Source organism: Malus domestica, chromosome 09 (assembly GCF_042453785.1).
Source record: "Malus domestica chromosome 09, GDT2T_hap1".
NCBI classification, from domain to species: Eukaryota; Viridiplantae; Streptophyta; class Magnoliopsida; order Rosales; family Rosaceae; genus Malus; species Malus domestica.
Window position 1 is genome coordinate 12,534,354 of NC_091669.1, and position 69,912 is coordinate 12,604,265.

General features: G+C 37.8%; 6 protein-coding genes and 4 long non-coding RNA genes across 19 annotated transcripts; 3 read left to right on the top strand and 7 right to left on the bottom strand.

The window, feature by feature from the left end:
- Positions 1-8,635: 8,635 nt before the first annotated feature.
- LOC139187972 (uncharacterized) lies at positions 8,636-9,903 on the bottom strand. The gene is made up of 2 exons (XR_011571016.1): positions 9,743-9,903; positions 8,636-9,340 (listed from the first exon to the last, which is right to left on the bottom strand). It is a non-coding gene; the product is annotated as an uncharacterized lncRNA (long non-coding RNA).
- Positions 9,904-10,351: 448 nt separating this feature from the next.
- On the bottom strand, positions 10,352-14,333 carry LOC103429256 (metal tolerance protein C4-like). Its single transcript, XM_008367403.4, has 13 exons — positions 13,827-14,333; positions 13,659-13,710; positions 13,411-13,543; positions 13,266-13,321; positions 12,817-12,931; positions 12,623-12,680; positions 12,428-12,546; positions 11,925-12,044; positions 11,581-11,682; positions 11,427-11,499; positions 11,015-11,082; positions 10,838-10,898; positions 10,352-10,740 (listed from the first exon to the last, which is right to left on the bottom strand). The coding sequence occupies exons 1-13, from the start codon at positions 14,101-14,103 to the stop codon at positions 10,616-10,618; spliced, it is 1,359 nt and encodes a 452-aa protein (XP_008365625.3). The 5' UTR covers positions 14,104-14,333; the 3' UTR covers positions 10,352-10,615.
- A 1,091-nt stretch (positions 14,334-15,424) lies between these two features.
- LOC108173149 (protein ANTAGONIST OF LIKE HETEROCHROMATIN PROTEIN 1-like) lies at positions 15,425-21,685 on the bottom strand. Of its 3 annotated transcripts, XM_070804685.1 has the most exons (7): positions 21,339-21,669; positions 20,892-20,997; positions 20,262-20,327; positions 18,513-18,561; positions 17,674-18,185; positions 17,354-17,579; positions 16,651-17,259 (listed from the first exon to the last, which is right to left on the bottom strand). In XM_070804685.1, exons 5-7 carry the CDS (start codon positions 18,181-18,183, stop codon positions 16,802-16,804), a joined length of 1,194 nt encoding a protein of 397 aa, XP_070660786.1. In that variant the 5' UTR covers positions 18,184-18,185; positions 18,513-18,561; positions 20,262-20,327; positions 20,892-20,997; positions 21,339-21,669; the 3' UTR covers positions 16,651-16,801. The 3 variants fall into 3 exon arrangements, 2 of the variants coding, with proteins under 2 accessions (XP_070660787.1, XP_070660786.1); XR_011571017.1 differs by lacking the exons at positions 16,651-17,259; positions 17,354-17,579; positions 17,674-18,185 and adding exons at positions 15,425-16,146; positions 16,244-16,566 and having other exon boundaries at positions 21,339-21,685; XM_070804686.1 differs by lacking the exons at positions 16,651-17,259; positions 17,354-17,579; positions 17,674-18,185 and adding exons at positions 15,425-16,146; positions 16,244-16,602.
- Positions 21,686-28,826: 7,141 nt separating this feature from the next.
- LOC103443254 (mannosyl-oligosaccharide 1,2-alpha-mannosidase MNS1-like) lies at positions 28,827-34,975 on the top strand. The gene is made up of 14 exons (XM_008382069.4): positions 28,827-29,344; positions 30,025-30,072; positions 30,429-30,611; positions 31,112-31,224; positions 31,805-31,870; positions 31,999-32,170; positions 32,373-32,462; positions 32,652-32,776; positions 32,894-32,959; positions 33,309-33,417; positions 33,515-33,613; positions 33,832-33,912; positions 33,994-34,164; positions 34,394-34,975. Exons 1-14 carry the CDS (start codon positions 29,189-29,191, stop codon positions 34,634-34,636), a joined length of 1,722 nt encoding a protein of 573 aa, XP_008380291.3. The 5' UTR covers positions 28,827-29,188; the 3' UTR covers positions 34,637-34,975.
- Positions 34,976-35,577: 602 nt separating this feature from the next.
- Positions 35,578-36,596, bottom strand: LOC139188177 (uncharacterized). Its single transcript, XR_011571442.1, has 3 exons — positions 36,041-36,596; positions 35,907-35,941; positions 35,578-35,781 (listed from the first exon to the last, which is right to left on the bottom strand). It is a non-coding gene; the product is annotated as an uncharacterized lncRNA (long non-coding RNA).
- A 3,806-nt stretch (positions 36,597-40,402) lies between these two features.
- Positions 40,403-41,751, bottom strand: LOC139188251 (uncharacterized). 2 transcript variants are annotated; one of them, XR_011571566.1, is made up of 5 exons: positions 41,526-41,751; positions 41,345-41,418; positions 41,164-41,261; positions 40,983-41,080; positions 40,403-40,807 (listed from the first exon to the last, which is right to left on the bottom strand). It is a non-coding gene; the product is annotated as an uncharacterized lncRNA (long non-coding RNA). The 2 variants fall into 2 exon arrangements; XR_011571565.1 differs by lacking the exon at positions 41,526-41,751 and having other exon boundaries at positions 41,345-41,514.
- Positions 41,752-46,103: 4,352 nt separating this feature from the next.
- LOC114826981 (GATA transcription factor 28-like) lies at positions 46,104-51,665 on the top strand. 6 transcript variants are annotated; one of them, XM_029108200.2, is made up of 10 exons: positions 46,221-46,426; positions 46,617-46,665; positions 47,263-47,330; positions 47,663-48,070; positions 48,627-48,713; positions 48,807-48,940; positions 49,492-49,623; positions 50,014-50,119; positions 51,152-51,244; positions 51,347-51,665. In XM_029108200.2, exons 4-9 carry the CDS (start codon positions 47,756-47,758, stop codon positions 51,239-51,241), a joined length of 864 nt encoding a protein of 287 aa, XP_028964033.2. In that variant the 5' UTR covers positions 46,221-46,426; positions 46,617-46,665; positions 47,263-47,330; positions 47,663-47,755; the 3' UTR covers positions 51,242-51,244; positions 51,347-51,665. The 6 variants fall into 6 exon arrangements, with proteins under 6 accessions (XP_028964031.2, XP_028964033.2, XP_070661463.1 ...); XM_070805362.1 differs by having other exon boundaries at positions 47,272-47,330; XM_070805361.1 differs by lacking the exon at positions 47,263-47,330.
- Positions 51,666-54,087: 2,422 nt separating this feature from the next.
- Positions 54,088-55,115, top strand: LOC103421755 (ethylene-responsive transcription factor ERF069). Its single transcript, XM_008359797.4, has one exon. The coding sequence runs from the start codon at positions 54,196-54,198 to the stop codon at positions 55,051-55,053; it is 858 nt and encodes a 285-aa protein (XP_008358019.3). The 5' UTR covers positions 54,088-54,195; the 3' UTR covers positions 55,054-55,115.
- Positions 55,116-55,500: 385 nt separating this feature from the next.
- LOC103421754 (KH domain-containing protein HEN4-like) lies at positions 55,501-60,109 on the bottom strand. 2 transcript variants are annotated; one of them, XM_029108203.2, is made up of 7 exons: positions 59,512-60,109; positions 58,170-58,604; positions 57,771-58,022; positions 56,548-56,931; positions 56,326-56,402; positions 55,862-55,973; positions 55,501-55,752 (listed from the first exon to the last, which is right to left on the bottom strand). In XM_029108203.2, the coding sequence occupies exons 1-7, from the start codon at positions 59,974-59,976 to the stop codon at positions 55,609-55,611; spliced, it is 1,869 nt and encodes a 622-aa protein (XP_028964036.2). In that variant the 5' UTR covers positions 59,977-60,109; the 3' UTR covers positions 55,501-55,608. The 2 variants fall into 2 exon arrangements, with proteins under 2 accessions (XP_028964036.2, XP_028964035.2); XM_029108202.2 differs by having other exon boundaries at positions 55,862-55,976; positions 59,512-60,081.
- A 4,770-nt stretch (positions 60,110-64,879) lies between these two features.
- LOC103429257 (uncharacterized) lies at positions 64,880-66,433 on the bottom strand. Its single transcript, XR_011571094.1, has 4 exons — positions 66,299-66,433; positions 66,139-66,222; positions 65,945-66,011; positions 64,880-65,100 (listed from the first exon to the last, which is right to left on the bottom strand). It is a non-coding gene; the product is annotated as an uncharacterized lncRNA (long non-coding RNA).
- Positions 66,434-69,912: the final 3,479 nt, after the last annotated feature.

The following is a 69,912-nucleotide window of genomic DNA, read 5'->3' on the forward strand; positions in this document are numbered from 1 at the left end:
AGTTTCACGGTTGTTGGGAAATTTGTAAAGGGTGGGTGTTATTTGAGGATCCACCTCAACATAGAGTAGGTCCTACACTGGTGTTCGGAATTGCATCCTTAGTTGTAGATATGGATGAAGATGGATCTCCTACCATTCAACAAACAAGGGTAGAAAATTCGTCTTCGGGTGAAGGTTTCATACCTAGGGCTATGGGACGAAACAAGGCCCGAAGGTTGAAGGAAAAGGGCAAGGCAACGGATGATTACGCCGCTCAGCATGAAGTGGCGGCCTCATTATGATTAATGGCGGAGCAAAATGCCTTTGCCACAGAAGAAAGGAACCGTAGGCATGAAGAACGGGCCAAACAAATACAAGAAGAGATAAATGATAAGAATATGGAAAGGAACACTTCGAATTACATTCCAATGAGTAAGGCTTATTTTGATAAGGAAAAAAAATTATGACCTGGCGACAGTTGTTTACCACTGACTATACTCCTACAATGGCAGATGATGAAGATAATGATGATTTTATATATTAAATTTAAATTGTGGTAGTTTTTAAATTTAAGTTGTTGTAGCTTTTAAATTGTTGTTGTAGTTTTTAAATATAAGTTGTAGTTTTTAAATTTAAGTTGTTGTAGTTTTTTAATTTAAATAATAAATTATGTTTGGCCCTATGACCATTTGGCCCTTGGTTGGAGACGGTTTTTTGTGACAGGGCTAAAACGAGTCACATGGCCCTTTGGCCCTCGGTTGGAGATGATAAAAAATATGGCCCTACACTGTTCATTAAAATATTAACTTCTTGGAGGGCCAGAGGGCTAAAATGAGCCCTCTGACCAGCATTTGGTTGGAAATGGCCTTACAATTTTGAAAGGACAGCTGCCTTCAACCCAACTGCCTCCCTTTTTGTGACCCAACTGCCTCCCTTTTTGTGAGCCAGGTGAAACGCAACTCGACCCAATTACTCTTGCAATTGGATGACTAGTGGAGATGCGTTAAAGGGAAGGTTGGGTGGTTCATTTTCAGTTGCCTAAATGTTGTTAAGAAAAGTGAATCACCGCGGAGAGTTAGCGTTGTGAATTTGATGAATGTTGTGGTTATGAAGCATGTGCTCGTATATGTTCTATGCATCTGCTGCATAATTGGTTAGAAATTGGGAACAAATATTCTCCAAGCAAACGATTGCTGCCAACTTCCGAGGAAGTTTTGGCTTTGAAGGAACTCTAACTTGTGTGAAAGTTACAGCTGATGCTGAGGACATCATCTACAAAAAACATGATGGATAAAACCATGGCCCTCATTTGGTATAAAGGATTGAATTTGAACGGATAAGACCTAATTTTTAAGGTACGTGTAAGGAAGAAATGACAAAATTGTGACCAACTTGAAGATAGAAGATTTTTTTTTCTTTTTTTCTTTTTAAATATTATTATTAAAGAAAGAGGGAGAGTTCAAAACTATTACACTAATTTAGGGGAGGGGGTTTCGAACACGGGATGCATGGATGGAAGCTCAACACCGTATCCACTAAGATATTGGACCACATGCAACTTGAAGGTAGGAGAATGATGTTTCAAGAAAACTTATTCCAGTTGTCCTTGTATGGATTAGAAAGGAGATCTTTCTTCGTCTACAATTTCCCTCAAATAAAAAATCATTCTCTTATGCATTCAATTTATTGTCAACGTTGAAAATCTTCCATTCTAATCCAATCGAAGGCTTTGAAGTTTTAGGTCGGACTAACAAAAATTGCCCGTGCGATGTTGCCGGTTTCAAATGCAACCAATTCTTGCAATCAGTAAATATGGTTGAGAAGTTGTCAATAGTCAAAAAACATGTTAGCCAGGATAGTCAAATTTTATCAGTTTACTCCAAATGACATCAACTTCTCCAAAAGGTTTCCCTCTAGACTCTTACAAATCATTCAATGGATTTGTTAATTGGCCCTAAACTCTTAGTAACAAAATTAGCCAACTCTAATTAAAAATTCATAATCAAACTGCAAAAACAACATAGTGAGTTTCAACTGTGTACAAACATCAGAATCAACATATTCAAAGGTCTTGATCTGCATTATTACCCAAAAGGCATTCATTACATTTTAATAAAAAATTCCCCAATGAACTGCAATTCACATACAATTTGAAAGATCTAATTCAAACATTAAAGCACTCAAGCAATTCAGATAATGCTTGAAAGATGAAATTCAAACAAATAAAATCACTCTGCAACTGATTCACATGAGTCGCAGGAGGACCTTACCAACCAAAACTTTACCACAGCGAAATGCTGGGTCCTTTCCATTAGTTAAGTGGATTTTATGTAGTTGCATTCGCATTGAAATAAGGAAAATAAATCAGTAATCTTAATTTTTAAGGAACACAAAAATATTTCTCAACTTGCTTGTTTTCCTTGCATAAAAAATTATAAGCATAGAGGGGAATGGATATTTCCCAACAAATAATGCAAAAACCAATAATAAAGATTTTTAAATAATTTTTGTGGTTAATGTGTACAGGCTATAGCAATTGCATCAGAAAATCAAACCTTGAAGAGCGTTAAGGAATTGATATACAAGAAAGGCTACGATAAGCTGAACAAGCAGAGGATTGCCTTGACTGACGAGTTGACAACGCCATTGTTGAGGAGGTTTGTACCTCGTTGCTAATGTTGTATCTAATTGGTTTCGTTAATTACTGCATCTGTCTAACATGTGCTATTGTCACAGGCTCTTGGCAATTATGGCATCATCTGCACAGAAGGAAATTTTTTTTATTGTGACGAGAATACAAGTGTTACACCACGTGTTTTTATGTAAAGGTAGGAAATTTTATTTTTTAAGTTATTAATTTTTTAACACACATATCTCACTATTTGTATAATGACATATGGTGTACCACCTCGTATGCCGATCACATTGAAAAATCTCTTGCCCGGAAGATCTTATTCACAAGATCTTGACAATTGGTCCTCATTTCAAGGAGGCCAATAACTTTCTGTGGTTGTTGACCCTAAAAACTACTAAGCCTACGTGGCGCGTAGGCCGAGTAATCTATGACCTAACTACGTCATTCGATTGAATGCTGGGCGTGCCAACTCGTCGGCCGAGGAGTAAATTTGTTGATGTTGCGTTGGGTGCGCGGCTGACTTCTGCATCTTACTATTGCGATCGAGGAAGGAACATGTCTCGGCCTCTTGGGTTCTCGAACCTGAAGACAAGGCTAGTATTCTTACGAAGTTCACGAATCGTCGTCGTTGGATTCGGTCACAGTGATGGTATTCGTCAGAGTAAACTCACGCCAAATCGACACTTAAGTGTAAGGGTACAAATACTCAAAGCAGATATGAGTCTTAATAGTGAACGTGGTTCGGCCGTCTGAATGCCGAACTCTAAATCCTACTTGAGAATATCCAATCATAAAATAACTCGGCGTGCAATGAGCCGAGCTCAGTAAGTTGTAACGCCTCACTTCGCCGAGAAGGCTAATGAGATGGCCTCAATCAATAAGGATTCGAAAACCCTTCTCGACCGAAACTTGGATAGGTAACCAGCCGTCCTCGCCGTAGTGATGTTGATGCCAACGGAAGATGTTGCGAGATCGGCTGATTCTACGGGGACAGAGCTATCTATGCCGACTGAAGATATCACAGGTTGCTTTCACAGTGCTGTTGATGCCAACGGAAGATGTGTTAGCGAAAAGAGAAAATAAAAAATCTCAAAGTTGTTGAGAGAGTTTGCGCAGAGCAGTTGTGTGTTGAATTGGAGGTCCTCTTAATGATGTATTGCCTTTGTATTTATAAGGACCTGCATGCCTAGTAGCGAACCCGTGCAGTTCCAGTCGAAAGCAAAACACTCTTTTGAAGTAGTTATCACAAAAAATCCCTTGCCGTTATCTTGGTATCTGGGGAGGGTTGCCAATTGTACCTTCCTTCTTTTCAGACTAGATACACTAGTCACTTGATAAGGCTCGTACTTAGAGTTGTTGTTAACCTCAAATTCTCATGCACCATGTGCCATATCCTATCACCTATTCACCAGATTATCATCATGATAATTCCAACTGGAATATGCTAGCGGCATCTCCCTTATCTTTTGCTCAAATGCATCCATGCATGCAACGCAACCTGACCACACCTTTTCCATTTTTTCAAAGCCCATGAAAGTTAATGTAATTTGTTTGACTAGATTCTTGGCAGGATGCCAAGGTTTATTCGGCCCCACCTTCATTCATGCATGTGAGCTAACCTTTGGCCACATCACACCACCATTTCATTATCCCATCCGTAGGATGAAGTCCATCATAACCCACATCCCAGCCATGCCACATGATAAGAGTCATAAGCCGAGCTGCTCTAACCCACAAGGTAACAACTCCAAATTAATTCGGACTATTTCGCTTGTTGTATCCCATTTATTTTGTACAAGAAAATCAAGATGATTTATTTTATTAAAAGATAATTATTATCATAACATTATCTCTTAACAAAATAAATTTATCTTAACTTTCTTATTCAACGGTTTAGAACCATGTTCACTCAACGGCCTCGATTGCACGGGCCAATGGTGTAAATTTGAGCCCAAACAGTGGCCATTCAAGCTTAAGGCACCGCTGTTCGGTCTTAAGAAGAAGAGGAACCACTACGTCGAAGGTGGAGATGCCGGAAACCGTGAGAACTACATCAACGAGTTTTTTCTGCCACTAGAGGGGATCTAATACTTGCTCCTCTGTTTAAGTTGAACACAGACTTAAATGCTAGAAAGTTTTGTTACCTTGTATAAATGTTTTGCATTCGATGCTGCCTGCTTGTTTACTTTTGCCAAGGTTCTAAATTTGGCTAGAGTTTCATATGTTTTGTTGCCCTCCTTTTTCTTTTTCCTTTTGTGATTAAGTAAAACAATGAACATGATTAGATGAAAAGATTGTCCTCAAACAATAATTGCCAATGAGCAAGTTTACCGGTTTGGAAGGAGGAAGGGCAATAACAATTACTATTTACATACATATTTTTTTAATTATTTCATTGTTTTCTTTGTCTTATCCCTATATTTCATTATCGCCGTAAATTTTTGGTAGTTTAAATGTTTAATTTGCAAGTGTGTTGAACTTTGTAAGATTTTTAAAGTATGAACATTGTAAGTTTTTTTATTTGTTTAGAGTTGGATTAATCCTAGATATTGAGTTGAACAATTTTTTGAAATCAAATGCTCATGAAGAGCTACATGGGGAGGCGGAGGCAAGGGGAAGTGAGAGAGTTGGCAAACAACTCACGAGTTGGAGTAACTAGAGGGTTCATGCCGGGGAAACACCTCGGCCTTTAGGGGCAAGCCCTTACAATTTTAAAATTACAGTTGCCTTCAACCCAACTGCCTCCCATTTTGTGGACCCCCCTCCCCATGATGGGCTTTAGGCGCAAACCTTACAATTTTGAAAGTACAGTTGCCTTCAACCCCAACTGCCTCCCATTTTGTGGGCCAGGTGAAAAGGCCACTAAACCCAATTACTCTTGCAATTGGATGACTAGTGGAGATGAGTCAAAGGGATGTTGTTATGAAAAGTGAATAACCGTGGAGAGTTATCGTTGTGAATTTGATGAATGTAGTGTTTGTGAAGCATGTGCTCGTATATGTTATATTCGTCCACTGCTTAATTGGTTAGAAATTGGGAACAAATATTCTCCAAGGAAACGTTTGCCCTTTGGCTTTGAAGGAACTCTAAACTTGTGTGAAAGTTACAGCTGATGTTGAGGACACCACCTGCAAAAAAAAAAAAAAAAAAAAACATGATGAATACAACCATGGCCCTCATTTAGTATAAATGATTGAATTTGAATGGATAAGACCTAATTTTTAAGGTACGTGTAAAGAAGAAATAACAAAATTGCTACCAAATTGAAGATAGAAGATTTTTTTTCTTTTTTTTTTATTAAAAAAATTATTATTAAAGAGAGGGGGAGAGTTCGAAACTATTACACTAATTTAAGGGATGGGGTTTCGAACATAATGGAAGTCCAACACCATATCCACTAGGATATTGGACTACATGCAACTTGGAGGTAGGAGATCGATGTTTCAAGAAAACTTATTCCAATTGTCCCTGTAGGGATTAGAACGGAGATTTTTCTTCATATACAATTTCCCTCAAATAAAAAATCATTCTATTGTGCATTCAATTTAGAGAACTTTAACGAAAAGCTTCCGATACTGTTCATTTTAACAAATAATCACATTTTTACACTAAAAGGTTAATCTTGGTACTATTCACTTTACCCTTTATTTTGTCTTTATCGTTAAAACTCAAAGTTTTCAAATCTCTTTCATTAGTTTTCCTTTCAATTTACAGTCAACTTTGAAAATCTTACGTTCTAATCCAATGGAAGGCTTTGAGGTTTTAGGTCGATGTGAGGAGGGTACGTATATGGGTTGAGAATATCGTTTCCTTGGAAGTCTAAGAGATTGACTTTGAGTTGGTGAATAGTATTTGGAATTAGGCAAATCTTGTGGTCCTTTTTTAATTATAAACTATGACTTGGAGGGAAGGTAGCAATATAGCATGCCCGTATTTATTTATTCTCACACACCACCTAGTACCATCTATTTTTCTCTGTTCAGTTATACGGGATTTAGGAAGGAAATCGAACTCTTGACCTAAACTTCCTAACCCATTTTCCGCTGACTCTTGAACTAATCTCAAGTGCAGGTACCCAATCTCCTCCTCCATCAACGGCTTCGGCGTGGAGGAGGCTCCAATTAGGGTGACTATATTGGTCCGGTAGGGCGTATATGACCAGGTGAATGTGACAAAATCAGCTTTGCCCACGATATTGACCTCTTATGCTACTTTTTTTTAGCACTTGAACTAAATTTATAATCTCGATTTGAAAGTTTAGTTGACCATCTCTAAGAATGAGGCTCTTTGTATTTTGTTCCCATCGGACGCAGTGTAATAATTGTCATAATCAGACAATATTATACAATTTAACGAGTTTCATGTTTTGTTCAAACCATAATGTAAAGTTGAAAACTAGTGATCGATATACCTTTGTAGTGTTTACATAATCAATATTGTTGATGCAAACTAATTAATTAAGGGGAAGCACGGGCACTTGTTGCGTGCTTCTCGTGATGAGAGTTCAACTCTCGTCTTTCTTCTCCAAATCACAATAAAACAACAATGAAAATCCGCACACTTACACAATGACACACACACACATATATATATATATATATATGTATATCAGTCCCCTTCCGTTGTAGGGATCAAGAGACAGCAGGAAAAAGGCGACTGGAACAAATGGTGCAGTAGAACTTCCTCTTGGTTTTGTGGGAAATGGGGATGAAACAAAAGAGCAAGTGAGCGTCGAAGTCCCATCCCATAACTGGCCCTCCGCAGTAGGGGCAAGCCGCTGCTGCTCCTTTCTTACCTACCACCTTTTCTCGCAGATCGAACACTGATAACACACTCATTCTCTAAATCTATACCAATCTCTCTGTCTGTCTTCCCTCTCTTTATATGCATTTGGTATATCTGTCAACGTTCGTGTTTTGCATAGTCTACATTTTTCAGGGAAACTGCCGCTCGTATGCTACTTTTTGTTTGGTTGTTTGTGTTGCTGGGAACAGGTAATAGGGTAAGTAAATTAATACGTTATCTTCCTGGAAGGATGCAGAAAGTTCCACGAAGTGTGAAAGATTGACTCGGTCCAAAGCCACCAAACTTAGCCCGGGGTTCACGCGGTTCCCTTTTTCTTCGTCCAAATTTGAAACGTCAATGAAAATGTCATCCACCCATAGAGTGTCACTACCAAATACCGACTAGTAATTAGTGGAAAGAAAATCAATGGTCATTATATAAAGCATATGAACTGTCAATCAATGGGTTTCGAGTTCATTTGGGATTGCGTCTCTAGGAAGCACTTTTACCGGAGATTAAGGGCTTTTGAAAAAGGAAAATGAAAGTGTTCGTCAAGAAAACATTAAAAATTGATTTTAGACCATCTTCAAAAGAGATGTTAAATTTAAAATTTAAAATTTAAATTTGAAGGCTTACGTGAGATGTCAAATTTTAAATCTAAAATTTAAATTTGAAGGCTTACGTGGTACTTTGACATCTTTTAAAATTTTACTCTCCAACCGATATGCCAAATTTTAAACATGAAATAAAAATTCATATGTATTTTCTTTGCATTGGGAATGAAAAGAAACAAAAGGATACTGCTTTAAACCATTAAAAATAAATAAAAAGTATTTAATAATTAATTAAAAATTTTGAAAGTGCTGTCAAATTTGGCAGTAAGGGGAAGAGATATCATTTTATGTCATGCCACATCAGATTTGGCATCTCGGTTGGAAAACATTAATATTGTCTTTTGTTACCCTTATTGCTAATTTGGACATTTTGACTTCTCCTTTAAAGATGCTCTTAGAATTCAAAATCATTATTACATATTTATGCTTAATATTGTCAAGAAACGCTTTATTTATTAGGATAGTGTTATCCACACACTTATTTTTATTTTTTAGCACAATTATTTTGATTTTGGTTATCGGGGTGAATGAATTGAAGAAAATTAGACTTATGTTAAATTATATGTCAATTTAACTGCTAAATGATGATGTGGTAGCCCGTCGACCCACTTCCATTTAAATAATAAAATAAAATCCAGAATTTTTTTTTTAAAAAAAATCAAAATTTGAAAGAATTAACTACAGTGGTGAAGGGCTTGGTGTTAAAGCCTTGCTAGTTCAAACCACAAAAAAAATAAAAAAATAGAAGAAAAAAAATTTGAAAGGATTTCTTTTTGGCCGCCGTCGTCCCCAATCATCCGCTCCCTCGTTTTCCCAGCGCCAACCTCGCCAGCCCTTTCCCCACCGTCCTCTTCAGCTCCCTAACCTCACTCAACTTTTCTTCGAAAACTCCATCTTCCCTCATGAGTTTATTCAGTATAATGGATTTGTGAAATTGAATGCAAAAATAATCGGGAAAATTAGGTGACGGACGAGGGCTGAAGCTGAGGGTCTGTAGCTGCGTCGCGCTAGAGCCGTCTTCGCCGCCTGAATCGACTCGTTCTCAGAACCCGCATCGCTGCCACTAGGTTCGCCTGATCAGAACCGATGACCCGCTGCTTCTCAAGAACCGCTACCACCACTGTTTTGCACCCGAATCTGATCTGCACCGTTTGCCTGACCTAACCATTGCTGCTTTATCCTGAATCGAGATCTCATGGTTTTGAACTGTTGCCGCCTTGACCACTGCACGAACCCAAAACCAGAAAGCACCAAATCCATTGACGTTGCCCCCACATCGTACCAGACCCGATTGCCTTGAACCCCTGTGGACGATTAGGGACGAAGGCTGCAAAAAAAAAAAAAAATCCTTAATTTCTTCATTTTTTATTTTTAAGATTTCAATTTTGTTTTCATTTTTTCCAAATTCTATTTTATTATTTAAAAGTGAGTTGGCTCTGCGCTGCACATCATCGTTTAACAATTAAATTGATAGAAAAATTAACATAAGTTTGACATTACAATAAATTCATAAATTGATATATAACATTGTAATGTTCAAAAGATGAGATATGAAATTATTATGTGATCCAAAATTAAAGTGGTAAAATGTAATTTATCCTTTATTTTCTCATTTTGGTACAAGGATTTTGGGAAGAGGAATTTATGCTAAACCACACAATGAGCTATACATTAAATTTGTCATCAATCCATCTAAAAGAGTGATGAGATTGAGAGTAAAGATGAATACCAGTAGTCTGCAATGATATATAAGTGGCAATTGCTAGCAACTTCTTTGGAAGAAGATTCAAGGTATATGGGCGTAGACATTGAGGCCTAATTTTTCACATGTGAACCGCCAACAGGATACAAACTTATGGAGCCCTTGCCTAAATGCCTATGTGCTTCATCGTTACATTAAGAACTGATTTGGTATTGTTATGCTTTGAAAAAAAAACTGTTTCTGCTGTAATGTAAGAATAAGCTCATTTTTGCTGCTTCACGTTTTCAATTTTTTTTCACCCAAAACTGTAAAAATAAGCTATTTTTAAATGTTTACCATACATATTTTTGAGCTCAGCTTTTTTCAATACCCACTTTTTATAAAAGCATCTCAATACCAAACCAGTAGTAAGTGCACCTTCACCTAACGACTACGCGAGAGCAGCCGTCCAGCCACCTCTCCAACCCGGCTCAAATCCCAGACCATACCCAACCCATGCCGCCACCCAAAGTGGCAAATCACGCCTCAAAGTCAACCCATACCGCTGTAATTCGAGCAGTTTTTCAGACACTAATCAATGAACTGTTGGTTCGAAGATCTGTACAATGTCCAGAATGAATTTAAAGAAGCTTGTGCTGGGGCTAAAGTTCCATGAAAATAGGCTTTGTGTGGATGTTTATACAATTTTGCATAACCATGGCTAAAGTTCAGCGAACTGCCAATCGCGCACAAGAAAATTTACGTGGTATCTCTAACATAAGTATTGGCAGTTCGTATACATGTTTCTACATCCTGCCTAAACGAAGCAAAAAGCCGTTCATGTCATAAAATGAAAGGTAGCACAACAGATTTTCTGAAAAGAGTTGATCAAACGTTACCACAGAAATATAAACATGTGAATCATGGGGATAGTTCTATTGGATTGTGTGCCTCGATATCAACATGCCGTATACCAGGAACAAGTGCTTGGATCTCCTTTTCCAATCTATCAACTTCACTTCCTAACGCTGTCACTACCTCTTCACCTGCAATGGGAGATGAAGTTCATAATGTATTGCACGTTGAACTCGGTCATCAAAACGATTTTAAAAAGTACATAAAAATATACACTTGAACACATACCATAGTTTGACATCATTTTAAGCAATGCAGTATCATCCTTCTCCTTTGCAGCTTCACAAAACTGCATCGCATCCACATAACACGCAGAAATCAGCTCATACACCAATAATATGAGTAAAACATTTAGAATGAAACTCCAGGTCGAAGAAAGTTTCAAAAAATATAGAAATGGTTAACCTGTCTCGCCCATTCTTCACGCCCAGTCCTAGAGAGATAATTTTGAACTACCACCACTCCATTGAAATCTGTACCATGCAGATAGCGACCATTATATCACACTGATATCCCAATAATGCCAAATGTAAAATAATGTGAAGTATGGAGGAAGAACATATAGTTGAAGTAATAAATTTCAGTTTTAGTGGTAATCAAATTGCAAATGAAATATGTCATCGTTAAGTTAAAACGCTGCAAACGTCTGCATGTTGATAGTTTCAATACGTTGCTAACAATAAAGATCATGATACACTTTATTTACAAATTCAGCCAAAACTATGAATACCAGAACAACAGTGGTTTGTTAGAAAACGTGTTAACCTAACCCAAAATGAATCAAACAAATAAAGAAGACAAGATGAAAGAAAGTCACCTATTTCAGCCTTAAATCTGAAGAATCCAGGACCAATCACCTCACTTTTGCAATCATATAGAGAATCCACAACCTATAACAAAATCAGTTATATTAAATAACCTTAAAAGCATGAAGGTATATCAATTACCAAAATCATTTAGCATAATTATACCGGGTCATTTTTCAAAAACTGGAGAACCTTCTCCATATCATGGTCGTCCATTGCCCTGCCAATCAAAGCATGTCGATTCCTTTGGATCAGAAAAATAGCCACCTGCATGGTAGATTCAAATCAGTTGTATAATCACAGTTTCACTGCGGGTCTGAGTCAGAATGTGTTGTGTTACTTAGGTTTCTTTTTTTTTTCTTTTTTTCTTTCTGAATACCCAGCATTTGGTACTCAGACAACTTCAAAATCAGCATTGTATTGCAGATATTCACTTCATTTTTTAGACAGCAATGTGGTATTCTATTACAGTTTCTGCATAATTTTTTATGGAAAGAAGCATCACGTACCATTCCAAGTAGGTTGCCAACTACAATCGATCCTATGGGGTCATAAATTGCATTTCCTGTTCTATTCACTGCAACCAGTGATGCCGCAGCAATAGCAAGACCAGTTACAGCTGCGCCATCCTGCATACATGAGATATTTTACAAAGGGATAATAGCTTGTTTCATACCAGCATAATTGTATTCAATCACCTACTGAAAAGTAACTTGACAACTGCTAACATGTAGAGAATGAAACTACGAAATATATGTGTGGCTTCATCATTTCTCAATCAAACTCTAGGCTTATGCTACGTTAATGAAGGGTTTCAACAACATTACACGTTGGGTTTGACTGCTTGAGATAGTTTCTTGCAATTAAGTAGACTCGAATTTACTAATTGGTGTTACTGAAACTTTCATTCGTCTCCATTTCTATACCTAATCATTTCTTTCTTTGCAATAACATAAACAAAAAATTTCCAACAACCAAATGAGAATAAAGAAACAACAACCCAGTGTATTACCTCTGTCATGACTGCAACAGATGTGGGATCGTGTCCGCGCCATATAAAGTCTCTCAATTTCATGCCCTCAGCAGCTGCACCTTTCTTGACAGCTTGTATGGCAACAAGAAGAGAAGCACCTAAGGAATGGATGCAAAGGTTAAAAGCGGGGGAACGTGAAAAGGAAATAATATAAGCATATGCATTGAGTTGTACCTTCAATAATAAATGAGCCACCAATCACAAGAGCTGCATACTGACTATTTGGAGGAGGCTGAGCAAACCGCAATAGAATTTACAAACACATCAGATAAGCTAAGAAATTAAACGTAAGACATTAGAAGAAAAAAAAAGTACAAATAGGTTTCAGTAACAAAAGTTTGCCAAGTAAAAACTCAATTAGTAATAACCTGTGAAGTCCACAAGTTTTGAACTCCATGAACGATAGTCGCACCCGAACCAAGACAAAAGATACCAACAGCAGATATCAAAGACCAGACAAATCTTTCCTTGGAGTATCCATAACTGCCAGAATCAAAGACATAGCGTGACAATTAAAACTAATTTTTAGTGCGAGCAGAAAATAATATATAGGCATGTAGTTAATTTCTAATCACAGCTCTTGACCTCTATATTATGCACTTGCAACATCCAATTCCACTAGAGTGAGTATTCTAGATCATAAAAGTGCTTAAACCAGTCTAACTAATGGCTAAGTCTTATTCTAGGTAATAGATTTCTTCCTTCGGAAACCTTTCTTAAAACTGTTACCTAATGCAAAACTTGTGTTGATAAAAACACAAATGAAACAATAAAATCTAATGAAGATCAACGATGATCACGGTATAGAAAGGCTCACGGGTGGAGAGCATCCGGTGCGCGCCTTGAGCTACTCAAACCATAAGCAAGAAGCGCCTACAATGTCAACATGGATTAGTTTCTCTGCATCAATGAATCGATTCAATCGTGAAATGCAAAATCACAACAACATTGACTTAGAATACCTGATTTGCAAAATCCGCAACCGAGTGCACAACTTCAGCAAACATAACATGGCTAGAGGTCGATAACCAGACACCAAACTTGAGAGAAAATACAAGGAAGTTGCACCACAATGCAGTTGTGACTGCCCTTTGACTAGCATATAGATTTAATGGAAAACATAAGAGTTCAATACAATTCCAAGAAATTAAAGAAACAAACAATAAAAATTTACAAAATGAAAATTTGCAGACATTTCCGGGCTCAGTACCTATGCTGGTCATTGAATTCAATCTTCACCTGCTTAGCTCTAGTAAAGAAGTCTGAAAATCAAAACATACCCAATTACCCAAATGCACAAAATCTTCAGCTAAAATTGACAAATTCATCACTTTCCAAACAAAATTTCATGAACTCCAAAATCGAAAAAGGAACCTACTGCGATGAAGCAAGTGCTGCTGCTTCTGTTGACCAAGAGCAACACTACCCGAAGAAACCAAGTCCGGCAAGACCACCCGTTTCGAGCAAGCAGCCGAGGAAACCAGGCCGCGCAGCAGAGTGTGAGCCGAGGAGCTAAACGGAGCGTTTTGGGGGACGCTGCGATCGTCGTCCTTGGGGTCTGAGTAGTGAAAGAGCAGAAATTGGGAGGAGCAGCGAGGACTGAAGCGGTGGGTGGGGCGAAGGCGGGAGACGAGAGTGTAGGAGGACGTTCTCATCTCATCTGCATGGAAATGTTCATGGATTCTCAGAAAGCTACTGCATTTCGATTGTTTTAGGGTTTTGAGGTTGGGAATGGTTTAGGGTTTTCTGGGTTTGGAGAAAATAGTGAAGAGACGCAGAGAGAGATTGAAGGTGGTGTGACAGTGAGCTAAAGAGATGCTTTTGCTCGTAGAAAACGGTAACCAATTCCGCCCCCAAAAAAAATGAGACATTTTTCGGTCGGACCGGTATACAGTGATAAATCACGTGTCATTATACAAATGATGTGGGATATGTGTGCTAAAAAATTAATAACTTAAAAAATAAAATTTATCACCACTCCTATTAAAATACGTAAGGTATCATTTGTATTCCCGTCATAACTAAAAATTTATCCCAAAAAAGTTAAAAATTAAAAATTAAATCATAATTAAAATTTTCCGCAAGTTGTTCTTAACCATTGGGTGGAAAGGAGTTGTACTTTTGCATTCTAGTGTGGATTCGAACTTCGTCGGCTTCTTAATTTAACATTTAACCAATAATGCTATCGTTTTATCATAAAAAAAATTAAAATTTTCCCTTATGCAACAGCCAACCAGTCAAAATGGAGGAATAATGACGAAGAAAGGTGTTGAATGGGTATATAACCTCCATCTAGAATTTTGACCATGCAAAAAATTATTTTTTAATAAATAATATGATGACACCTATTCATAATTTGATGACCTATTCATATATCATCTTTTTAATAATTTATTCATTTCAATTTTATTTTTTAAATTTGTTAGTTAATATTTTGGTCTCGATTAGTTTACAAGATTGAATGCTGGTTCTTCTTCGAGAATTGAAGAGGAGAGAACAGGCAGACGTTGAACGATTAATTTCTATTTCTCGTTAAAACCTTTAGGGTGCGTTTGTTGCGTCGGACTGTCTCGGACTGGACTAGCTGCCGGGACTAAGCTGGACTGGCTTAGACTGGACTAAGCTGGACTAACTTAGTGAAGCGTTTGGTGCAGTCTCGGACTATGAAGCAGGATAAGAAAAACAGTACTGTTCACCATATTTGTGTTTGCTTAGACTAGGACTACAAATTTTTGCCATTGTGTAATAGAGTAATGCTACAAATCTCATGATATGGGTTAATTGGAGCATATTTTTGCCATGTATATTATGAATCTTAAAAAAAATTGACAATTGTTTTGTTTCTATTACCTGCTAATAGAATTGGGTTTAATTTGCAAATGTAGCTTGATTTAAACTCTATCACCCAACAGAAGAAAAATAATAGTGCCCAATACATGCAACTTCAACAAATACAAGTACATAAGATCTCCATAATTTAGAAAATCCTAGTTAACATTAGCCAAAATAGATCTCCATAATTTACAAAATGGCTAGTTAACATAAGCCAAAATACTAGTGCAAAGCTAAGTTATAAGTCATAACATAAGATTGTATGATTAATAAAATACATCCATGTTAACGTTATTAAAATACATCCATGTTAACATTAGCTAAAATCCTCATCCGCTTGCGTTGTCGCTTAAAAGCCTTTGGACGAACACTTTCTTGAGTTCCGGTTTGATTGCCCTGAACACTCCCACATTTTTTGGTTTATCCAAAATAAGAGACAATGCATCAATTTGATCCATAGGAGAGAGACCCATTGCTTCAAGTTCATTAGCTATGTCAGTATGATCTGCAGTACCTTGAACTAAAGCTTCAGTTACCATTTGCATCCTCTTCCCACTTTCAACATAAAAATCTTTCAGTCCACTGATAATTGCCTCGGTTCCATCATTTGAACTTCCCACAGCTCTTTTCCTCTTTCTTTGGCTATTTTCAGATGGGGTGCTTTGTTGGCTTTGTTGGTTCATTGAAGAAACAAAATTTTCACCTCCAATATCACTTTCACCAACATGATCATGACTTTGTTCCTCCATCATTTGAGCAGGGGTTTCGGCTACATTACCCGTAGCCCGATCTTTTCCAAATATATATGCAAATCTATCAAACAGTGGAAAAGGTTTGCTTCTCCATCCATCGGCTTCTTTATTTCTCTAAGATTATATCAACATAGCAAAACTAAAATTTAGCATGCGTAACAAATATAGCAGCAAGAATATAACTAATGCATAAATAAAATAGGATATGAACCTGCACATAAGTTTGCCATGCGTCATCACTGTCAACTTCAACGCACTTTTTGACATCATTCCATGCAAATCCACTTGTGTTTATCATGTCAACGACCATACTATATGTTTTTTTCCATTTCTTCAACTTGGATTCAATATGTGGATTTGCCTTTATATTTGAATGAGGACATAAAACATTGACAGCTTTTGCTATTTCAACCAAAGTACCTTGTTTGAAAGCACCGGTGTCACACCGTTGCTTCCGAGCAACAAAATCCTCAAGAACTCCTAGTAATACTTCTTCCTCAAATGCTTCCCATTTACGCCTTCTTCCTTTTGGCTCTTGAGTAGCATTCAAAAAATTTTCGTTATCCATACCTAAACAAAAAATATTTTAATGAAGGAAAATACCATACAAATAATCAATTTGCATAATATCCAATCAACTTGCATAATATCCAATCAACTTGCATAACATCCAATTAATTTGCATACCATCCAATCATTGTGCTAATATCTAACAAATGCATGATAAAAAAGGAATACTAAAATAAAATGTTATCATTAACACATATAGCTAGTTCGGTTGCTGGTTCCTAATTGCTCTCCACTCATTATACATTTCCTGAGCCATATCATTCCTCATTGCAGTCCACTGGTCCGATGTTTGAACACTACCAACATATTCACCTTCTTCTGTATTTTGTCTATCTTCTATTATTGGCAAATTCTCCATTGGATCTACAGACATCTCTTGCCTAATAAGATTGTGTAGTAGGCAACAAGCGGTAATTATTTGACCTTGTGTCCTTATCGGATAGAAAGATGGACTCCTTAGTATCGACCACCTTCCTTTTAGCAGGCCAAAACAGCGTTCAATTACATTCCTTGCCTTAGAATGCTTCATGTTAAAATATTCTTCCTTATTAGAAGGTGTTCGTCCCTCCCATTCAGATAAATGATAAGGTATTCCTCTATAGGGTGCAAGGAATCCTTCACCATTTGTATAACCACCATCTACAAGGTAATAACAACCTAATGAAAAAAAAAATAGACCTTATTAGTGTTTTGTAGTTGACAAACAGAACTAAACCTAACTTACAAAGTTGAGACTAAGTAATAGTCTTACCCGCTGGTACCTTAAAACCATTAGGCCTACTAATTGCATCATGTAGCACTCTAGAGTCTGATGCAGAACCCTCCCACCCCGGAAACACATATATGAACTGCATATCTCCTGAACACACACCTAACACATTAGTTGCGACTCGACCCTTTCTTGTTCGGTATCTTGGTTTGTCAATTTCAGGTACATGCACATCAATGTGTGTTCCATCCAATGCTCCCAAGCAATTCTTAAAAATAAAAAATAAAAAAGTTTTTGTTAATTTATACAAAGGGAATGAAGAGTTAAAGCTTAGGGAAAATGAAAAAAAATTCTCATCATACCTTAAAACATCGCCACCTAGGATCTGTAGAATCAATAGGCACAGGCTGGGGGACTTTTAGTAGGATACCTTGTAATCGCAAAATTCCTTGCAATACGCTATTGAAATACCTACTTATAGTCTCTCCCGACCTATAAAATCTACCGCCAACACTACGATTCTTAGTATGATGTGCTAATATTTGTAAAGTCATACACACCTGTTCCTCTACAGACACCAAACCATCAGTTTTTACCCTCCCATCTTGACGAAGTAAGTCGCATAATATGCCAAAAGTCCTTCTATCCATTCTCAATTCGTTGACACATTCAGTATCAGTATTCCCTATTATACCATTCAGATAACACAAACTAATCTCTCGTCTAATAAGTGAACGGTTAGTCAATGTGGGTCGTTCAACATGTCTCTGTTTGCCACGTAGCATCATCACCACAAGAATCGTACAAATACAAATTGTCTCCAAATAAGACATCTCTAACAATAAGATCAATAAAAGCTTCCTTCGATCCATATCTATCCAAACAAAACAAAAAACAAAAAACAAATTAACTAGATCATTAACCCGAGGCAACAAATATACAGGTGGCGTTGAAAAAAAAAAAGTTTTCATTAACCCGAGGCAACAAATATACAGGTGGAGTTGAAAAAAAAAAAAGTTTTCATTAACCCGAGGCAACAAATATACAGGTGGCGTTGAAAAAAAAAAGTTTTCATTAACCCGAGGCATCATATTCAAAATGTTCTACTCTTATACATCTATAAACATGTGTCTAAGAACACTAGTATGAGGATTGCTATCATTGCTAGGCATTGCATGTGAAAAGGGAAATTAAAGGACACCTGTAATGCAGTAGCCTTAGCCTTAGCCTTCCGTTTATGCTCCTCTTCTCTGCAACCAACAACCACAAAAAATTGCAATTCAGCATCAACCCCACACAATACAAAACATTCACATTGTAATATCATGGTTATAAACCAAGTACACACACACACTGCATACATACATACACACACTGCATACATACATACACACACTGCATACAGTGCATACACACACTACATACACTACACACACACACTGCATACACTACACACACACCCTGCAAGTACACACACACTGCATACACCCTGCATACATACACACTGCAAACACACTACACACACACACTGCATACATACACACTGCAAACACTACACATATACACACACTACATACACTACACACACACACTGCATACATACACACTGCATACACCCTGCACACACACACTGCAAACACACTACACACACACACTGCATACATACACACTGCAAACATACACTACACACACACCCTGCAAGTACACACACACTGCATACACCCTGCACACACACACTGCAAACACACAACACACACACTGCATACATACACACTGTAAACATACACTACACACACACCCTGCAAGTACACACACACTGCATACACCCTGCACACACACACTGCAAACACACTACACACACACACTGCATACATACACACTGCAAACACTACACATATACACACACTACATACACTACACACATTACATACACTACACACACACACTGCATACATACACACTGCATACACCCTGCACACACACACTGCAAACACACTACACACACACACTGCATACATACACACTGCAAACATACACTGCAAACACACTACACACACACACTGCATATATACACACTGCAAACATACACTACACACACACCCTGCAAGTACACACACACTGCATACACCCTGCACACACACACTGCAAACACACTACACACACACACTGCATACATACATACTGCAAACACTACACATATACACACACTACATACACTACACACATTACATACACTACACACACACACTGCATACATACACACTGCATACACCCTGCACACACACACTGCAAACACACTACACACACACACTGCATACATACACACTGCAAACATACACTGCAAACACACTACACACACACACTGCATACATACACACTGCAAACATACACTACACACACACCCTGCAAGTACACACACACTGCATACACCCTGCACACACACACTGCAAACACACTACACACACACTGCATACATACACACTGCAAACACTACACATATACACACACTACATACACTACACACACTACATACACTACACACACACACTGCATACATACACACTGCATACACCCTGCACACACACACTGCAAACACACTACACACACACACTGCATACATACACACTGCAAACACAGTACATACATACACACACTACATACACTACACACACACACTACATACACTACACACACACACTGCATACATACACACTGGCAGTGTAACAACTTCTCAGGACCATGACAAAATAAAATGATATAACTACACTACACACACACACTGCATACATACACAGTGCATACATACACTCTAGTAAATTTGTTTATGCATAACGCATAGCAAAATGATATAACTACACTTCATCACAAAAAATCAGATAAGCTTCGAACTGCATCAGCAAGCAGATTGATTGAAAACTAAAATCAAATTCATTGAAGGCCCGTGAATTACCTGTTCAAAGAGTCCTTTCGGCAAAAATGTAATGAAGTTGTACTTTGTAGTCGATATAGAATTCCCCTGGAACAATTGAACGCATAATAATTAAAACCGAATACAAACAAAATGAAGTAAGATTTAAAGTGGCAGATAATAGAACATAGATTACATATCCTACACGTTTATACTAATAAACTTGTTGATGGCACATGGTGGAGGTAAAACAAAATCCTGAAAACATCCACTGTGCTAGAAACATATTCTAGATTCTGAGAAGGCCATATCCTAATATTCTGTTCTACGATCCAGATGAAAGAAAGGCAGGGCACTCAAGAACTAAAGAGAAATTATTCATTATTTAAGTTGGGTTAGTTCTAAACATTGAAAGGCAGCCAATATTTGAAGAACCTAATAACTTGTACCAATTTATATATACAAAATCGGGGTATATATAAAAATCACTCACAGAATCCAAAGAGTAGTAACATAATTCAATGTAATTCCTCTTGCAAAGACACCAACTTTTCGCAACAATGAGATTAAAAACCAAATCAACCAACTATCAAAATCCAATGAGTGGTAAACAAGCTATACATTATGCAAAATAGGCAATCAAACGGCCAAAAAACAGCCACAAAATCCAACCTTTTTGCACAGCTTGAGACGTTTCCGCCGCAATGCCTCTCCTTGCTTCTGCTCAGCTTCCCTTCTCCTCTTCTTCTTCCTCTTGTGAAACCCAGACACGAAATTGCTTCACAAAATCCAAACAAGCAAAGCATCAAAACCCGAAAAATCAAAAAACCCAATTCAGAAAACGCGAAAAGAAACAAAATTTCAGGGCTTAGATTTCATCACTGAGCAAATTTTATGATGGCGGTTTTTACTACCTGAGGATTTGAAAGAAAAGTTGAAATATGAAAACCCCAAATTCTAATCTTAATTTGACCTAAAAATCAAAACCCTAATTTGTTCAAGTGCAGAGGTCTATCATTGAAAATTTCTCAAACCCAAAACAACAAAATCAAATGAAGCTGAGTAATACCACGATCTGCAAAACAAATTGACGAAATAAAGCGAAGATGCGAAGTTTACCAGACAAGTCGGAGCAGATGAGGGCGAGCAGATGCAGATGAGGGAAGGCGCAGAGATCAGAATGAGGAAGATGACGATGAGGGAGCAGGGCAAGGACGACGATGAGGGAAGACGCAGCGATGAGGACGAGCGACGTAGGTTCTTGGATGAGTGACTCTCTCGCGGCTTTCTCTCAGGGCTTACGAGTCATCCCGAAACTGGGGTTCCTCGTTAAGAACGCGTAAGGAGGTGAATAATCCGAGCGAGTCCGACCTAAGGTCATTAAAACTAATCCTGCTACAAACCAAACAAGGGACTATAGTCTAGTCCAGTCCAGTCCTCCCTAGTCCTGTCAAACAAACGGCCCCTTAGTGTAATGAATCACAAGCCTACCATTAAGAAAGAAAGACAAAATAAGGCTTGGGGAAACGACATGTGACGAAGGTTATCGAAAACTTTCAAGTGAAATATCCTCACTCAAACTAAGTATAAAGCCAAGTGCACATGGAAATAACGACTTTGCTATGAAAGAGCAAACAAACTACGCCCATTCCTTTATGAGTGGCTTAATCAAGTTACTACTTATACCATATTGAAATAAAGCGTGACCTTTCTCACAATTAGGTGTTGATCCTCCTCTTTTGTCCATGCCCCTTTGTTGGTGTGAGCGTTCTCAGAAAAAGGTCACCCCCCCCACACCACCCCCAATCTATTTATTATGAATGATACACTAAAATGGTGGGGAAGTGAGTTACATTTCACAATGTGCTAGCAATAATGTGGTTCAAATTCACATTTGATGAAAATCAATCATAAACCTCTCACTTACAAGTAAAGATGAATAATATCATACCGTAATATTGAGTCGCCGATGAGGAGAGAAGGATTTGACCAAGATGGTTTGATTAAAACGTCGTTGTTGGGCCCAGCAAATGGGCTGGCTATTAGGCCAAATTTGGCTAGCTTGACACTCTTTTGGCTATATTTGGAATTGGTGAGCCTTATTAATTTTTAGTCCGGTCTTTGGTTGGGGTTGAGTTTTGTTGAAATTAAGTCATTTTCTAGCTCTTTGGCCCTTTAGCCCTTTTCATGGCTTAAGAGCATCTTTAACAGTCTATTTCTTTTAGGAGAGTGTAGTCAGATTATGATTTGATAGTATTTTAATAGACATTAAAATCAAAGTGTAGTCAATTAGGAGTTTGAACGTGGATTTTAAATGATTTTAAAATCATAGGGTAGTCAAATTAGGATTTTTGAGGATTTAAAGAATGTATCCAAATTCATGGTTAGTCAATTAAAAGTTTAAAAAGTCCATACAAATCTAGGTGTAGTAGAAATGTTAAAGATTTGCTAGGATTTTTGTGAATGAAGGATTTTGATGGATTTGAGAGTGGGTGATATAAATACCAAATGCCATCAACACACCAAACCATGGAAGATGAACAGTCTTACCATGAGTTCAGAGCATTTCCCAGTAGACTCCCGCGTTTTGCATGTTTTTTGTATTTTTTCTGAATTCATGCTCTTGGCTTGTTCATCTAGGAAGATGAGTAACAATCGGACCATAATTTGTTTGAATTGGGATTATAGTTGTTTGTTGTTTAGCTTTCGTGCTTTTTCTGAACTGGGATTTTCTCATTTGCACTTTTGATTTTCTGAGTTGGGCATTTCCCATTTGCACTTTTCTTTTTCCACGAATAATTGGTGTCCATGTTTTTGAGTTCAAATGTTTTTTTTTTTGTTTTTTTTTTTTTTTGGCCGTGGTTAAAATGTTTTTATTCCAGGATTTTGCTGCCCATATATGTTCCTATTCAATTTCGTTTGCCATTTGGTACTCCTTCACATATATTATTATTCATGATTGGATATGTTGTTCTTGAACTTGAAATCATCATTCTTGAATGGATACGATGTTCTGAAGCAGAAGCTATCCTTTACAATTATTCAAACTTTTGGATCAATATTCTCAATGACCCATTCTATTTACATATTTCATTGGTTTGTATTTCTATATCAATAGATATATGTTTATGTTCCTTTCAGATTGTGAATTAGGAAAAAAGTTTATTTTATGTTGTAGGAGTCAACTAAAATACTAAAAAATCCATGAAGGAAATCTATACAAATCCATAAAAATCTATAATAGAAATCCATATAAATCTGTCAAAACCCACACGGAATTGTGAATCTATTAAAATGACACACCCTGATTCAGAATGCCCACTTGGACTCTGAATCGAGCTGTGCTGGCAGACACCTGAAAGGTGACGAAGCCATAAAGTGTAATATAATGGAGAATGTGAATAAATTTAAACTTAAAAGTGCATAAATATAAGAGTGCGTGTGAGCGGGAATGAACTCATTTCACACGTGATGTCAAAGTATACGTAAAGTACAGTAAAGTGGATTGAGAATCATACCATGGAAGGTAATTTACAATACCAAGATTTGCCACGAATCCTCATCGATAAGAAAGCTCAACTATTAAAACCTGGAGGTGCAAAAAAAAGGGTGAATGGGCCTGAAAATAAAGTTTTATAAAAAACTTTTTGAAAACATTATAACCCATCGTCGTAAAACAAGTATAGTTTACAAAATATACTTACTACGTATAGTATAAAAATACTTATCGTAGCCTGTAAAATCTCAATAGTAATATAAGTAAAATCAGGTGTTCAATCAATCTATACTAGCACAAGTCGGAGTCGTCTAATGCGACCTGCATGACTGAACTGATGCTCATCAATCTATGCTAGCACACGAGTCGAAGTCGCCTAATGTGACATGTACGACAGGATTGAGTGTAATCATAATATACGCTCTAGTGCTACAATCACGTGAAGACTGGCGTTATCCGCGGTCACCTACGAGTCGGAGTTGCCTAATGCAACCTATACGACATGACTGTCACCTACTTGGATCCAAGGCGAGCGTGCGGTGCGAATGTGAACATACACGTGAAGGATTGGCCTTGGCCCTGGGCGAACACTAACACCAAGATGTAGCAATGATGAGCATAATACATAAATGTAAGCATGTCATAACAATTCAATAATTCTGATCAACATAATAACCTTACTTGCGTATTCCGTAGGATTAGCATATTTCATAAATTTCGTCATTTCGCTAATTCTTATAAACTTTAGTCTAGTCCAGGCGTAAGTAAGAATTCTTTTTCAAATGCATAAATGGAAACTACCAATCATATATATATACTATAAAAAGGAAAAGACCCACTCACCTGAAGTCCGCGCTACAACTTTCTAGCACGAATATCTAGGTGTCACAAACAATCGTCGCCTAGAACAAATATCAAATCACGTCTCAAAATTCTTATCGACAGAAAACGTAACTTACATAAAACACATCCCCAAGGACATTTTAAAATGATTTGTAACCCATTGACCAAAAGCCAACCGTCAGTCAAAGGTCGACTGTAGGGTCCACAACCCTACGTAACTCAATCCGGAAGATCTGTACCTTGGATTTCCGATCCATAAGTTCTAAGATCCACATTATGCTTCTAAAACAACATACTAAAATCTTACCACGATCCAACGGTCGAATCTCCACCAATCACAATTCAAGTGGCGGACAACGTTTTATTTTACGAACTTACAAATCCAATTCGGGAAGATCCGTATGATGGATTCTCGTTCCGTCAGTTCCTAATATTCATAAATAGTACATATTATCACGTATTAAAGTTTGGTACCGATCCAACAGTTGGATCGTCAATTACTATAATGTTCAAGTGGCGGACCAATCCGTCAGTTCCTAATATTCACAAATATTACGTATTATCACGATTAAAGTTTGGTACCGATACAACAGTTGAATCGTCGATTATTATAATGTTCCAGTGGCGGACCTTAGCGAAATTATACCCAAACAATGGAATTTCGTTAATCGGATGTCAAATAAGGAATCGAGGCATCCAAATTAGACTATGAAGGTCAGGTGGGGTCTCAGCCCACGCGCCGTGGTCCAGACTCGTCGAAAAAATCAACTATTTTCAAAAATTACCAAATTTCACAAAAATAAAGATCTCAATGAGTAGAGCAAGTTTTATATCTGTAGCCAAGTCCAATTTGGCCGGGAAAAGCTCCAATTTCACTCAAACCCGTCGAAAACCCTAGAATGGGTGAGCTTCGATTCTCCTTCCTTGGTGTTCCGACGCCCCTACAATTGGTTGGGTCTTGTTCCTGGGTCCAAGGGGAGTTGATTAAGGGTGGTGGTGATTGGTGAAACTCGTTGGAATAGTGGAATCGTCGTCGAGCACCTCTGGGTTATCAGGTGAAGTTCTTCGCGATTTTGGACCTAAAACCCTTCAATCTTGAGTGGAAAAGGTAGAGGGGAGGTTGTGGAGGCGATTGCAAGTGTTGGATGGTGGTGGTACAACGGAAAAAATAGAGGAAACCGTCGGAATTAAATCGGATCGAAACTGGTTGGGTACGTGGATGGGTCGACGGGAAAAGGGGAGGTCCTTTCTCCTGATTGGTTGTCTCTCCCAATTTTTGATTGGTCACTTCTCCTTTATCTGATTGGCCTCTTTCCCACAAGGTGGGAGTTTAATTAATTTCTAATCTAAAATTTAATAAGATGACTTCAAATGTCTGTAACTATATTGTTAAAACCCAGATTCGCAAGCGGCTTTCGCCTATGCACTCGTAGTGACGAGTACTACGAGGATACGCTAGAAGAATAAGTCCTACATCTCTATAACCGATGGTCAATGAAAGTCAAAATCTTTACCTCTAGGGGCATTTTTGTAAAATCACTATTTGGAGGGGTTGTCACATAAAATCCTTTCAAATCTCTCACTTAAAAAAGTTGGATTCAAGTAGAGTACCAAATAGACCTTTAAAATCTTGTGAAATCCAAATTGACTACACCCCCCTTACTTTAACAAAAAATGTATATATCAAAAAAAAGTTTATGATTGCTGGTTAAATGACTATCTTAAACTCGTGGAAAAAAAAAATAACTAACTAAATTTAGTTAGGAGAAGAAAGAGACAGTTAAATTATTGCAAAACATTAAATGACTATCTTAAACTTGTGAAGAAAAAAAACTAGCTAAATTTAGTAAGGAGAAGAAGGAGACGGTTAAATTATTGCAAAACATTAAAACTATAAAATTGCATTGTTTGTGGGCTGAGTTTAAATTTTGAGATTTTTTTAGTAGATGGATACAAATCTCAAAATTTAAACTCATGTAATGATAATAAGTAGAGTGGTGAACACTACCACCACTTGAGAGCGATGAACAAAAATACACTTGCTTCAGGAGAAGAAAAAAAAATTGGGTTATTAAGTTTACGAAAACGTAATATTGAAACATGCTAGTATTGTTAGACTAGCCAAATTAACACTTGAGTCATTTGGCTAGCTTCAATAACAAAAATTTAGTTAGTATTCTAGAGATGCTCTAAGCCTGTTTGAAAAGTGCTTTTTTTATATCACTAAAAGCATGTTTTTAATATGTTTGGCTGAGAAAGTTGACAGTGATTCTTTGTTCAAAAAACATTTAAGTGTTTTCTAAACAAAGCACCTATGTGCTTGTATCATGAATTACTTCAAGTACTTCTTTCAAGAAGTTCTTTCACCTTTATAAAATAGTTAATGTGCTTTTAATAGAAGTGTTGAAGCTGAAAATGCTTTCAAGCATAAATTTTGTTTTTTAAAGTATTTTCAAACGAGTATGGCAAAATTTTCATTAAAAATTTAAGTGGCTCATGGAATAAACTCACATTGTGCAATACTTGGTATACATGTTGAAACATAAATCACCTAATTGAAACACAATCACCTAATTAAGCGTTCAAATTTGTAGTCTAACAAGTCACTCAGGATTACGGTATGATGATATTTCTTTTCACTTGGAAGTGAGAGGTCTTAGGTTTGAATCTCGTGGATGGCGAATTCTATACCAAATTAGATCACACATTGTGTGGCTTAGCCAAACTCCCCCTCATCTTAGTGTCGAGGGAGAACACCGGAATATTTGGCAGGGATTCATCCCGCTTCCGATCTCGACTTAAAACTCCATTAAAATTTGTAATTTAAGCACAAAAATGATGCTAAAATGAAAAGGAACAAGATTATACTACTGTGAGTAACAACCGTGGTCGAGATTGGCCGGGATTTGTCACGGAGCTCGCTGGATTCTGGAAAAACGAAACAGAAAACATGCACAACAAAAAGAACAAAATTTAACCATTAAGGGCACGTTTGTTTGGCTTCTTTAAATCTCATTGGACTGGACTGCCTTAGATAGAAGTCACAGTCACAAAATCTTGCCTTCTCCTTCGTACATGAGCTGCAGCCCCTTCTCCAGTCATCAAATCAGAAACAGCTCTCGCTGATCTCCGTCCCGCGAACTCAACCCCCTTTTTGCTTCAGCGATGAACTCGTCCAGTTAAGCTTCCAATAAGCTTAATCCACCATGAACAACACTTCCAAAGATTAAAGCTTATAAATCTGAATTACACAAAATATCAAAATCTGCGGTAAACCCAGAAGTCAATTACCTTGCAGTGCTCTTGTCCAGAAATTTGTAGGAAAAAACGAAATCAAATTTGGAGTTGTAAAACATAAATTATAGTAGAAATTTGATTTGTGATTTCGAATTTGTAGTGCTCTCTCTGCTTTGAGGAACAAGAAGAAAGACCTGCTGGTGTTTCGATCCAAATCAGGTGCAAAATCTGTAGCTTCCTCCTTAGAGGAAGAAAACAGGGAGAAATGGGGGAGAAAAAGAGAGTGGGGAGGGAGACGGTCGGCCGGAGAAAAAAAGGAAGACAATGAGGGAAAGGGGACTGAGAGAGTGGAAAGGAAGAAGAAAAAAAATGGTAGAAGTTTCGAGAGATAGGAAGAGATTTCCAAAAGGAAAAGATAAATTAATAATATAATATTAATTTATACGAAGCAAATAATATAATATTAATTATAAATAAAAAAATATTTTATTACCTATTGTAAGGGCTATTCGGTGTAGGGGTGGAGATGCAAAAGACAGTTACTATCAAGGACAGTTACTTACTGTTCACTGGATGAATTAAATAATGAATAGCCCTAGGGGACCTTTGCAACGGTGGAGTTGCTCTTAAGTGATTCTTGAAAGAAACACCTATTATTTGTTTCTTGTATAAAACACGTTAAGTGTTTTTCTAGATTTAACTTATATTATTACTAAGGATTTGTTTGATAAATATTTTTTTTTATAAAAACTCTTTCAATTATTTAAAAGCACTTCTCAAACGAGCGTTAAAACTCATAACGTGTATGCCAATTGACATTCAATATCAATAAATCGCATCATATTCATCAATTCATATAATAATAATTTTATCAATCAATCAAACTCTAATAAAAACTTTTTTGTGTATGTAAATGTTGGTTTTGTCAATATTTTTCTATATAAGCTACAATCTACTTTAATTAATAAAAAAAATATTAATCAAAGACTTGAATCCCTTGTGTTGACCAAGACATACCTACAAAATTCTTTGCCGTTTTTACGGACAAACCATCCATTTTTAATTTTCTTAAAAACAGACAACAAAATTCTTTTCTTCGTCTTTCAGTCTCCACCTTCCCACAATACTATCTTTTTCTCTCTCTGAAATTTCAAAGTCCTCGCCCGTTTCTTCGCCGGTACCGAAACGCGCATCCCATTTGACGGGAGATCGCATCGCAGCTCGAAACGTCTTTAATTGCACTCACTCCCGTTTTCATTTCCGGCGTTTCGATCCTGCAAAACAATTTGAACGCCGTTTCGTTGGTTCCAGATCGAAGAAAGACGTTTTCTTTGTCTCGCTGCGACCTGCATGCTGTGTCTCTGAATCGGAGGGTCAGTGTTTGTTTGCTGCCATGGCCAGGGTCAGATCTTCGTCGTCGAGCAGATTGAGGTACTGCAACCCGGCGTATTATTTGAAGCGGCCGCAACGCCTGGCTTTGCTCTTGATAGCATTCGTTTGCGTCACTCTGGTTGTCTGGGACCGCCAGACTCTCCTCAAAGAGCACGAGGTTCGTCTCCCTCTCGGTTATTTTACTTTCTTTGATTTGGGTTTTTGAGTGTTGTATGCTCTGTTTGGTTGCTGAGAAAGTGTGGGAGAATGGGGGTGTAAATTTGAAGTATGGATTAGCGGTTTCCATTTAGGGTTATTACCTGTGGCTGAAAAAAAGGTTTGATCGCGTTAGAGGGGAATTTGAAGTTCAGTAACTGCAATTGACAAAATGTTTAATGTGTTTGTTTGCCTTCAATGTCCTGTTTGTTTCGAAAGGATTTTGAATTTCGGACGAAGTGTTAAATTCTATGAAAAAATGTTTAATGTGTTTGTTTACCTTCAATGTCCTGTTTGTTTCGAAAAGATTTTGAATTTCGGACAAAGTGTTAAATTATGCATGTGGAAAACGTTGGTTTGATTGTTATAACTATGACTATGAGAGGAGGAGCATCTGGTCTAATGGAATATATCATAAAATGTTACGGATGGCAGAAGCCTTTTATATTTAAAGGACAATCCCGGCCCGGGTTATACGGAAATGGAAAAGTGATGTATAAATTTCTCATGTGATGTTACGTTCAGGAGTAACTAGGTTCCCCAGATGCAAGAGTTTCACTTCTTGCATTAGAAATTGAATCAAGTTTCACTTTTTTTATTTTTTTATTTTCCGCATCTAATGATGTTATGTATGAATTGCAGGAAGAAGTGGCCAAGTTAAATGAACAACTGAGCCATTTGAAAAGTTTGGTAAGCGTCTTATGCCTTGGTTTGTGTTCAAGCTTGAGCTTCTTAATTGGCCTTCAGTCACTATCTTTTCATTCATTTATTTGGAGTGGGGCGGTACTGTTGCTGCCATAGCTATCAATCCCAAAAGTTTTCAATTATAACACTTAGATTAATAGAGCTCTAAGCTCTTCTTATTCCGCCTCAACTGTTCTTTGAAATTGTACAAGTTATGTTCTCTATGGTTGTTTGCAATCTGATTTGATTATCTATTTGTTCCTGGATATGAACACTTGTGTCTCAGAATACCATAAAGCAGTATTTTAATCCATTTTAAAAGGTAGATATGTGTCATGTGTCATTGTATATTGTACGCTCAGGTTGAAGACTCACAAAATGTGCAAGGTGATGCCGCTAAAAAGAATACGTTGAAGGACAGGGATGGTGAGAAAGAGGTTGGCCTGGACCCAATTGACATTCAAAGAAGAGAAAAAGTCAAAGAAGCTATGATTCATGCGTGGAGTTCATATGAGAAGTATGCATGGGGCCAAGATGAACTTCAGGTATAACGATCCCTTCTGTTTGCCATTATCTATTTCATTTTTAAATGTTATATCTACACTGTTTAAGTTTTACTTTAAAGGCGTAGCAGTTCACACTGTATTATGGTCTTTTTCTACCCACATGTTCCTTTTGTGCTTTGTGATGAATTCAATTTACAAGGTTTTAGTATTCTTTTGGTGTATCTTTAGTTAATCATTGGTATAGCTTGCTGCAGTTGTGACTTTGTCAAGGTTTTCAAGCTTTTGTCTAACTTTGAGATCTCCATCTGACATTTTGCTCAATAAAATTAGTGTAGGTGTTCATGTCTCTATTCTGATAAACTACATTTCTGTGTCTGTGCTCACTAAAGAATCTAGGAGCATTAAAGTTGTCTGGGTTCAGTGACAGTTCTATTTGTAACAACCACAAATTTGATAGTATTTTTTGACTTTCCTTGTTATTGGTGATGTTATTATTTTTGTACAAATTTTTAACACCAAAGCTGTTTTGCATGTACCAGCCACAATCAAAGAATGGTGTCAATAGCTTTGGTGGTCTTGGAGCAACACTAGTAGACTCTCTTGATACGTTGTATATAATGGGGCTTCATGAGCAGTTCCAAAAAGCTAGAGAGTGAGTTGAAGTTTCGATTTTCATATTCTTTGGTAGCATACTCAGTGGACCAAATTAATCTTTGGCTACTTGGCCCTATGTAGGAGCATATATATGTTAACTATCAAGTCCTATGTAGGGCCTTTGTTCTATGTATGTCATTTTAGCTTCTTGTCCTTTTGCTCCTTCAACGTGAACCAATTAATCTTTGCAACAGTGCTTTGACAGATTTTCATTGCACTGTGTAAACTATCTTAGATGACCTTTTCTTTTGTTTATGCTTGCTTGTATATTGCAAAAGAAAAAGGGAAAATATTCCTCATTTCGTACGATCCCTCATATTTACTTATCTCTATTATTTGTTATTCTCCTCCTCTTTTACTCTGTTGTATTCTTGTATCTTGATGTCGTCAACCCTAGGGCGCACTAAAGTTTGTGTATTCTTGTTTATCCCTCTTACTATGACTTTCATTATTCATTTATTTTCCCATTTTCTTGCCTTGACATCTTTGTTTTTTCTTTTTGCCCAAACCTCATTCTACAACGTTACATGTTACATCTTGGTAATAAATGTTTATAATTTATATGTTATTCTTGGCAGGTGGGTTGCAACCTCATTGGATTTTGACAAGGATTATGAGGCTAGTGTTTTTGAGACAACCATAAGGTTGCATTATAAGGTTTAATATATGGTTGATTTTAATTATTTTCGGCACCTGGGCTTGCACTTTATTTTCCTCCTCTGACAGCAGATTTTCTGATGTATCGTGTCTATTGTTTTTCTGAAATTACCAGAGTTGTAGGTGGACTTCTCAGTGCATATGATCTCTCAGAAGATAAACTTTTCCTTGATAAAGCTAGAGAGATTGCAGACAGATTGCTGCCTGCATGGGACACACCTAGTGGGATCCCTTACAACATTATCAACTTGGCACATGGAAAGCCGCACAATCCTTCATGGACCGGAGTAAGTGGTGAAAAAGAGCTACCATTTTCAGATAGTCTCTTGTTATGATATAATAACATTAACCTAAGTTGAGTTTATTCACTAATAGTGTTGCATGCATAGATCTCTTTCATGATTTATCTGAAACATTTGAATATTTACAAGTAGTGTTTTAAAATTTCATTTGATAAATTTTTGATATTTTAGTTCATCATGTCTTTAGGGTGAAAGTATCTTGGCAGATTCTGGCACAGAACAGGTGGAGTTTATTGCTCTTTCTCAGAGGACAGGAGACCCAAAGTACCAGCAGAGGGTATATATACTTTCTTATTTACTAGGTTTTTTTTTCCTTTCCCTGGTCAAATAGCACATTGCAGCACGTTAACGCAGCCCATGAAGTTAGCCATAGTATGAATTGTTGCGCATATTAACATGTATACAAAAGATAGATCAGTGACTGTCATTTCATTGGTGTGAAAAACTAATTACTTGTGATTCCTAGGCTGAGAATGTTATAGTGGCGCTTAACAAAACTTTCCCTGATGATGGGTTGCTTCCTATTTATATTGATCCCGAAAGAGGAAGATCAGGATATTCCACTATAACCTTCGGTGCAATGGGTGACAGGTAAGCATTAATTTTTAATATGAATTATGTAATTTTCAAGATTCAGGTTTCATTAGGTATACTTGTTGTGAGTGGCTTAAAACAATGTTGGGATTAACTTTAGGCAATTGTTTGCAGCTTCTATGAATATTTACTCAAAGTCTGGATACTGGGGAACAAAACTTCAGCTGTAAAGCCTTATAGGTAAGAAGTTTGTCTTTGTCTTTTGATGATTATAACCACTTTTCCACAAAATGTTCCATTTGGTTTCAAAAGCTATGGGAAGCATATCTACTTGAAAGACCCAATTTGCCATGGAGCTTAACAATAGAAAAACCAAAAAGGCATCACACAGCTTTTGGCTCTGGTACTATGACCTATATTCTTTAAGGGCAAAAAGTCCTGTACGAGGCTCAAAAAGTCATGTGGTTCCTCAATTTTAATTTATATTTGAACCTTTTCTTTTCTAAAAGTCTTGTTTTTGAAGTGGATATGTGGTCATGGTCTTTAAGTTTGTCTTGATGTCAAAATTCTTGTGGAATGTTGGAAGCAGAGATATGTGGGAGAAATCAATGAAAGGTCTGTTGAGCTTGATCCGGAGAACAACACCATCCTCTTTTGCATATTTATGTGAGAAGAATGGAAACACTATGACAAACAAGGTAAATTATTGATTGCAGTTGCAGTATCATTGAATGCCATGGCGATAATTACTTTGTTACATTTTAACTAGCATTTCCTTTGCATATAAAAATGCAGATGGACGAACTAGCATGCTTTGCTCCAGGAATGCTGGCTTTAGGGTCATCTGGTTATGGTCCTGATGAATCTAAGCAATTCTTATCACTTGCAGAAGAGGTATTACTTCCGTGAAAGATTTGAGTTTCACCTTTGGAATTTTAAGGCCTATTTTGAACGCATATTCCATGTCAGTTGGACAAGCTCTATTGAGTGAGATAGTATGTGTGTGTTATTCTGCACAAAACTTTTTTCTTATTAGCAAAAAGTTACAAATAAAGCTTGTAAAATTGTTTTACCCTTTGAACCTTTGACTGATTCTGCAAGCCTATTTTCAGCTTGCTTGGACATGCTATAACTTCTACCAGTCAACACCAACAAAGTTATCTGGAGAGAATTATTTCTTTCATGATGGGCAGGTTAGTTATCCTGAGTTTCGTTTAGACTACGAAATATAGTTAATATTTGCTCAGAGGTTGGTCTATGTTTGAAATTTCCAGGACTTGAGCGTGGGTACGTCATGGAATATATTGAGACCAGAGACAATTGAATCACTTTTTTACCTCTGGCGTTTGACTGGCAACAAGACATACCAAGAGTGGGGCTGGAATATATTTCAGGCATTTGAAAAGAACTCCCGCATAGAGTCAGGATATGTTGGACTAAAAGACGTATGCACTTCTTAAACCCATAACTAACACTGCATCTGCATTCGAGTTCCTTCTACGTACCTTTTATTGCAACTTTTTCTATTGTATTTCATTCCTTGAATCTCATGAATATTTGAACAAATCAAAGCTACTTACTCTTCAGTATACTTAAGTTCGGAGCAGGTGAAATAAATTTTGTCTTTTACTGATTTTGCGGCTTTTCATTTATGCCGGTTGTTGGTTGTTTCAGGTTAACACTGGTGACAAAGACAACATGATGCAAAGCTTCTTTCTTGCGGAGACACTCAAATATCTCTATCTTCTATTTTCGCCATCCTCTGTCATCTCCCTAGACGAATGGGTTTTCAACACGGAAGCTCACCCAATAAAAATTATGGCCAGGCATGATGCAGACACATCTGGAAAAGCAAATGGGAACGATAGACCAAAGATTAGATTGCGCGGGAGAAAGGAAGGTCGATCACGAGATTAATAGGTTTTCTATAATCCTAGTGTAATTCTAGGGTCCAAGTAGATGAAGGGTGGAGTAAAATACATTAGTCTGTTGAGATTCGATGGCCGCTTTTGTACAAGGAGGAAATGATTCGGCTCTACAAATTTGGCCTGGTGGTGGAAGTTGTATTCTATGGTAACATACGTATGCTCTTATGTCAGTGGTTACCTCACAGGAAAAAATGGATATTCCTAGCTCTTATTACCCATTTGGGAATATGGATCAACATTTGTAATTTGATGGGAGGAATGTTTTGGTTTGAATTTCCCCCTCCATTTGATTTTTGACATTTCAATGGCACTTATTTGATTATTTCCAGATCATCTCTCACTCTCTCTCTCTCTCTCTCTCACATGGGGCATTGGGCTTTACTTGGAAATGTGGTGGTATGTTTATAATTTGAATATGTTTGTAATCTTAGACTTTTTGTTTTGACAAACGATAAATAATCTTACATTAAATTACGGGAAGGGGGATTCGAGCAAGAGACTTCGGGTGCAATTGTCTCCTCCGATCATCTCCATGAAGTCTAGCCCTTGTTTATAAGGAAAACTAATGAAAATGGCTTTAAAACTTTGAGTTTTAATGATAAGGACAAAATAAAGGGTAAAGTGAATAGTACTAGGATTTTTTAGTGTAAAAATGTGATTTTTCGTTAAAGTGAACAGTACCAGATGCTTTTCGTTAAAGTTCCCATGTTTATATTCATCTCGCACGAGAGTCAGAGCGTCATTGTAAGGAATCCCTTCATGAAGGAAATACAAAGCTAGATTCCCAACTGCATCTGTTCCTGCACGTGTATGAGCCGGAGTAACAATATGTTCTGCCTGTTCATATGATGTCGTAAGAACAGAAATACAAAGCTAGAATGTATCCATCAAAATCACAAAATAATAAGACTTACCAAATACACAACCATGCATGCAGCACAACTCTCTAGCAAGTTCCTGCATTCCAAACGCATCGAGAAAGATAAAACAATGGAATAAACGAGTGTGCACTTGACAGAAAGTGAATCTAAAATAGTATCTGCATGAGTAGCCTGATGGCGGTAGGGTCACTTTACTCACGCATCCGTTCTCGAATTTATCCATCAAATGATTGTACTTGCGTTCAAACTCATCCTGCACACAGTAAATAACATTAGCAGAGGCAAAACAATCAGCTCTTGCACAGCGACCTCTATAAATAATAAATTACAGACACCTGCTATGGAACGAAAATGGAAGGAAAGTTACGCAATGCCTACCCTGTAATACAAAACGGCAACTATTGGTTGGAGTTCTGATCAATTATAACACGAATTGAACGTCAGCTTTCATGTAAAACTAAACGTGTAAGTGATAAGAGTAGTCGTCGTGCGACAGGTATCATGTACATTACCACGCTTGTGGGCAAACCAATTGCAGCAGGCATGAGAGCGCTCAAACCCTATTCAAAGAAAAAGCCGCTGCGCGGATCAAATGTGCATGCAAGGCCAGTTCAATGTGCATGCAAGGCCATGAAGCTTAAAGACCTCTTCTACATTCGTAGCCCACACGTCCTGCAGATTCTCATCGTCTGCAGGAAGGATGGAAAGCAAATTGTTTTTCTATCTTTCACTTGTGTATATATATAAATGAAGACATCCTCTTTGTATAAACACATCAGATGCGCCGCTTCAGAGATTGAAGAACGTACCCCAGAGAGCTTCTTTATGGAAACAGATAGTGGACCTTGTCATCGTATAGGTCCACTGCAGTTTCTTCGTTACCTGCCGCTGCTCATGGTCTCCATTCTAAACCCTAATTAAATGGGGGGCGCACTCAGACGATCGAGTAATTTACATTCACAAGCAGATGCCGAAGCAGGGGGAGGCGGGCCGGCCCACGAACGATGACAATCCAGTCCATTTGCAGTTTCCAAGGTATTCCTTTCTTCCTTTCAGAACCTTCTTTCTTTCCCCTATTCTGTAATATGCTTTGCTTGTGTCGTTTGGTTATTTTGTGGTTGTTAAGATGGAAACTCAAAGTGAGACTCAAAGGTAAATGGGTAAAAAATGGTAAATGAGTTAAAAACGGATAAATATGTATGTAGTTATGGTTAAATGAGTACGGTTAACCCTTTATAAATGATTATGAGTATGAGTATAATAGTTTATGCAATTACCTAATCGGTAAACGATTATACGAGTAAAAACTTAAACGGTTATGAGTAAATAACCGCATTTACTCATCTACCATAACTGTTAGCCCATCTCTACGTATCAGTTGATAAAAAACTACCAAAATATAGGTGACACTAGAACTTGCACAAGCCTTTCTCATTGTTTCTGAATTTAATACAATCAAAATGAGATAAGGATGTGAGTAAATACAGTGTCGAGATCTCATATTGCCAGCCCATTTTCAATAGCTTTTTTGGACAAAAAATAATGTTAGTGGATTAACTTGAGATTCGTTTGAGAGTAATTACAAGTCTCAACGATGATTCTTGGTGACACTAGAATTACAGTGCGATAATAATTTTTTTGCTTATAAGTTAAATTTTTTATATAATAAAGTATTAACAAAAAGCATTTAAGGATTTCAAGTTTTGATCCGAAATTATGAATTATGCATTCTGTTTGTACCATACTTGACCAATCCCGAAACTACCGAGCACCGGCCAACGCTATACTGTCAAGGACCCAGAAGAGTTCCCCTCCGACCAAGAGGCCAATCACTACTCGACACGTGTCAAGATTAGAAGCCAATCAGAGCGCAGCACGTGTCGACATCAAGAACCAATCATAACATGACACATGTCAATGTGACAAAGCTACAAGTTTTTCTATAAATAGGGGTCATTCCCCCACAATATTGCCTAATGCCATTTGTGTTAAATCATTCACAAGAACTCACTAAATTGAGAGCTTGATCCCTTGTACTTGTGTAAGCCCTTCACTACTAATAAGAACTCCTCTACTCCGTGGACGTAGCCAATCTGGGTGAACCACGTACATCCTGTGTTTGCTTCTCTGTCTCTATTCATTTACGTACTTATCCTCACTAGTGACCGAAGCAACCAAGCGAAGGTCACAAAACCTGACACTTTCTGTTGTACCAAAGTCTTCGCTGATTTTGTGCATCAACATTTGGCGCCGTCTGTGGGAAACGACACTTATTCCTACTCTCTTCAGCTGTGTCAAGCTGGTTTCTATCATTCGTACACTTTCTTTTGATCAGGCATCCCTCTCCAGCATGGGAAGCGAAGGAAGCCACAGCACACAGAATGACACCCCCCTTGCACATAGTGCGAAACAACGAAAGAAGGAAGGAAAACGAGTTCTTCTTCAAGCTAAAGTCGATGAGTTGGAAGCTCAGAACAACAAGATAGCAATGAGGAATGAGGTCCTCCAGGAGCAATATGAGAAGCTCTTCGAGACACTTCACGAAGCTAGGCAAGCTCAGACACGCGAGCTTGTTGCCCCCGTGGAAGTTAACCATCAACTGGGTGCCCTCCAACATGGAGGGTCACATGCATTCGACATAGATATCCCTGATAGGGAACAAATTACCCCTCGATTTGATAATCAACATGAGGCTTCTCTTAACCCAGTTGCTTCGACCCGAACCATGAGAAGCGGAGGGAGACACCTCTTTGCTGAAGGGGCAGAAGGATCGAAAGCCGTCTTTCGCGATTGTCGGGATTTCCTGAAGCAACGTCGAGAGAATTCCATCCATATAAGCTCAAAGATCAATGACCCAAGGATTTCTGAGAGACTCGGTCCCCTGCCACGGCCCGAGCCGGCCACCAACTTGGGGAAGGTGCAACAAGTCCTAGAGAGACATGAGGGTACAGGGGACTCAGAGGTGTTCTGACAGACATAACCTGGAAGCCAGTACAGCGAGTCCAGGGAAAAATCACATGCCCTTGATCAAACCTTCCTAATTCCAAGAGGAGATGGAGATTTACGAAAGAAAGCTCCAGTGGCACATAACTCCGCTCAGGACCCCCTTGTCCTACAACTTCTTGAGGAAGTAAACAAGTTGAAGGCTGAACGTCAGGCTGAAATACCTGACTAGAACCAACCCAGGCCTGGCCCTCTTACAAGGAGGATCCTCAACACCCCCCTTCAAACAAAGACAAAGCAGAAGCTTGGCTTGCAACTTTATACTGGAAAAGAGGACCCGATTGAGCACCTTAACCTCTTTGAGTCCACCATGGCATACCGGATGCACACCGACGAAGAGCGATGTCTTCTCTTCCCCTCCACCCTCTCTGGCGAAGCTCTAAATTGGTATTGTCGTCTTACACCTGAGACGGTAGACTCATTTGAGGAATTGAGGAAACTATTTGTTTCCCAACACATTTTCCAAACCGATCGCTTGCACTCTGCAGATGACCTGTACACTATCCGCCAGAAGCCAGACGAGTCATTACGTATGTATGCTGGCCGCTTCAGCCATGAATACTCCCGGTGTGCCGAGGCAGACGACAAGACTGCCCTCAAAGCCTTCACGGCAGGCCTACGTGATTGTTTCTTTAAATACATGATCAATGCCAATACTTAGAAGACTTACTCTGAGGTGATGGCGCGGGCTTATAACCATGCCTCCGCCGAGGCAAAGACATATCAGGAGAAACCCCCTCACCCAACGCCATGGAGGAAGAACTAGCAATAGCTAAAGTTCGACGGTTGGGAAGATCATCCAATGTTTCTCTAGTACAGGACTCTAACAAAGACCCTGAAGACTCCGACATTGCAGACTCAGACTTAGAGCTAAAGCTAGAAGAGCCCTCATCACTAGAACTTCCAGGCTCTGACATTTACAATAAGAAGAAACAAATTCTATCACTACATGCATGATCAAAACATAAGGAAGTTCCTATATTACCCACAGGAAGATGGTGCAAAGCGATGCCGGAACCCTTCTCAATCAGAAAGCAATCTGTCTTCCACAGTCACTACAAAACAAGCAAATGAAGACCGTGTCAAGCGCCAAAAAAAAAAAAAAAAAAACAGCTTCATCCAAAAAGCTTCACCCGAAAAGCTTCACCTCCAAAACTTCACCCAAAAAGCTTCATCCAAAAAGTTTCACCCAAAAAGCTTCACCTAAAAAAGCTTCACCCAAAAAAAAAACTTCACCTCCAAAAAGCTTCACCCACAAAGCTTCACCTAAACAGCTTCATCCAAAAAGCTTCACCCGAAAAGCTTCACCTCCAAAACTTCACCCAAAAAGCTTCATCCAAAAAGTTTCACCCAAAAAGCTTCACCTAAAAAAGCTTCACCCAAAAAAAAACCTTCACCTCCAAAAAGCTTCACCCAAACAGCTTCACCTAAAAAAGCTTCACCCACAAAGCTTCACCTAAACAGCTTCATCCAAAAAGCTTCACCCGAAAAGCTTCACCTCCAAAACTTCACCCAAAAAGCTTCATCCAAAAAGTTTCACCCAAAAAGCTTCACCTAAAAAAGCTTCACCCAAAAAAAACTTCACCTCCAAAAAGCTTCACCCAAACAGCTTCACCTAAAAAAGCTTCACCCACAAAGCTTCACCTAAAAAGCTTCACCCACACAGCTTCACCCAAAAAAACTTCACCCGAAAAGCTTCACTTAAAAAAGCTTCACCTACAAAGCTTCACCTAAAAAAGCTTCACCTACAAAGCTTCAACACAAAACCTTGCTCCAAATAAACAAATTTTGTTCACAAAACCCAAGATTCCCTTGAACTTGTACAAAAACACTTGGGTAAACATAAACATTTTTTGTTTTACACCCACAAGGGCCCAAAATTTTCCTTCTTATTTATTCACTTATATATGTTCCCAAACATATTATAATAGATCCAACAACAAGCCAAAGTCCCAAGTTTCATAATGGACAAAAGTACAAGCAATTCATCAATAATGAAGGTGCTACAAAACTTGGAATCTGCCCCAAAATAGAAATCCAACCCAAGAGACTTTTTCTCTCTCTCCCTCTTCCGCCTCCTTTCATCTATCAAATTTCTGCAACCTCTGCTCTTCTCCAATGGAGCTGAATTTTGGACACCCTATAGTTTTTGAGCATATGAACAACTTTCAAGAAGGAACCATTTCTGTTTGAGCGACGGAAATTAAAGTGTTGAAGCTCCAAACATGACAGTCGGATTCTTGCAGATTTCGAAGCTGCTGTGATGTTTCGAAGATCTGGAAATATTTAACCATTAGTTCATTCTGAATTTTTGATATGTTATGAAAGAGACGATGAGGAACAACTTCAATGAAGAAAGCATGCTGATCTGAACAATAGAAAATGGAGTTTCGAAGCTCACAACAAATCTGACGGGTTGACAGAAAAATAATAACCAGTCATTCATCATACCTGAATTTCTTGAGTTATACAGCTCCGAGGGATCTCAAATTTGGATATGTTGTAGTTCACAAGCTGAGGAACAACTTCAATGAAGAAAGCATGCTGATCTGAGCAAGAGAAAATAGAGTTTAAAAGTTCACAACAAATCTGACGGGTTGACAGAAAAATCATAACCAGTCATTCATCATACCTGCATTTCTTGAGTTATACAGCTCCGAGGGATCTCAATTTTGGATATGTTGTAGTTCACAAGTTAAGGAACAACTTCGATGAAGAAAGTATGTTGATCTGAGCAAGAGAAAATGGAGTTTCGAAGCTCACAACAAGTCTGACAGGTTGACAGAAAAATGATGAACAGTCACTCATCATACCTGAATTTCTGGATTTGTACTGCTCCGATGGATCTCAAATTTGGATATGTTGTAGCTGACAAGGTGAGGAACAACTTCGATGAAGAAAGTATGTTGAGATGAACAAGAAAAAATGGAGTTTAGAAGCTCACAACAAGTCTGACGGGTTAACAGAAAATTGATGAACAGTTACTCATCATACCTGAATTTCTGGAGTTGTACTACTCTGATGGATCTCAAATTTGGAGATGTTGTAGTTCACAAGATAAGGAACAACTTTCATGAAGACGACTTTGCGATCTGAGCTATAGAGAATGGTGTTATCTTGCATCCACTCAGGCTGATTAGTGGAAACGAAAAGCAATTCCACCAAAGAAAAGATGAAAAAGAGAGAAAAGCTACTAATTGCACTTGATCTTGTCTAGTCAATAGCATGCAGCATCAAACACACAAAAGTTGGAAATATTTTTAGACAAGGCATATGCGAATGTGTGACATCGAAACAAGGATTCGTTACTTTGACAAATTAGTAACAAGCGAGACACCTCATTCGGCAACTCTCTTCGCCTGAAGACTTGAGGGACTCCCACCATATGCTACTGCACCTTAATACTCGGCAGTCTCACAACCACTCAGTGACTTGGATTTTTCAAGTCTCCAACCGAGAAGTTTTCCTCACTCGGGAAATTAAGGGAACACTACCTCAAACTACATGCTTCACTCACAAAGCTTCAACAATACAGGTTTCAACAAAAGCAAAAATTCAAAGAACTTTATGAAGAAGGCTTTGGTGTATTTAACACAATATATTGAAATGAAGCAAAGCTTATTTATTAATATGTTCGATAAGCCACAAATATGTACATATACATGAGTCAAAATAAACAAACAAAATGGAGCCTTCACAAAGGTTGCTTAGGGGAAGTCTCAGCAGTCGGTAGAGCCCCAGAAAGAGAAAGCACCGGAGGGTGGTTATCCGGAGCCTCAGTACTTGACAAAACCCCAGAAGGAGGAGGCATTGGAGGTTCATCATTTGAAGCTTCATTACCAGGTACAGCCCCAGAGGACGAAGGCAATAAATGCCTTTGGAACAAACCCACAAACCGCTGATGATCAAGTAAAACCTTACCATCAGATTCCTTCATCTGGTCAAGCTTCCTCTTCATGTTTGTAGCATAGTCATGGGCGAGCCGGTGCAACTGCTTATTCTCATGCTTGAGCCCTCTAATCTCCTGTTTGAGACTCATCACTTCAGCAGCCAATGATTCAACTTGGCGGGTTCTAGCAAATAGGCGTTGGGCCATATTAGACACAGAACCTGCACACTGAACACTAAGAGCCAGAGAGTCCTTAACAGCCAACTCATCAGACCGTTTGGAAAGTAGTCTGTTATCTTTGGGAGTGAGAAGGTTCCTGGCCACCACTGCAGCGGTCATATCATTCTTCATCACAGAATCCCCAACGGTAAGAGGACCAGTAGGGGATATGAAGGATGGGCGCCATATGTTGTCTGGAGAAGGCGTGGCTGTCTCTTCTCCAAGGTTCAGGTCAAAACGACGGTCGGAGGGTCCAGACATTTTCAAATGTGTTGAAGAAGGAAGAGGTCAGACAAATCAAGATCTTAGAAGTGCAAGAAATGAGCTTCTACTGGTAGAGATTCAGGTGTGCTGTGGAACTTAATGCCAGCCTCTATAAAAATCTGCACTCGACGGAGCTTCAGAAATCGAAGAGGCGTTTGCTTTCTCAAAAGCTGGGCTGCTCAGAGACCACGAGGGCCGATCTCAGAAATCGAAGAGGCGTTTGCTTTCTCAAAAGCTGGGCTGCTCAGAGACCACGAGGGCCGATCTCAGAAATCGAAGAAGCACCTGCTTTTTCAGCCTCGTCAGCACCTGTCACATGCACAATCAGCTTTGCGGAAATTACGGGCAATCTGTCGAAGATTTCTGGTGAAGTAAAAAGCACGTGAATCTTACTGTTCAATCACCGCTCTCCATATGCACCATCAACTCCTCGGGTACCACATATAACTTTGTCAAAGATCTCTGACAAAGTTTAGGCACGAGAATTTCGAAGTTCCAGCTACCCTACTATTACCCATAAGGGTAAAGGAACAGCACCACTGCTTGACAACTGGAAAGTCCCTATGTGTGTCGACCTCCGTGTTTTGCGGCAAGACAGGTTGGCAAGAACGTCCAACCTTTACTCACATTCGAGAAAAGACTCCCAACATAATTACTTTCTCAAAAACCGGAGTAGCACCGCTTTCCGAATCTCGAGAGTCAGATCCTCGACGGGATTGCTTGTTCAAAAACCGAAGAGGCACAACTCTCAGAACTTCGAGAGCCAGATTTCCTTAGATAAAGCTTGTCTGTAATCTTCACACGTAATATCAGCTTTCCAGATACCACATACCACTTTTTCAAAGTGCTCTGACAAAATTAAAACACGTGAAGCTGGCAACTCCCACTACATTGCTGTGACCAAGAAGGGTAAAGGAATAGCATTACTACTTGTTATTGGGAAATCCCTATATACATTGACCTCCCTCCTCAACGGACAGGCAAACCTGCAAAAATGCTCAACCCTTTCTCGCATTTGAAAAGGCACCCTCAACATAAACTCTCGAAATACTCAGCTTTATTTCCCCCCGATAATACCTCAGCAAATAAGCCACACCAAGAACAAGAGTATCTCATATCATCAGGGTCGAAAGCAAGAGTATCCCATATCATGCTTTCTCCCTATCTTTGTCTTTGTCCTTGTCCACACCTGCAGGACAAGGAGAAAGAGAGCAGTCAGTCGGAACCTGAAATCAAACCTCCAATTTGGAACTGACTGCCTGAAGCCTTTGCCTGGTTGCTTACTTAGCATTGCTCTCGAGTACTCATCCTCAACTGCTGTCAAGGTCACGAATTCCACCGGCAAATACCTCATGACAGTTGATCAGATATTGGCTCTTTACACTGAAGCTGCCAAGCGTGGATGAGTCACTATGAAGGAATGTTCTGAAGGACCATTTAAATGCAAAGGTTGCACACCACTTCTGCCATGCAAAAGATTGAAGCAGAAGGTTCAACGGTGAGCTGAAACAGATCACTACAGCACGACACCTTTCCATACCACATTCATTATTCCGTCAACAGCAAAAGTATCCCATATCATCAAGGTCGAACGTACTCTAGATTTGATGGACTTGTTTTGACCCTCAAATTTTTTAGTCGGCCTTATACTCTGAAGGGCACCAGAAAACCCTCCAGCACAGTTCAAGAATAAGCCTGTGGAAAGTTACTTCTTCAAAAGCAAAAGTATCTCATATCATCTCTTATCCATTTGCTTCTCCTTATCCTGGCAGTTGAATGAGAGACAAGGAGAAGGAGAACAATCAACCGGAAGCCGAAGTCAAACCTCTGATCCTGGGTTGCTTACTTGGAAGTTTGACTGCTTACCTTGTCTGTCACCTCTTTCGGCAGATCTCCTAGCTCGGCGACTTGGGGGACTCCTACTATAGGGTTTGTATCACACTTGACTAAGCCCGAAACTACAACTAAGCTTCAAGTGAAATTGATACATTACCTTGTGCGTCAACATCAGCTAAATACACCATTCCCGGATGGAGGAAAGGTACTTCCAGAGAAGGGCAGATGAAGATCAGACCACACTTCGGTACTTAGAATTTCGTGATTACTCAAGGGATTGGATCTTGCAAGTCCCCAACCGAGGAGTTTCCCTCACTCGGGAACTTAAGGGAGCACTGTTTGTACCATACTTGACCAATCCCGAAACTACCGAGCACCGGCCAACGCTATACTGTCAAGGACCCAGAAGAGTTCCCCTCCGACCAAGAGGCCAATCACTACTCGACACGTGTCAAGATTAGAAGCCAATCAGAGCGCAGCACGTGTCGACATCAAGAACCAATCATAACATGACACATGTCAATGTGACAAAGCTACAAGTTTTTCTATAAATAGGGGTCATTCCCCCACAATATTGCCTAATGCCATTTGTGTTAAATCATTCACAAGAACTCACTAAATTGAGAGCTTGATCCCTTGTACTTGTGTAAGCCCTTCACTACTAATAAGAACTCCTCTACTCCGTGGACGTAGCCAATCTGGGTGAACCACGTACATCCTGTGTTTGCTTCTCTGTCTCTATTCATTTACGTACTTATCCTCACTAGTGACCGAAGCAACCAAGCGAAGGTCACAAAACCTGACACTTTCTGTTGTACCAAAGTCTTCGCTGATTTTGTGCATCAACACATTCTATTTTTTAGTCTTAGATGTATTTATAAATTAAAAAACTTATAAAATATATGAACTTACGAATTATGTTCTGAATTTTCGAGATAACTTGAATTCCAAAAATTTTGAGTATCAGGTTTGATTCTAAAATTTTGAAATCAAAATTTTAAAAACTTTTCCTTTCAAAAATCACCCATAATTTTAAATATGTTAGGTTTTAATATATATGTGTGTGTGTATATATATATATATAATTTTTTTTTTAACTAACGATATTATTTATACTAATGAGGAGGGAAATGTGTAGCAAATGGACTATCAATAATGTGGTTTAAATTCGACTTTGACGAGAATTGAACCTAACATTTCACCTACAAGTGGAGAAAAATATCATTAGATTGTAATATTAAGTGACGGTTTTAATATATTTATAGGTCAAGTAATTTAATTTGAAATATGTTAATTTCATTTCCTTTATTTGGGAAATAGATTATTTTCTAATTCCCTCTATTAATTATTATATAAACAAACAGGTTGTTTTCGAAAAAAAAAACAAAAAAACAAAAAAAAAAAACCCTAAATCCTATGGATTTGAGGGCCAAACTTCAAATCTCTCAAACACTTCAATCAGAACAGTCCCCTCCGAGCATCGCCATCTCACCGTTGATCACAAAAAGGCTATCCCAGAAATCCAACGGCCACGCATCTTCGTCCTTCAACATCTCCACCCAAATTTCAAGTTTCCCCTCTGTTCTTTCTACTGTACATCGTTCCCAATCAGCAAAAGGTAACCAGAATCAGATGTTCCTGTCTCGGATTCCGCTATTCCGGTCCTGAATTATCTTCTCCTCGAACGGTAATTTCAACGATCCAAAATTCTCAGTATTTTATTCCATTTTTTGTTGAAATTTGAGTAAAAATTATGGAAAACGAGCTCAATTACTTACTTCAGCTAAGAAAATCACGCGCACACATACATGCAAGTATATTAGCACAATTCTGTGAAGATTTCTGATATTTTTCCTAAATTTTCCTGCATTTTCTAGGCAATTAAACACATGAATGCTACCATCAGCTAACTACACCAACGTTAAGGTGATTTTCCTGCATTTTATGATGCGTAGATAGTATAGAGGTGCAAGTACGTAGTCGAATTCCATAGGGACGGTGATTTAAGTCGAAAACTAACCACTTAACCAACGAGTGAAATTGAAAATATTACCAAACAAGAAAGTTAAGGGAAAATTTGGTTGTGAAAAGTAACACTCAAAAATGTAGTTACTGGAAATTAAAGAAAATAATTAGACAAGTAATAATTAAATTTAAAGAACAAACAATGACGTTAAAGGCTAAGGCATACATTTTCACCGATAACAATCCTATTATGATTCTTAGCCTTCAAGTTTCCATTTAACAATTCCTATGATGATGGTTAAGTTTCTCAACTCTATAATCTAAACATGGTGTATGCGTCAAATTATATACTTCTAATAAGCAACCGAGCATGGTGTATGCCTAGATTAAACAACTTGAAACTCCTTAAGTACGATGGAAACTTTTAGACAACCACACAAAACCCGGAACATGGTGCATGTTTCTAGTAAGTTGTAATCTCAATTTCATAATCATGACAAGAATATAACACGGGTATATGGTTCTAGCACTCATTAAAACGATCTTAATTCATCGTAGGGATATCAGATTGACAGGATTCCAGCGCAATTGAAAAGAAGACCTACTTAGCTTTCCGGCTATATGTGGTATGCAATCTGGTTCCTTTGGATGAATAAATGGCATCCCACTGAAGTCGCTGGACAGAAACTCCCACATTCCAGATTTTCCAAATTTTGTTTCACCTCCGGGTTTTAGGCCTCACTTTGATATCTCGGGATCTTCCTTTGAATGTTCACGGACTGTCTTTCTACTTGGCTCAAAATTCTTTTCTTTGCATTTAGTCCCACAAAATAAGAAAACCACAAATAAACTGCTACTAAAGGATGAAACTATAGATAATCCAAGTGATAAGGTGATAAAAACATGTATAAATATGAGCCTATCAGGACACTAATTCATTTGATTTTTGAATTGATAGACTTTCCGGCATTTTTCGCGACGTGAAGGCGAAAAACAGTAAATTTAGACAAGCTTGTAGAAACAAGTGGTGGTGGTAATTTAGGAGTGAAGAATGGATGACATCAGTGGCAGCAATGCGTCGATGCATATGAGCGATGAAGTGCATTTGCAATACATGCAAGAACATGAGCATCCTCAGGGGTTGCATCAGATGAGCAATGGGAATGGGGTGGCTGATGATCATGATGATGGAAGTGGTGCTGGTACTGGTGGTGCTGAGCTTTCTGAAGTTAATGTACAGTCTGAACCTGTGAATCTCTCTGATACGAATAGTGGGATGGTGGACCATAGCGGCAATAATGGAGACCAGCTCACATTGTCATTTCAGGGTCAGGTTTTTGTGTTCGACTCTGTGTCACCCGAGAAGGTGATTTGATTGATTCTCTCGAAGTTTTATGCTCAATTTGTTATTGTTTTCTCTACATTATAGTGTGTGTTTGAAGCATTGATTAGTAACGGTTATGCATAAATGAATAAGTTCAAGTTATTTGGTTTGATGCACATTTCTGATCTCTTTTGATTGTATAATAGTGTGCGCACATGAATACGAGGTATTAAATGACTTGCTGAAATATTTGATTTAGCATGGGTGCACAGATTGTAAGATGGGAGCCTATTGGCGGACATGGCCATACATAATAAATAAAGTCTTACTAGTTCTCTATGTAAAACCAGATTGTTCACTGAATGGACACTTATGAAGTATGGTATCATAAACTTAAATGGACTTATGTTGATACACAAGTTCAGCCAGCTATCTACTTTTAGGAGTGCCATGTTTTTAACTTTCTGGTACATGTTTCAGGATTTTGCATATGGGAATCTGCAATCTTTTGAATATTCCTTTGGTAACTTGAAATATATTATTTGTTTCGTTGCGGCTAAGAAAAAGCGTTTGAGTTGTTTTGAGCTACCTTCCTCAGGTTCAAGCTGTGTTGCTGCTATTGGGGGGCCGTGAAGTACCTCCGGGCATGGCTGCCGTTCCACTAACCACCCAGCATGATAATAGGGTATTTGTACTTATGTAAAGTGGTTTCTTGAAAGCCGTTTGTTCTTGAAAGCCATTTGTGTTTTAGTATCTTGCTAATAACAAATTCAACCAGGCCCTTACTAGTATTCCACAACGGTTGAGTGTCCCTCAAAGACTAGCTTCACTTATTAGATTTCGTGAAAAACGAAAAGAAAGAAATTTCGACAAGAAGATTCGTTATACTGTTCGCAAAGAGGTAGCACTTAGGTAGGGCATTTGTGTTTTAATATTCATTGAATTATGCAGAAAACTATCTCAAATTTTGCAGAATTCTTGTTCTTTGCTGTACTTTATGGCTTCAATCTAATATCATTGGTGGAAAACTGTTAAATGGTTCCAATTATGTATAGATTCAAATGGTTAAGCGGTTTGCAAACCAATAGCTATTGCATACTAAATGGCCTAAATACTACTAGAGATGCTAGGGTGTTGATTATGAACAGCAATTCCACGGACTTAATGTCACTTAAATTTAGGCAACAATATGTAACAACTAATAAGGCAGTTCCTCAATGTTAGTTTGTAAATTTGTGAATTTAAGCAGTACATGTGGCATCTAATGATGTATATTACATGTGTAAATTGAAAGTGTTAAAGTTAAGTAGTTTCTTTATTGTACTTTTTCCCTTCTTTCGTTGCCATGTTTTCACTCTGTTTGTTGTTTACTCATTTCTGAATAGTTGTCATTAATGAATGAATTACGATGCTACGAAAAATTTTGGTGCTCTTAATGATTACTATTGTTATGACTGTTGTAGGATGCAACGAAAGAAAGGTCAATTTACATCTTCTAAGCCCAACAGTGATGATTCTGCATCAGCTATCACAAGTTGGGGCTCAAACGAGAACTGGGGTCAGGATGGTAATGGATCCATTCCCCAAGAGGCTGTGTAAGGCAACATGTTTTACTCTAATTTCTAACGTCTGCAATGTTAGATTTAAACTGGGAAAGGATATAGATGTAACATATTGAGCTCGCGGAAACCTGCTGAAGTGCACTTATTATGATATGCTAGCAGGCCCAAATAGTCTTGAAGAGCTCTTAGGTGCATATGCATAACCAGTGAGCATGCAGTGAAAAGTACATACTGTTGTTGTTTTCATTGTTATAAGCTCTACTGGCTAAAGAGCATTTACGCCACCATCTGAGGCCCCGAGTTTGAATTTCCCCTCCCCAAATAATGTTTCATGAAAAACTACATAGCATTTGGATCGTTGTTGTTAAAAAACACATTAAAAACTATTTGAACTCATTTTTTGTACCGCGGATTTATTGCCAGCTGTCGACACTGTGGCACCAATGAGAAGTGTACACCAATGATGCGACGTGGACCCGATGGACCAAGAACCCTTTGCAATGCATGTGGACTAATGTGGGCAAACAAGGTAACTACCAGGGACTTGTTTATTCGCCATATGTTGATGTTGGTTTATGCATTTATTTAATAATGGTGCTTGGTAGCATATTGCATATTATACAGTCCTCATGGTAATTGAGAAGATACTAAGATTCAGTTCCATACGCCCAATATGCAATTGCATTTACGGACAACACAGAGTTTTCGTTTGTATTACTTTCTTAGTGGGAGGGGAGGGAGGTTTTTTGGGGTGTATAGGCTCATGATGGGGATGATTTCTGGAATGGATAAGCTGGGTTTCTTTGGATTATATAGTCCTGGGTGGTGTGTGCTTTATTTTTAACAAGTTGAGTTTTGGTTTTGAACAATTGAATGAGTAGAATGAATGACTAGGAGTATGAAGGATTTTGATAGGTTTAGGGAAACAAAAGCTAAGAAACTGCAAACTGCTCAGTTAACTTGATCTAATTTAGGGATAGATTGATGTGTGCTCTAAAATGGATAGATTTCATTTCTCACCAAATTGGGGAGGAGGAAACTAGAATGTTAGAGATTTAGAGAAGAAGCCAGTTTACAGTTTTGTCAAACCGCTGTTCTATTATGTGGTTAGTAATCATTTTAGGTGTAGTCTCTACCCTTTACAATTTAGAATACGTGGTCTCATCATTTAGGTCCTTAAACAATAATTTTAAAGCAGGAGTGGAAGGGGTAAACAAGAAGTTAAAACTGTGGAACATAGAAATTTTGGGTGATGTCAATATGGAATCGTATTGAGGAAGGAAAGAAATGAGTTATGAAATTGTTTCAAGGAGGTGGTTTTGAAGGAAGAAATTTATTTGGGGGTTTAATGTTTAGTTAGTCCTTCCGGTGTTTCCGGATGTATTTTGTTATGAAAAATGTAATGTATCTAGGGACGTTAACTATTCTGTCAACATTTATACGGAGGCCTTTGTTACGTTTAGCATTTTTTAACATTTACAAGGAAATATTATCTATTAATTGCACTTAAACTTCAACTGCTGTATTTAATTGTTCTCGTCGTTGCCTCTATGAACTATAGGGAACTCTAAGGGACCTCTCCAAGGCAGCACCCCAAGCAGTACAAAACCCTTCCACGAGTAGGAATGAAGACTCCAAACCTGATTTATAAAACGTATGCTTTGTTCCTATGAAGATTTTGAGATGTACATAATGGTATTCGATTCCACCATTCTTGACTTTTTTTCCTTCTCTTCTGCCTTTGCTTGTTTTACAGAATTGAAATTTGGAGGCCAACGGGGTCCTTAGAATCCCGGGAAGGTAAAGGGCCGTGAGAGTCCCTAAAAAAGCGGAGCCTTGCGTTCGAAGTAAGTATGGAAGTTCTCATTTAATCTTCCTTTAGATGTGTTGAGTCTGTCTCGCGGCACTGCACGATGTGCCCATAGGATTTTCCTGAACCTAAATTAAACTATACGTTTTGACATCGGTTTCCATCTTCTTGCCCTTGATGACATTGCTTGAACGAAGTAATTGTCTGTAAAACTGAACTTTGAACTTTTTATCTGATGATCAAACAGCTGTTTTAGTTAAATAAATTGATTTCTTGACAACACACACAGACACACCCACGAGCTTATAGTTACTTCATATATTTATCATTCCTTGGAGAATTATTGTAGTACGGTCACATGGTATTATCAATTAACTCATGTTTATGACACGTGAATTTATCGATACAAGGCTTTAGGTCCATGAGTTCGTGGCATTTCAATTTTGTCGTTCGTTCATATCATAATATGTAAATTAATTAGTAACACTGCCTGGTAGTAGATTAGTAACACCCTTTTGAGAGTAATTGCACCTTGGATTGCCGTATACTTACATTCTTTGTAATTTTGAATATTTTGGAAATTCCTTTACTTAGAGAAATTTATTCAAACACTCGGAACACATTGCTTCATGTGTAATTATATATATTATCTTCACTTATATTATGACACATGGTATATTTACTCAGTGTTCTGAATACTTATAAAAATCTCTCATTTACTTGGTGTGTTAGTTGTTACACTTGTTAGACCATCTTCAACATTTGGATTAAAACCTAAAATTTTTAACTCAGAAAATTTAGGGCTTGTTTGGTATTCTATTTGAAATTTTTTATAATTTCTCAAAACATTTCTTAAGAATTTTTCTTGAAAACAATTTTCTTTAAAACTCAAAAACTTGTTTGGTATGCGATTTAAAAATTTTAAATTTTACAACTTAAACTGGACAAAGAGATCCAAAAAGAGGGGGTCGAGAAAGAAAGATGAGAGAGGAGAAAAGAAAGTAAGAGATGATCGGAGGAAAAAGAAAGAAGTGAGAGGATTAGAGGATATAGAGAGGAAGAGGAGTGAGAGAAAAAACCGAGAGAATGAAGAGAACGGATTGGAGGAGAGACGAAAAAGGTAAAAAAAAAAAAGAGAAGGGGGAGAGAGAGAGGAAAAGAGAGATAGATTTGAAGTGAGAGGAAAGCAGAGAGAAAATAAATGAGTGAGTTCAAGTTTAAAAACTTTAAAAACTCACTTTTTGTGTTTTTAGAAAATCGACTACATTTTTTAGTTAGTCTTGAATTCAGTTTTTGAAAATAGTCTTACCAAATAAGTTTTTAAAGCCTAAAACTTGAAAATTGTTTTTGAGTTTAAAAAGTTGGATTCAAGTAGAGTACCAACATGCTCTTAGGTTTTAACTCATAAATAGTTTTTCTCCTCCAATCCTTATGCGTTAAATTTTTAACCTGAAATTATTAAAGAATGATTTTAGAATAATTTTTTATAAGTAATTTAAAAAAAATTATGTAGACTATCCAAATTTAATTCTATGAACATTATAGCCTAAAAATATTTAGATTTCGGTAATTATTGAAAAATTATTAAACCAATCCTATGAAATTCATGGAATATTATGAAAGAATATGAACACATGAAATATTTTTATTTTTTCATAATTATTTTAGCCGTTGTTAAATTTGAACTTAGGGTTAGAGCAAGTTAGGGTAGGTATAGAACTTAAAATCTAAGTTTTACTTTAAAGGTTGGAGTAAGTATAAGGTAAAAGTTTTAAAAAGGACTATTTGGACAAATGGGTCAGAAAAGGTTTTCAGTTCTAGGTCCCTTATTTGCAGGGATTTTCCTTGCCAACAGGTTCCTCTCCGATCCTCACCAAGAGAATCATGAAGATTCGTAAATCGTGTCCGTTCATCATATATTGTGCAGTCAGTCTTTGTCAGGTACTGTTTGTATTTAATTTTAAATGAAAATATTGAAAATGATTTTTGACTACACGATGTACGATGAACGAATATGATTCACGGATCCCTGAGATCCTCACAGCGAGGATCCGGATTCTTTTCCTTGTACTCGAATTCTCGTCATATTGGTTATGTGTCTCATTCTCATTGGTGGGGAACTATTTGGCCAAAGATTGACAATAATTTTTGTTAAAAAAATTGTACTACTGTTTTTTTAATAAAGATGAAACTCACATGTGTTTGCCGATCCATCTCTATTAAATAAATAATACAAATAATGATACAAATAGAGAATAAGTATAACATTACTCTGGTTTGTTTGAGATATACTTTCTACTCCATAAAATTATCGAGGAATTCTTGCACAACAAAATAGTTTGTCACCGATTTCTGAATCTTCGTGTTTATGGTGTCACGTTTCGAACGTCCAGGATATGAGACATCGATACTAATTTGATAATGTCGCATTGTCTCACTTTGTCCGTTTACATTTGCATTAAAGATAATCTATTAGTTTAACGTTGCGGCACATAGTTTATTAATTTATATTAAATATGTCAAGAGAACCCGTTTAATTTGCTTACATGGCATGTGCTTTATTCATTTATTTTTTCATCTACATAAAGAAATTAACGATCACTTTCTCAAATTATAAATCCTTTAATTTTGTTGATCTAAGAAAAGTATTCACCCTTCCACTCAAATCATAAATCCTTTAATTTTGTTGATGTGAGAAAAGCATTCACCCTTCCACTCGTCGTGAATTTATGTATCATAAATAAATAAAACTTCCATTACGTTTGCTTATATGGCGGTGTTATCTTTTTGCCTACATGTCAGCCACGTCGGATCTACCTGGAAACAAAATAAGAAAAATCCACGTCATTTCCCTCCGGTTTCTAATTAAACAGGGAATATCCATGTCAGATTCTAATTCCCCCTCACCCGCTTGTCTTTTGCTTTTTTACTATTTGAGCTTTTTCCCCCCTTCGATTCTTCATCTCTCTCACCACCAAATCCCTAATTCAATTCCGCCGCCATCAAATTCCATGTCGACCGTCCAAATCAACCGCTCCGCCGCCAATTCCGATGTCCGATTTTCGAAGCAAACAACCGCCCTAGCCAAACCCGTGATCCGAGAAACCCCAAACCCACCCCGAAACCCGAGAATCCAACCAAAGCTTGTGCGGATCATACACGCCGACGCCGACGCAACCGACTCCTCCAGCGACGACAACGAGGACAGCGTCGTGCCGACGGTGAAGCGTCGCGTCAGAGAGATCAACCTCGAGGTCTCTTCGCCTTCCTCTGCTTCGTCTTCTCCGCCTTGCTCCGGTCGTCCTAAGCTGTCCAAACGATCTAAGCTGCAACCGAAATCGGGCCCGGACCGCCGGAAGGGGTTCGTCGGCATCCGGCAGAGACCATGGGGCAAGTGGGCTGCGGAGATTCGAGACCCGAATCAGGGAAAACGGCTTTGGCTCGGAACCTTCGACACGGCGGAGGAAGCTGCGGCGGCGTACGACAGAGCTTCGCTGATGCTCAGGGGCCCTCGTGCAGTCACTAACTTTCCTGGAGCTAGGGAGACGGTGGTCGCTGATGAGGTGGTCGCCGCTGCGGAAATGGGCCATGGGGAAGGAGGAGGAGCAGTCGCCGCCGTGGGTGGAGGAGAGGGGGCCGCAGATTGTCTTTAATCTTATTCCCTCCTTTTTAAAATTAGAATAATTATTAAAAATATAATTCGAATTTTGTATTATATTGTGCTTCGTACGGCGCCAAACTAATTTAATCTTCATCTTATCCGAAAATTAAAAATTAACATATCGTTGACGGATTGACTAACCAACAAGCGACCGAGGGCTTTGACCAAATAAAGAAAACAACCGACTCAAGTGAGACAAAGCGAATTTGCCCAAAAAACGAAACAAAGTGAGACAAAGCTAGTTTCAGGAATAATGTAATTAAGGAAAATCATTTAGTGAAACGAATCAAGTTTATGTGATATTTAAAATATAATTTCAACTTTGAAGAGCGATATATGATTAATTCTTAAACTAATTAATTACATGACTAATATTTCGTGCATTAAACCTTGAGCATATAAGTACTTGTACCTAATACGTACTTTTTTCTCCAAAAAATGAGAATTCAAACTCGGACTTTTTTTTCGATATTGGAATGAGAAGTAGTCGAAGCAAATTACAATACGCTTTTTTGTGATGAATTCATCTAAACGTTTAAACAGATTGTCAAAGTTGTGTCTGGCCACAAAGGATGAAACCATGAATAAGGGTCTGAGCAGCACGCGTTTTATCTGGAGGTCCGGACACGACAACCAGGGTTTCCAACGATCCAGGTTTTGAATCGTGAACAATCACATGTGCGCCTGAGATCTGGAATGATTTGTACCCATGAAAACGGACGCGTTACAACACAGTTCAGCACTTCATTGCCAATCTTGAGCGCAATGATATCAAACTACAAAGAGGGAATATAACCAACCTGCCGGATCTGGCTCAGATTACCGTTCTTCTCTCCATGAACGTGAGTTATCAACGTCTGAGGAATCGTGATCTCCACTGTTGTGCTGGTTAAGTAAGGTTGTTGACTTCCACTGCTTAAGTAAAATTTGCAGAAAAAGTTAGAATGCACAGTAGTAGGCAGTAGCAGTATCACATGCTTTTATCTTCTTGTTAGCATGGATAAAATTGCAGAGAAATACAACTATTTATTTTCAGGACAAATTCAAATCAGATTTATGTGTCCAGTCAATTTTACCCAAATATTATTACTAACAGGGGGTTGATAATGTCGCAAACGTACGATAACTGAATTCCCTGAGGTAAACATGGCGAGTATTGACAGCATGTAGTGCGCTCTAGTAATAAAATTTACCCCATCTAATCACAAAACACTTGGACTTCAATAGCAGACAACAAATGTTTCCAGGGGATAAGAAATATTACCTTCGTCGAGACCCATTTCTTGAAGCCAAGCCTGAACCAACATCAGCAGCTCCTCTAGGGGTCCCACAGCTTACTCCCTAGAAGTATCGACTCAATTTGGTTTAACAAAAATATTAAAGATCACTGGTGATAGATTGAAACCCCCTCCATTATTGACCAAAAAAAAATAAAAAAAATAAAAAATATATAACTATTAGGTTGTTCAAAGTGTAAGACACCCACCTGGGGAGTCCAAGCCCTTGGAGAAGGACTCTCAAATGTTGGACCATGTCCTGGTCGCTCATTACCAAAAGAATAGGGAACTCGGTCCATGTGAGCTGGACCGTTGTGATCCATACCATGAGAAAATGAAGGCTGATGATCAGGAGTTTGTGATGGAAAAGCAGAATGATCAATTCCATGATGGAATCCAGGTGAAGGATAGGGACCAGGGGAGGCTGGGTTATGCCTCGGTCTAAAGGAGGGGGGAGGCATCTCGGGAAATGGAGACATATAGGGCGGGCCACTGAAATTAGCATAAGGGGGTCTCATAGGGAAAATTGTTTCCCGAATCCTACTTGTTATATGAAAGAGTGCATCCTGTACAGAAGGCAAGCTTCCAATAACCTGCCATAAAGCACCAAGAGGTTATTCTTACTGTATTTAGCAAGAATAGGATTCATAAATGAAAACCTGTGGACCAAAAACAATTGACAGAGAGAAGAAGATTGATATTTATGCAATTAGATCAAAACACATAAACTATGTTACTAGTACACTTCTGAACCAAACGAGTGTTTCAAATCCAGTAAATCAATCGACTGTTAACATAAGTCTAACAGCCAATCACTTTATCCGGCACAGAGACATCATAATGGACTCTGACAAAATTCAATCCAAAAATTAAGGTAGATTTTATCGTTTAATATTGTCTGCCTATCTTCCTGCAGAAACACACAATATCATTACTTAACTAATCTGATTATAATTAAATATCACATTTCTAATGATGTGGTCGGCCAGTCTACACAAAGGATGGCAGACCGGAAATCTAAACAGACATTGACCTGGGCAGATTTAACCTCCTACCAGGTCTGATCTTCAACTTCTCCAAAGCTCTTTTAATAAAAAATTAAACTTTCATTGCATGATACGTTTTCTCTACTACGTCAACAGCCCACGAGCTTTTTTTAGTAAATGCAAAAAAGTTTACCTTCTTAGTTGTTTGCAGATAAAGCAGAAAAGTTAATTCCAATTATACTCTTAACAAAATATCAATGAGTATCAAGCACCACTTGGATTAGTTTACGACTTCCAATCTCCCAACACTTTCATAAAAATTTTACCAAAACCAGATATATCTGGTATAAATTTTCAGAGGGAAACAAATTGAAGATTAAACACCGCGAAAAACGGAAGGAATGTGGGTTATAATAATGTCTGCGGCCAATATAAGCTTAATATACCTGTACAACTTCATCATTTTGGTAGCTACCCTTCTGGACTTGTTCCTTTGGAAAAATTCGTATACTAGCACCAGTAGCTCTTCTCATTTCTGTAATAATGAAACCTCCTTTACCCAATAAACAACCTATCTGTTGTGGATGTACAAGAAGCCTAGCAACCACTGCAGCACCAGGTTCAAACCCAATCTCTGCAATTCGATGATGTGCACGAATAACAGCTTCCTGTGCCGGGGAATATTTTTGCTCTGGATTCTGCAATGAACTTCCAACATTAAACTTGAAATCCTTTCGTTTTGTTTTATTTTAATTTTATGGTATCAGGAACCAAACATAAAATGTACAAAATGTTTCTGTAAGTAATGATAAAATGGCAAGGCAAATACAGTTGGCCTCTAGTACCTCTTGTGCAGATATGATAACAACCCGCTCATCTGAATCAGGTGCACAATCAGCAATCTTAATTGATGCACCAGTTTCACTTTGCATAGTCCGAACAATGGAGCCACCCTTCCCTATCAGACTGCCAACCTTATCAACATGACATAGCAACTTGAATACCACCTCTTCTTCCATAGCCATCCTGTGACCACGTCCAATATTTTCAGTCCCGGGATTAGAAGAATAATTCCTTGAGTGATAATCTGACGCATTAAAGCCAGGCCCAAAGCCCCGATGAGCAATAGGGTCAACTTGTGCAGGCATACCAGTTCCGTGAATCGATCCCCCTGAAATTTTGGTAGCACCAGAGTTAGCTACATCTTCCTTAGGGTTATCCTGAAGACAACCTGAAACAGACAGAAGTGCTTTCTTCACTGCTGAAAAGTCTCCTGTTATCTGCGTATCAAACCAACATGAATAAAGCCCTAAGTAATACATTAGCACAACAAAAACCTAACATGTTATTTGCACCCCTGCAGTAGGTGAAGCATGCTTCCCTCGTAGTGTTAGCAATCATTGTCCTGTTTGTCTTTATTCACCCTTTTCTGCCCTTGGGCAGGTTTTGAGTTAAAGTCCTACCATCTTTGCCTGGATGAAACATCCTAGTAATGTAGTTTTACCGAATATTCATAATGTGGTCTTCCTCATTGATGCAAATGTTTAATAAGATATGAAGAGCACTCACTCACATTTATGAAACATATACTTAGCAAAAGAAAGAAAATAAATCAATCACATTTTAGAAATTTAGCATATAAATCATGAAATACAGAACTTCTTGCACTTGCTTCTCACACCAACACATAATATGCATGGACATGTGGTTTAAGTCTAAGCGCGAATATCTAGTACATCAATGTGCTGAGAAAAACTTCGGTGGGACTATCTAGTACATCAAATTATGCATTGAAATTCGAACTGAGAAACTTCTTCTCCGTCTCAACACACAATGATGCTTAGTGGTTAGTCATACCATATTAGCCATGATGACGGGGTATGAGCGCCAGTTCTACATAAGTTCCGGCGTTAATGTAGTTCCTCAAAACTGTTATATACCATTTTAAGAAACCACACAATATTACTACTTGCATCATTAAAAAAAACTCATAGTAATTGCAACGAGTAACAACTACAAGAATCTCAAAGATTGTGCATTGATCGCCAAAACAAAACAGACAGAGCACATAAAAAAGGGAATAAGCTACCTAAAGAGCACAGCAATTACAAAGTACCAACATTTCTATCATGTCCAATGCAAGTAAATGAAAGCAATCGAAACCCAAAAAAAAGAAGCATTCTTTACCTGAATCAACTCATCTGCAGGGGATGCACACGGCGGAATCTGGTCTCTGGGCAAAACCCTAACGTGGGCTCCACTCTCCTGCCTAATCTTCTCCACAATCTTGCCCCCTCTCCCAAGCACACACCCAACCTGGCTGCTTGCCACCAGCAACCTACAACACACCAAGCCGCCGCAGCCGCCGCTATTACCCTTTTCTGCTTCACCGGCGTCGTCAACCGTCACCTTCCCGAACACCCTAACCAGGGCTTGCTGGGCAGGCGACCTTTCTGCCTTGTCTAGGGTTTGGGCGGCGTTATTGGGCGATTGGGCATTTGGTTCGGCGAAGATGAGGACGACGCACTCGTCGCCGCCATGGGTTGGGTGTTCGATCCGGACCTTGGCGCCGGGGGTGGAGCCCAGTTTGGGGATGAGGGCGGCGGTTTTGGAGGATGGGCAGAGCAGGCGGAAGAGGGCGGCGGCTTCCATCGATGATCGAGGTGGTCGCTAAGTCTGTTAGTCAGCAAGCTGCAGCAGCCAGCATCACACTCCCTCACTCCATTAACTGGGATTAGTCAAAAACGAACGAGAAAGGACAATTAAAGCTTATATATTTTAACCCAGAAATTTAGTGGAAATTTAATTATTTTATATGTTGTTTTTTTTTTTTTGGGTAAACATTTGTTGTTAAGAAAATACAAACTTTATGGCATTAGCGTTAGGCCTGACATTTTGAACCCGATCTGTTAATTTTATCTGATCAGATCCGATTCGTTAAAATTAATATTCAGATAAGTGCTAAATTGTTCAGGTGGTTAACGTGTCAACCCATTAATCACACGTTAAATAACATGTCATTTGGGTGAACCTGCAAAAAAGTATCGATATGCTTGTTGATATTGAATGGTTGGAACTTGTATGTACATGTATCTTATCTAAGAATAACAGTTAACTTAATAATCATACTTAATAATCATGTCAAAGTAATAGACGTAAAAACTTTCACTCTTAGACCATCTCCAACTGTTGGACTAAAACCAAATTTTTTAGCCTAAACAATTTAGCTTTTAGCCCAAAAATAGCTTTTATGCTCCAACTCTTCTTGCCTAAAATTTTAGACCAGGATTATTAAAGAATGAACTTAGGCTTATTTTTTTCTTAAATTTATTTATTTATTTTTTTTAAATATGTAGACTATCGTAAATTAATTCTATAAACATTTTAACTAAAAATATTTAAATTCCAATAAATATTGAAAAATCACTAAATCTATATATGAAACTCATGAAACACTATAGAAGAATATGAAAATCATGATAGAGATGTATAAACACAAAATTTGGAAATGGTAGAAAGAAAAATTGGAATAATTGTAGGAGAAATGTGAGTTTTGTGTGGATGTTTGAACAAATACATAGGTATTTATAGAGTTTTTTGGTAAATTTTGAGTTAAATAATTTTTTTAATTATTTTAGTCGTTGGATTTAAATTTGGGCCGTTAGATCTTTTTTTTTACTATTAGATTTGATTATATTTGATATCAGCCGTTGGATTCAATAAATATATAAATATAAAAACAAAAATATATAAATTTGAATCTAGGCCGTTGAATCAACCAATGGCCTGTTGATCGCGATCATCAGATCAAAGTAGCTGTTGGGATGCCTAGGAAAGGTGGCCGACAGGCCCATGTGGGTGGGGCCTTGTCTGTCTGAGGGTCACGCATCAGGCGAGTGGGTGGGGGGGGGGATTGGCGCACAGACGCCGGGTTTCACTCATTTCGGTGAGGCCCACACCGAATCCTAGGCTAAATTTTGGGGGGAATTTGGCTTTTAGCTTTTAGCCCAAAGATTTGCCTTGGATTGGGGTTGGGGGGGGGAATAGGGGGGAAAATTTGACATTTAGCCTATGGTTGGAGATGGTTTTAGGGTACTCATCCATATTGAGGTCCGAGTTTAATATTTTCCTCATCTTTTATATCCAAAATGAAAAGCACGTACTCGTTTCCCAAGCTTAGATCGGGATGGTTTCAATTTTTACCGGTCTCTATTTTTTATTTTTTATTTTTTTTATTTGTGGAATGGTCTCTATCTTTTATTATGTTTACAAATATGGAAATAAGAATAATTGGAAACCTTCTGATACATTTTTTCCCCAGAAAATCTTCAAACACATTTGAAATTTATTTCCTTTTCTTCCAGATCCCAATTTTTCTTTGTACATTGTCATTTCAAATACACTAAATGGTCATCAAATACATTGTCTTGGTCCACAAATTAGCAAGATTAACATTTTTAAAAAGAAAAAAAAAGGAAAAAAAAAATCTCACCCAGAAAAAAGAAAACGAAAGGAAAGGAAAAAAGGGGCCAAATTTTGCATGGTTGAGAATTCCAAAACCTAAACCCAACCCTAATCCTATACCCCTATCCCTCACCAACCCACCACCCTCCCTATAAATTGGCCCAATTACTGAGTGTTTTTGCACCAACAAAAAGTAGCCTTCTCGCGTGTAATCGGAGTCAATTTATACACAGTTAGAATGTGGATGATGTTGGAAGTTTTGAAACTTTTGTCCCACATTGAGAAAAACAAGATTCTCAAGGATCTTTATATAGATTTAATGCTTTAGTATAATAATTACAATAAGAGCCATTTGGAAATGGATTGAAGGCTTGGGGCTTACCGTTTGGTACATGGGACGGGACGGGACAGAATCGTCCTATGTTTGGTGCGCCTAAAAACTGTGGAACGGGTTGTCCCATGGGATGAAAATTGGTTGATTTTTCGTTCCACCTCTTCCCCCTAGAACGACACATCCGTGAAACACAAATTTATAACATTTTATGACAAAATTTATCCTTATCTTTTTCAATATTTACATTATCTGTTCCGTCATGTTCCGTCTCGTCCCGTCTCGTTCCGTCCCGTTTGCGTACCAAACGGTACCTTATGGTTGTGTGGATTAGGCTTGTATAATATAGCCTAAATACAATTAATATTAATTAATCAAGACAAGGGCCTTGGGCCTTAGAATTTAAAATTAATCTAATTCATTAATTTTAATTTTCGGATTAAGTTTTTTATTAATTTATTAATTAAAAACATTTTGATTAAAAGACACAGCTCTTAGAAAGAGTTGTGTACCTTCAAATACATTGAACATGTATTTGAAAGGGTGTAAAACAGCATATATATCTGCAATCACAGTTTCCAAATGGATGATCTTTTCTTGCTCTTTCCTTCTGTACGAATTTTCTAAAGAGTAAACACACAAAAAGCAAATTCGATAGAGTTCTAGAATCCTGTGCGGATTGTAGAATTAGGTAATTGAATCCTGATCGAGCAGACGTTATAGAACCACAAGCACATGAGTGGGACGAAAATACTGTTTGAAGGACATAGCTTTTACGCTAGTCTCTACCTTCTGTAATCAAGTTAGTAACATTAATTTCTGTATTTATTGTGTAATTTTCGTTTTGTATATCAAGTATATTTTGGTTAATAAAATATTAGAATTTATGTTAGTTTTGTTTATTTCTGAATTGTTCTCCAACTGATGCTAGCTTCAGAAACTCTAGATGACAGTGAAGACGAAGCTGATGAAGAATACCTTACGGTTCTCAACTCAACCATCGAATCGCTGATTTACCAGAGAGGTATTATACAAGACTTTTTAGCACGTAGTTTTCAAATTTTCAGATTCATTTTTCAACTTCTAATATGTTCTTGGTGTCTTTTATTTTTCGATAATTATAATCCAAGATCACAAATTAAATATAACATGGAAATATATATACATGTATTATTTATTTACGATGCTGTCTTGAATATACATTCATCTGTATGACAGAAACAACTCTTCTGATGCAGATGAGGAAGCCACTCGGGAAAGCTGTAGGGTTTGTCCTCGAGCTTCAACATGCAGAGTTGCACTTCTTGTGTGGCTTGGCTTAGTTGGGTTTCTCAACAGACGCTACAGGGACTGCAACTGCCGCACGTGTGTCTTCCTGATGCTGAACCAAAACGTTAAGCCCTATAAGCCTCCAACCCAGAAGCATCCTTGTTTTGGCATAGCTTCATAAAATTCATAATTGAAGATTTAGGGCTCGTTTGGTGGACTGGATGAGCGTAATCTAAAACTGGACACGGGAGGCGCATGCAGTACTTGTAAAGATAGGAGAAATACAATGGCCTCCAACTATCGTTATTTAAGTGCTTCGATTCAAATGAATTTTCTTTCAAAATACCAACTGAGATGTGTAAATTCAAGTAGAGGTTCTGTCAAGTGACGATATAAACCTTTAAAGTTGTTAGTCTGTAAATATCTGTAAATTTGTATACTCCTGTATTTTGTCTTATTTGAAAATGAACAGTGAATTCTATAAGTCTTGATTAATATCGAGTTCATATCCTAAATTTTTAGGAATACTAAAATGTTTTGATATTATGCCAAGTAGTTGTGTACCCCAAGGAATAATTGATCAACCTAAAATATCGAGCTTTCGGATTAGGACTGATAAAAAAAATGAAAACTTTGGTACAGGACGAAACGGAGAGGGAGCAAAGATGCCCTCAGATGAAAACAAAGAGGAAGAAGAAAGAGACGGAGAGGTTATAATTTTGTATTCCACGGATGTGGAACGAGTCGTTCCAAAAGAATGAGGTGGAACGAAAATTCACCCAAAATTCATCCCGTGGAACAGCGCGTTCCACCTGTTTTAGGCACACCAAACGTGGGACGGAACGTCTCGTCCCACTCCGTTCTGTCCCGTCACGTACCAAACGGTACCTAATTGACCAAAATCTTAGACCAAAACTTTATTAATTTGAATACTTTGAAAGACAAAATGCTAAATTACAAATTAATTAAGAAATTAATAACAAAAAATAATAATTCCTCGCTGTAATCATGCAAAGTTGATACCATATGAGGATTTTGAATTATTTCCTCAAATTTAAAATGTGCGATTAGATTTTATTTTTTTGAGTTACAAAAAGTGGAAAACTTAACATTAAAAGCAACGGGTACATTTTACATAAAAAAATTCGGTACATTTACATGACAAAGTGGTACATTTTTAATGAAAAATAGGTACATTATAAATAAGGGGTGTGCTATCCACACACCATATTTTACTTCTTACACACCCCATTTTACTTCTTACACATCCCTTGTTAATTTCTATCCGTTGATTTTCTTCAATTTATCTTATCCGAAAGCCGAAAATTAGAAAGGTATGTAAAAAGTAAAATGGGGTGTGTGAATATCACACCCCTATAAATAAACTATGGGTACTGTCACACCCTAACCGGAATCAAGGCGTGCTGGCCGTCACGTGAAGGTGACATAACCAAAAGTGCAAGTGATGAAAGAAAATTGTGAATAAATTAATACCGAAACTAGAACTTATTTAAACTAATAAAGTGAGTGTGCAGTAGTGGTTACAACTCATAACTACAAATATTCAGAGCATAGATAACATAAGGGTAAAGCAGTCGAACAAGAAAAGTACTTATTACATAACTAGAGATAAGTTCCTACGTTAAGATGGAGATATGTCAGAATCGTAGGGTAATCCTCGAGTGCCACATAGTAAGTTAGCTATCTAGGACCTGGAAGAGCGAAAAACAGAAGGGTAAGTGGGCACAAAAATCAAGATTTATAAAATCCATTTATTTTCTAAACATACTAACCCCTCGCTGTAAAACAAGTATAGTTTTCCGAAAATCATACTACGTATAAGTATGAAATCAAATGCATGCCAACATTAAATTCAGGAATGTGCCACAGCAGAATATCTCAACGGTAATATGAATATAATCATGTGCTCAATAATCTATACTAGCACGCAAGTCAGAGTCACCTAATGTGACCTGTACAACTGCACCTATTGCTCATCCATCTATGCTAACACACGAGTCGGAGTCACCTAGTGTGATAAATACGACAGGACTAGGTGTGATAATATACGCTCTAGTGCTATGATCACTTGAAGACTAGCACTATGCGTGTCACCTACAAGTCGGAGTCGCTTAATGCGACCTGTACGACATGACTAGCACCTACTTGGATCGAAGGCGAGCATGAGGTGCGAGGTGAACATCACGTGAAGGACTGGCTCTAGCCCAAGGCGAGCACTAACACTGATGCAGCAATGATGAGCGAACTATATGAAAATATGCATGCCATAACTCAAACATTCCAAACAACGTAACAAACTCACATGTACTTACTTGCACATCCCGTAGAATTACTTAGCATTGCACAATAGCATAATATTTGCAAGCAGGTAAAATGCATATGAATATGCCATGATCAAATATATAAATCTCAACCACATAACAACATTTTTTAAATTATATAACTCATAGCATAATATGCATAAAACAATTTAAAAACATTTGTGGAAACTATTAAGTTTATACATATATAAAAAAAAACAAAATGCCCACTCACTGATATGTCATAGGATCGTAGCCCCCTAGTCTCGCTTGCCCACGTACGTCCTCAGGGTATGTCTCCCCTATATGCGAAACAACTACTTATAATTAATTAATAGGACATATACGGAAAAACTAGTAAAAACTTCCCATAATTTGCTCAAACAGAAGGTTTGAATATACGACAATGTTCTACTCAAAGTCACATACCTACACGTAAAAACCACTCGCCGACCGGAGGCCGGACGCGCCCTCACGCACCGTCCAACCCACGTCCACGCGCAAGCACAATGACTGACGAAACATAGGAATATTCCGTCAGATTTGACGAAATATTTCGTTAAATAGTAAAGGACATTAATGGCGTTACCTAACGCCGTTAGAATATTTTGTCAACTTTGATGGAATATTCCTTGTCTTCTCCGGTGAGATTGTCACCCGCCGCCGTCTGGTTTTGTAGGAAACTGGAAAAACTCGCAAGTTTTTGGAAAAATTTCAAACCTTTATATCTTGGTCATTTATTAACCATTTTTAGCAAACTTTACATGGAAATGAAGCTCGTGACGAGGAGAACAAATCTATACCTTTTGAAAGTAAAAAAATGGACAGGAAGTGGCCTGAAAATGGCTCGATAAGTTCTGCCAAAACTTTGCTCCTCGAACCCGTGTGCTTTCGAGGTTGTTTTTTCTTCAAACTTGTCCTAGGAGTCTCAGGAATTGTAAGGAAGCTTCCCCACGTCCTAAAATCTCTTAACTCGACCGGGTTCACAACGATACCAACTGGACTGAGTCGGAGCTTCCGAGTTACTCTGCGTTGACCACCCAAAACTCAACCAACGCATGATCTGAGGGTACGGTTGAGTTCGTGGTGACGAGAGGAGTGTGATGGTGTGGTTCTTGAGCTCAATCTGCAAGGTTTTGACGTTGGTCTTCCTTGTCGCAGAGAAAGGGAGCTTCGGTGAGGGAAGAGAAAAGAGAGAAAGTGTGACTTTTCTGATTGGGCAGAGAGAGAGCGAGAAAGAAAATGATTAGGTGAAAGGTGTGAGGGACATATTTGATTGGTGGTAAGGTGTAAGGCACATGTCCGGTTTTTAAGAAAAGAAAGGATATGATTTGTATAGAGAAATCAGATGCAATCTATCCAAAACAGTGTTTCAAACACTGGTAAATTAACACACGCTCGTGTACAATTTTACCAGTCAATTACTTACTTTAACGTAACGTAACTTTTTCGTTACGAGTCCAATTCGGGTCTAACTTGTGCTTGCGTGATCGTAACAATTAGTTCTATTTAATTACGATAGCAAGAAAAATAATTTCAGAACAAATAAACACGTCCATGTCACTTGCCAACAAGGGCAAAAATGTCAATTCACATACTCGGAGAGAAATTTCATAGAAAATTAGGGACGGGTCGTTACAAGTACAAACAAAAAATCAAAAAAATTATGAATACAAATTAAATTTTAAAAAATATGGCACAAAAATAACTAAATTCTATGGATACAAATTAAAATTAGAAAGGAAATTGGTACCAAAAAAATAATGGTTGGAAATTGAAAGTAGTTACAAATTAAAAAAATATATATATGATACACATTTTTGCCGTAAACTTAAGTATACTAAATGTAATGTTTTTTAACAGTAAATTGATATATTTGAAAATAAAATTTAAGATGCTAACATGTAAATAATGACATGGATAAAAATCAAAAGACCTTGATAAATAAAATTAAAAAAAAAAGATTCAATCAATGGAATAAAAAAAGGAAATTTTAACAAAACACTCATGATATTGTTCACTTTTAACGCAAAACCACATTTTTACCTTTTCCTAGTACTATTCACTACACATTTATTTGTCATTTTTCATTAAAACTAATTTTTTTTTTAAACTTTTTGTTAGTTTTCCTATAAATAAAATTATGAATGATAACCTAATTGTTCCTAAAATAAATCAAGTTTGGAAAGTTTTTTAACATTGGTAAATGGGTTTCTGATGAGGGAATATTTAGTTTGGGTGGAATCATCCCATAAAGTAAATATCAAATGTGGGCTTCTTTAAGCCCAATTTCTGAAAGTCCCTTCCCAAAAATGTCATCTCCAAGTCCACCACATACATGTCATTTCTATATTGATATCATAATTTTTAATTTTTTTAACAGCTTGAGATCAGGCTGTGGAAAGTAGGGGTGGCCATTTAAAACCGAAAATCAAAACTGAAACACAAACCAAATCAAACCGCACCGAATGGTTTGATTTTGCAGTTTTGAAACGGTTTCGGTTTTGAAACCAAACAGCAAAGTAGGAAACGGTTTGGTTTCGATTTTAGCTTTTGAAAATCACACCGAAACCGAACCGCACTATAAATATTAATTAGCATTTAATTAAATGTATATATTAGATGTCATGTTTTAATAGATTGTTTGTTAGAGTTCATACATTTAGTATGAATCCAACCACACTAGAATATCATTAGTCATCACTTTCTTTCACTTCGACATAATATCACCATTCATGAGTAGGGGTGGGCACTTGAATGCATTGTCTTACACTGGTTACGTGATCAACGGGTAAATGTTCGACACAAAGGATGTTGAGAAATCGAAATTGCAAGGGAAATAATGCATAGCTTCCTCATAGATTTGAGGGTGCAACCATGCAAGTATGTTTGCTGGCCAATTAGACTATCTCCAAATGAGATGTCAAATATGCCAAATAAGATTAAAAGACATTTAGGTGTTCTCCAATGGATATGTCATATATGATGTGGCATGTGAGTCATTTGACTCCTTACTTTCTAGCTGCTTTTTTTTACAGCAACCAAAGAAGATGTCAAATATATTTAATTGAATGTTTTAATACATGGGTCCCATTAACAACCAATAGAATAAAAACTACAACTAATTTTGATTATTTTTTTATAGTTAATGTAACTCTAGGCCCAATAAAATAATAAAATAAATATTTGACACATCCATTGGAAATGAAGAGAATTTAGCAGTTGTATTCAATTTGCCACATCAGCCATCAAATAAATTTTGACATATTATATTTGGCATCTCCTTTGGAGATGCTCTTATAATATACATCTGCCATGAGTCCATAACATTGGATCATTGATACATGTTATCTACTACATAGAATATGCATGTAAAGTTGCAAACTGTTCATGCATTTCTTCTTCCCAAGCCTTAAAATTTTTGCGTGGCAATTGGTACCTAGCTAGCTTATAAGGTTGCTCTGTGAGGACTTTTTACTGGTTTTTAATGAGGAATTAGTTTCATTTTATATACTGATTATGACATTTTGTAGCGGTTCGATTAGCTACTGCTTATGTTTAATTTGTACCCTTTAGGAGCACTCTCTATGATGTCTAGGTTGGGAAATGCATAATAAATAATATGTTCTAATGTATGATGTCTTTCATTTCAAGTTCTGATTGATGATCTTACTAGAAACTACTTTTCTTCTAGATAAGTGTTTTTTTTTTTTTAAGTTCTTTGTTGATTGCATTCATGTAAAGCTTGAGGTAACGAGCGTTTAGTAATTTAAATTGCATAGTTTTTCTTAAAAACCGAGCCAAACGGTTTGGTTTCATTTCGGTTTTGGCATCAAACCGCATTGAACCGAACCGCAAAAAGTTTCAGTTTCGGTTTCAGTTTTACTCAAAACCGTACTGAATCGAACCGTGCCCACCCCTAGTGGAGAGCAACTTACATAAGATGGATTCACCATCAGGTAGCGTTTTGATTCAATAATACCATATCATGTGTTGAAAACACATTGATTTATTGGAATTGGAAACCACACTAGCAATAAACCCATTCCCTCAGTCATTCTTTGTGTTGTGAGATTTTTTCTTCTTGTCTGGGAAATATATGCATATTAGAACAAGTTTGATGGTTAAATTTGATACAAAAAATAAAAATAAAGAAAGAAAAAAACACAACTAAAAAGTTAATTTAAGGGTTTGTGACACATC

Bases quoted from the DNA above. Each gene is read 5' to 3' on its own strand.
- LOC103429256 (XM_008367403.4), bottom strand. From the start codon at position 14,103: ATGAGAACGTCCTCCTACACTCTCGTCTCCCGCCTTCGCCCCACCCAC. The intron at 13,544-13,658 runs GTACTGAGCCCG...TCTATATGCTAG, and splicing joins GAATTCAATGACCAGCATAG to TCAAAGGGCAGTCACAACTG. The intron at 12,045-12,427 runs GTAATACACTGG...TCATGTATGCAG, and splicing joins CTGTTGCAGTCATGACAGAG to GATGGCGCAGCTGTAACTGG.
- LOC108173149 (XM_070804685.1), bottom strand. From the start codon at position 18,183: ATGGATCGAAGGAAGCTTTTATTGATCTTATTGTTAGAGATGTCTTAT. The intron at 17,580-17,673 runs GTATGATGAGAA...TTTATTTTTAAG, and splicing joins CTAGGTGGCGATGTTTTAAG to AATTGCTTGGGAGCATTGGA. The intron at 17,260-17,353 runs GTAAGACTATTA...TTTTTTCATTAG, and splicing joins TGGTTTTAAGGTACCAGCGG to GTTGTTATTACCTTGTAGAT.
- LOC103443254 (XM_008382069.4), top strand. From the start codon at position 29,189: ATGGCCAGGGTCAGATCTTCGTCGTCGAGCAGATTGAGGTACTGCAAC. The intron at 29,345-30,024 runs GTTCGTCTCCCT...TATGAATTGCAG, and splicing joins CTCTCCTCAAAGAGCACGAG to GAAGAAGTGGCCAAGTTAAA. The intron at 32,777-32,893 runs GTAAGCATTAAT...AATTGTTTGCAG, and splicing joins TTCGGTGCAATGGGTGACAG to CTTCTATGAATATTTACTCA.
- LOC114826981 (XM_029108198.2), top strand. From the start codon at position 47,756: ATGGATGACATCAGTGGCAGCAATGCGTCGATGCATATGAGCGATGAA. The intron at 49,624-50,013 runs GTAAGGCAACAT...ATTTATTGCCAG, and splicing joins TCCATTCCCCAAGAGGCTGT to CTGTCGACACTGTGGCACCA. The intron at 50,120-51,151 runs GTAACTACCAGG...TATGAACTATAG, and splicing joins GACTAATGTGGGCAAACAAG to GGAACTCTAAGGGACCTCTC.
- LOC103421755 (XM_008359797.4), top strand. From the start codon at position 54,196: ATGTCAGCCACGTCGGATCTACCTGGAAACAAAATAAGAAAAATCCAC.
- LOC103421754 (XM_029108202.2), bottom strand. From the start codon at position 59,976: ATGGAAGCCGCCGCCCTCTTCCGCCTGCTCTGCCCATCCTCCAAAACC. The intron at 56,932-57,770 runs GTATATTAAGCT...GCTTTATGGCAG, and splicing joins AAAATGATGAAGTTGTACAG to GTTATTGGAAGCTTGCCTTC. The intron at 55,977-56,325 runs GTAATATTTCTT...ATTTTACTTAAG, and splicing joins AGAAATGGGTCTCGACGAAG to CAGTGGAAGTCAACAACCTT.